The sequence below is a fragment of the Mauremys reevesii genome, linkage group 4, assembly GCF_016161935.1.
Source record: "Mauremys reevesii isolate NIE-2019 linkage group 4, ASM1616193v1, whole genome shotgun sequence".
Lineage (NCBI taxonomy): Eukaryota > Metazoa > Chordata > Testudines > Geoemydidae > Mauremys > Mauremys reevesii.
The window spans coordinates 148766506-148832818 of NC_052626.1; the positions used below are offsets into that span (position 1 = coordinate 148766506).

General features: G+C 60.2%; 5 protein-coding genes and 1 long non-coding RNA gene across 14 annotated transcripts; 2 read left to right on the forward strand and 4 right to left on the reverse strand.

Annotated features, from left to right (window-relative positions):
• Positions 1–8217: 8217 nt before the first annotated feature.
• Positions 8218–12501, reverse strand: LOC120403298 (zinc finger protein 345-like). The gene is made up of 2 exons (XM_039534244.1): positions 12344–12501; positions 8218–10661 (listed from the first exon to the last, which is right to left on the reverse strand). The coding sequence occupies exon 2, from the start codon at positions 10651–10653 to the stop codon at positions 8248–8250; it is 2406 nt and encodes an 801-aa protein (XP_039390178.1). The 5' UTR covers positions 10654–10661; positions 12344–12501; the 3' UTR covers positions 8218–8247.
• A 2254-nt stretch (positions 12502–14755) lies between these two features.
• On the reverse strand, positions 14756–39904 carry LOC120403313 (E3 ubiquitin-protein ligase TRIM69-like). Of its 5 annotated transcripts, XM_039534280.1 has the most exons (7): positions 39780–39904; positions 32184–32302; positions 19434–19529; positions 17820–18053; positions 17304–17326; positions 17074–17198; positions 14756–16805 (listed from the first exon to the last, which is right to left on the reverse strand). In XM_039534280.1, exons 4-7 carry the CDS (start codon positions 18048–18050, stop codon positions 16264–16266), a joined length of 921 nt encoding a protein of 306 aa, XP_039390214.1. In that variant the 5' UTR covers positions 18051–18053; positions 19434–19529; positions 32184–32302; positions 39780–39904; the 3' UTR covers positions 14756–16263. The 5 variants fall into 5 exon arrangements, with proteins under 5 accessions (XP_039390214.1, XP_039390213.1, XP_039390212.1 ...); XM_039534279.1 differs by lacking the exons at positions 32184–32302; positions 39780–39904 and adding an exon at positions 31502–31630; XM_039534278.1 differs by lacking the exons at positions 32184–32302; positions 39780–39904 and adding an exon at positions 22645–22953.
• MAPK7 (mitogen-activated protein kinase 7) lies at positions 22826–36537 on the forward strand. 2 transcript variants are annotated; one of them, XM_039534241.1, is made up of 7 exons: positions 22826–22958; positions 23514–23739; positions 23974–24139; positions 27330–28453; positions 30547–32036; positions 32205–32332; positions 33851–36537. In XM_039534241.1, the coding sequence occupies exons 2-7, from the start codon at positions 23526–23528 to the stop codon at positions 34002–34004; spliced, it is 3276 nt and encodes a 1091-aa protein (XP_039390175.1). In that variant the 5' UTR covers positions 22826–22958; positions 23514–23525; the 3' UTR covers positions 34005–36537. The 2 variants fall into 2 exon arrangements, with proteins under 2 accessions (XP_039390175.1, XP_039390176.1); XM_039534242.1 differs by having other exon boundaries at positions 22874–22958; positions 23452–23739.
• Positions 39905–40076: 172 nt separating the features above from the next.
• Positions 40077–44485, forward strand: LOC120403346 (erythroblast NAD(P)(+)--arginine ADP-ribosyltransferase-like). Of its 4 annotated transcripts, none has more exons than XM_039534336.1 (5): positions 40077–40281; positions 41488–41818; positions 42790–43510; positions 43739–43774; positions 44363–44485. In XM_039534336.1, exons 3-5 carry the CDS (start codon positions 42970–42972, stop codon positions 44374–44376), a joined length of 591 nt encoding a protein of 196 aa, XP_039390270.1. In that variant the 5' UTR covers positions 40077–40281; positions 41488–41818; positions 42790–42969; the 3' UTR covers positions 44377–44485. The 4 variants fall into 4 exon arrangements, with proteins under 4 accessions (XP_039390270.1, XP_039390272.1, XP_039390273.1 ...); XM_039534338.1 differs by having other exon boundaries at positions 41709–41818; XM_039534339.1 differs by having other exon boundaries at positions 40086–40156; positions 41709–41818.
• Positions 44486–47303: 2818 nt separating this feature from the next.
• Positions 47304–48231, reverse strand: LOC120403367. The gene is made up of 2 exons (XR_005597528.1): positions 48139–48231; positions 47304–48091 (listed from the first exon to the last, which is right to left on the reverse strand). It is a non-coding gene; the product is annotated as an uncharacterized LOC120403367 (long non-coding RNA).
• A 970-nt stretch (positions 48232–49201) lies between these two features.
• LOC120403331 (NAD(P)(+)--arginine ADP-ribosyltransferase 2-like) lies at positions 49202–51333 on the reverse strand. The gene is made up of 3 exons (XM_039534314.1): positions 50485–51333; positions 50261–50296; positions 49202–49261 (listed from the first exon to the last, which is right to left on the reverse strand). Exons 1-3 carry the CDS (start codon positions 51107–51109, stop codon positions 49248–49250), a joined length of 675 nt encoding a protein of 224 aa, XP_039390248.1. The 5' UTR covers positions 51110–51333; the 3' UTR covers positions 49202–49247.
• Positions 51334–66313: the final 14980 nt, after the last annotated feature.

Consider the following 66313-nt stretch of genomic DNA (forward strand, 5'->3'; position numbering starts at 1 on the left):
GATCTCGGCCGGGGCCCGGGCAGCGCCGAGCGCGGCGAGCGGATCTCGGCGGGGCCGGGCAGCGCCGGCGCGGCGGGCGGATCGGCCGGGCCGGGCAGCGCCAGCGGCGACGGGGCCGGATCTCGGCCGGGGTCTGGGCAGTGCCCGGCGCGACGGGGGCCGGATCTCGGCCGGGGCCTGGGCAGCACCGGGCGTGACGGGGGCCGGATCTCGGCCGGGGTCTGGGCAGCAGAAAGATCTGTGCCAAGGACAGTCAGTCCAGACTCGGGCTCCCCGCAGCCAGGCGCCACCCGATGGGAATCCTCCCCTCCCCCAACAAACTGCCCCAAATGCTGAGGTGTCCAGGCTACAGTGGCAGACTGACCTAGGGGGTTTAGAAGCCTCAGCTTCAGAATCAGTATTATTAGTGTTTGTGTTCCTGTAGGGCTTAGGACAGGGGTGCGGAAACGGATCTGGCCCTCTGCTTCATTTCATCTGGCCTGTGGCAAGTCTCCATGCCGCAGGCTGGAACCCCGAGCCTGGCCCCCCCAAGCGTGAGCTTGCCCCACTGCCGGGGGAAGCTAGGGTTGCCAGCCCATTAAAAGTCCGGTTGGCTCTGTGTGGCTCCTGGAAGTGGCCAGCATGTCCCTGCGGCCCCTAGGCACAGGGGCGATCAGGGAAGCTCTGTACGTTGCCCCCGCCTCGCGCTGGCTCCACAGCTCCCATTGGCTGGGAACCGTAGCCAATGGGATCTGCGGGGGCGGTGCCTCTGCTTAGCGGCTGGACACAGGGGCTGCTTCCGGGAGCAGTGCAGAGCCAGGGCAGGCAGGGAGTCTGACCGGGAGCTGTCGGAGGTAAGCGCCCCCCGGCCAGAGCCTGCACCCCGAATCTGTACCTGGCCCCAGGTCAGACCCCCTTCTGCACCCTAACCCCCTCCTGGAGCCTGCATCTCCCCAACCCCTGAGCCCCCTCCCGCACTCTGAACCCCTCATTCCTGGCCCCACTCCGGAGCCCGCAGCCCCTCCCGGATCCCAGCTCCCTGCCCCAGCCCGGTGGCAGCGAGTGAGGGCGGGGGAGAGTAAGTGAGGGAGGAGGTGGGGGGCTGGAGTGAGTGGGGGCAGGGCTGCAGGGAAGGGGCGGGGCCTCTGCGGAGGGGCGGGGCCAGGATGTTCAGGTTTGTACCATTAGACAGTTGGCAGCCCTAGGGAAAGCCGGGAGCCTCTGCGCCCCACCCCCTGCGGGGCTGTGTGGGGCCAGCAAATGATCTTTTTTTCCTGTGGGTCAGTGGCCCCTGATAGAAAAAAGGTTCCCACCCCTGGCCTGCGAGGCCGCGCCCTCGAACTGACCCTGTCTCACGTGGGCCCAGGGGCTCCCAACTCCCATTGGCACGGTGGGAACCTGCCCTCCAGCTCCGCGCCCCAGCGCTGGGTGGCCACCCGCTCCCCTGGAGTCAGCGACATCGACGGGAGCTCGGGCCCGAAACTCCTCTGAGGTTCTGGGCCTGGGGGTAAATGACACTGAGACCAATGGACCGTCTGTCTGTCCAGCCCCACACACCCCTCCCGTGTAATCTGTCCAGCCCCACCCCCCATCTGTCCACCCCCATCCCCTCCCTCTGTATCCCCACACACCCCTCATCCATCCATCTATCCCCATACACCCCATCTATCCATCTGCCCCACCCCATCTATCCACCCCATCCACTCCTCTGTATCCCCACACACCCTCATCCATCCATCTATCCCCATACACCCCATCTATCCATCTACCCCACCCCCCATCGGTCCACCCCCTCCACTCCCTCTGTATCCCCACACACCCCTCATCCATCCATCTATCCCCATACACCCCATCTATCCATCTGCCCCACCCCCCATCTATCCACCCCATCCACTCCCTCTCCCTATCCCCACACACCCCTCATCCATCCATCTATCCCCATACACCCCATCTATCCACCCCCATCCACTCCCTCTGTATCCCCACACACCCTTCATCCATCTATCCCCATACACCCCATCTATCCATCTACCCCACCCCCCATCTGTCCACCCCATCCACTCCCTCTGTATCCCCACACACCCCTCATCCATCCATCTATCCCCATACACCCCATCTATCCATCTACCCCACCCCCATCTGTCCACCCCATCCACTCCTCTCCCTATCCCCACACACCCTCATCCATCCATCTATCCCCATACACCCCATCTATCCATCTACCCCACCCCCCATCTGTCCACCCCATCCACTCCCTCTGTATCCCCACACACCCCTCATCCATCCATCTATCCCCATACACCCCATCTATCCATCTTCCCCACCCCCCATCTATCCACCCCATCCACTCCCTCTGTATCCCCACACACCCTTCATCCATCTATCCCCATACACCCCATCTATCCATCTACCCCACCCCCCATCTGTCCACCCCAACCACTCCCCCCCCCTAGCCCCACACCCCCCTCATCCATCCATCTATCCCCATACACCCCATCTATCCATCTACCCCACCCCCCATCTGTCCACCCCCATCCACTCCCTCTGTATCCCACACACCCCTCTCATCTATCCATCTACCCCCATACACCCCATCTATCCATCTATCTATCTACCCCTGTACACTCCATCTATCTGTCTGTCTGTGTCTATCTAACCCCATAGACCCCATCTATGTGTCTGTGTCTACCCCCATACACCCCCTCTATCTATCTATCCATCCATCCCCATACACACCTCTCATCTGTCTACCACCCCCCATCCCCTCTGTCTAATCTATCCATCCCCATACACACCCCTCATCTACCCCCTTCCACCCTCTCTCTCTCTCTCTCTCTGCCTCTCTCGTTCAGGTGTCACACTCCACAGTCCATTACGTGGGATCTGAAGCTTTCCCTCGCTGGACGACGTTGCCTGTGTTAGAAAGTCGGAGTCTGGGTCACCATCCCCCTTCCCCCGTCCATGTCCCGTGTGAGTTACCCCCTTCCCTGTCCCCCTTGCCCAGCCGGCCACTTAGTCCCATCTCAGGGGGCTCCTTGCCCGTCCACCCCAGCTCTCCCCCTCTCTGGGGCTTGAGCTGGGGGGATTCGCGGGCTCTGGAGTTGGGGGTCAGGTGGGTCTGGCTGATGGACTCCCCCAGATGGGGGGCAGCATGCCCGGCGTTTGGATCAGGAGCCCAGCACGGGACACGAGCAGGGATGGTGCCTCCTGGGGGACGGGAATGAGAAACGACACAGCTACCCTCAGTCCTGCGAGCACCCTTCCCATCAGATGGTAGGTTAGGACAGGGGAGGGGGGCTGGGAGCCAGGACTCCTGGGTTTCTCTCCCAGGCTCAGGGAGGGGAGCTGATAGGCCGAACTCTAAGTTCTAGTGACCGCTGTTGGCTCTAACCACTAGACTGCCCTCCCCTCCCAGAGTTAGGAATAGAACCCAGGAGTCCTGACTCCCAGTCCTTATAACAGCAGAGCATCCCTGACCCGGCTATCTGACAGTGAAATATAATAGAAAGCCCTAGTGTTTATGTTGCCATTATTAGGTTTCAGGATTAACGTGTCACCCCAGAGACAGGTGGCAGGTCTGGTCTCTCACTTGGGCCTGGGAATCCCCCCAACTCTTGGCACTGGGGTCGAGTGGCTCCTCCTTTTAGGCTGGGGCGGGGCTCGCTCCAGCCCGTCTCTGGCGATTAGGCAAAAGCGAATAGGTGAGCCTGGGGATGAGGCAATATCCTAATAGGTCGCCTTTCTGCTGTCAGGACTACAATTCCCACAATGCCCTGTTGCAGAAGGTATGGTACCCATGGTGCTTTGCAAAGGAAGAGGCAGATAAAATGATCAGCCACCCATTCCCTTCATGTACACTCAGCCTACGGGGGGGGGGGGGGGGGGGGAGAGCCAGGACTCCTGGGTTCCAGCTCCAGGAGGACAGGGGGGATTTCTCCTTCAACAGAGACTGAAATTAGTATTTAGTGTCTGGAAGGCAGTAATGCCACTGAGCCGGACCCCTGGGTTCTCTCCCCAGCTCTGGGAGGGGAGTGGGGTCTAGTGGTTAGAGGGTGCGGGGAGAGAGGGAGTTGGGAATCAGACTGGGTTATCTGGGGTATTCTGCCCCCTTTCTGTTGCCCCATAGGGTTTCCGAAGATCTCATGGCAGGTGAATGCTGAGGGGAGTTATATGACTGGGTCTTCCCATAGGAGCTAGATTCTCAGCTCAGCACCCCTGGGGGTCAATCGTGAGTCACCCCTGGGCTGCAGTGGGGTCACGGACAGCTAATCTCAGCTCCCCTCCTGTAAATCTTGAGCCAGCCAGCCACCCGCTGAAAAACTGCGTGGTAGTTAATGGACTCACTCTGGATTCACACCCGTTTCCTTGTATTCGGGGCTATCACACCGTCTCAGATATCTGCACGTGTTGGGGGCAGGGGGTATGAGCTGATTTAATTCCTTTCCAATACGCCCAGCCTTAAGCAGCCAGAAATTTCCCCGTAGGGGCCAGAGCAGCTGGCAAGAAATTGCTCCCGGCTCTGAAATAATCGGTGGGCTCTTTGGAGCTCGCAGGGTGTGATCACGCCGCCCGTCCTCACATTGTTGGGTTTGGGCTCCGTTGTGTCCGGCTAGCCTTGCGGGGGCAGGGGCTGGGCGGGGAATAGCTTTGTATCCCCGCGGTGGTCTGAAATTCCACCAGCTCGGTTTGGCAGAATTCAACGTGGATCGTGTCCCTTTGACTGCTAAGAGCCAGCGGGATTTGTAAGCGTTTTATTTCTGCTCGGGTTGGATTTTAAACTCTTCACCGTGGAGGCAGAGATTCAAGCTTCCTGGCGGTTACGAACGGTCAAACTAGACACAATAAATAGCCGTCAAGCAGCCTGCGGGAGCTTCCCCGAGGAGCATGTTTCGTACGGTGCCTTGCTGTCATTTTTGACGAGCGCTGGATTTGTCACCTTGCGCGTGGCCGGTGAAATCCACCTTTATGGATAAAAAAACCGACTCCTGCCAGTGCCAAACCTGGACCCTATTGCGTGGCCCTCCTGAAATTCAGGCAGGCGCGCTCTGCCCTGGTGAGCAGGTTTAGCAGGGGATCGGGCCACTACCAATGAAACTGTCTCGCGGAGGTGGAAAGCTAATAAACGGGCTCTGGCTCTCCAGCCGTTTCTCACGCCGCAGGAAGCAGCTGCATGCCCTAGAGCCGCGGTTCTCCAACGGTCAGACCCCCAAGTGGGTCACGGCCCCATTCTAATGGGGTGGCCACGGCTGGCTTAGACCGAGCCCCGCTGCCCAGGGCCGAAACCGAAGCCCGAGGGCTTCAGCCTTGGGTGGTGGGGGCTCAGGTGACCGGCCCCCCTCCTAGGGTCGTGGAGTAATTTTTGTCAGAAGGGGGTCGCAGGGCAGGGAAGTTTGAGACCCCCTGAACTAGAGACCCTGGGGGAAAAGGAGCCAGCGAGATGGTGAAAGATTTGGGGGTCATCCTGGCTAATCAGCTGAACATGCGCTGCCCGGTGACTCATGCCAAAGGGGCTAATGCGATCCCGGGATGTATAAACGGGAATCTCACCTAGGAGCAGAGAGGCTATTTTACGTGCCCACAACTGAAGGATGTGGATAAATCGGGGTGGGGTCAGAGAGCGATTAAAGGCTCAGAAAACCTGCTGCACCCATAGCCTCCAAGGAGACAGTCGATTTCGCTTAACAAAGAGAAGGTCTGGGATGACCCAGGCTAGAAATACCTCCATGGGGAGCGAATATTGAACAAGGGGCTTCTTCAGAGAAAAGGTCTAACACGATCCGACGGCCGGAAGCTGGAGTTAGACAAATTCAGCTGGGAAAGAAGGTGTCACTTGTTAACGGGACGAGCAATTCGATTGGAAGGGCCCATTTTCAACTCAAGAGAGGATGGTTTTTCAAGAGATCTGCTCTGAGAAGTATTTTGGGGCAGGTCTCTGGCCTGGGACGGGTGGCTTCGGCCCTGGGAATCGATAACGGTGCGGGGGGGGATTGCTGTTTTCGTAGGGCTGTGTGTGTCTCACGGGTGAGCCCGTCACGGGCAAACAGGCCGCGTTAGAGGTCGGAGCAGCGGGCGCTGCGTTTTCTCCGCCACGCCTGCCGTTCGCGGGTTAGCCCGGCGCGGCCGCCCCGGCCGCTGGAGCCCGAGGAGAGGGCATTTCGCTTTGCCGTGCGGAAAGTGAGCCATGCAGAGATTCTCCCACAAGCCCAGCAAGGAAACGGCACGCCAGAAAGCTCGGTGACCGCGGCGGGTTTCAGAGGGCTGATGAATACCCCCATCTGTGACACACTGGAACAGGGCTGAGGAGAGACTGAAGCTTCACTTGAGGCCAGAGAGAGGTAAAACCCGTAAAAACTGGAGGCTGACTTAGGAAAGAAGAGGAGGAAATGATACAGGGTGGAATTTAGTAAACAATGGCCCAGTAGTTAGTGGGGAGAGGATAGGAACTCTGGTTCACTCCCCAGCTCTGGGAGGGGAGTGGGGGCTAGTGGTCAGAGCAGGGGGGGGGCTGGGAGCCAGAACTCCTGGGTTCTGTCCCCAGCTCTGGGAAAGGAGTGGGGGCTAGTGGGTTAGAGCCGGGGGGGCTGGGAGCCAGGACTCCTGGGTTCTCTCCCCAGCTGTGGCAGGGGAGTGGGGTCTAGTGGCTTAGAGCAGGGGGGCTGGGAGCCAGGACTCCTGGGTTCTCTCCCCAGCTCTGGGAGGGGAGTGGGGTCTAGTGGTTAGAGCAGGGGGGTGGGGAGGGTTGTGAACCTGCCAAGAGGGTGACAGAAGAACACAGCAGCTGCTATGCCAATAAGTCTTTATTACAAGAAGATGGGTAGGAACGCAGGGCCACGGCTGCGATCAGTGCTGGATTCCTCCCAGGTACCTCCCTCTGCCACCACCAAGCGCTGCCACCCCCCCCAAACGGGGATGACAACCACGGACCCACCCCCATGCTGACTCCCCTGTGTGTGGGGGGGAAAACTCCCCAAGCCCCACTCCCCCCAGACTTCACTAACAGAGTATCCCCAAGGGCTGCATAGATGTTCATGGGTTAAACGTGAGAAGCCCACCCCCAGGTAGCGTTACTGAGCCCCAATCTAAACACGGGGAAACTGAGGCACGGAGTGGCATGCACCTCATGGTTACATAATGACAGACAAAAGGGAGGACTGGGCAGGGAACCCAGGAGTCCTGACTCTGCCCCCAGTCCTCCCCCCTGCTCTAACTGCTACAGTCCACTCCCCTCCCAGAGCTGGGGACAGAACCCAGGAGTCCTGGCTCACAGCTGCCCCGCTCTAACCACTAGACTCCCCCGCCCTCCCTGAGGTGTATCGAATCTCCCAGCCTAACTCAGACACCCTCTGCTTTCTTCTCTCTGTAGGGGTGGGGTTACGCCAAACTCCTCGCAACTCACTTCCTGTTTAGCCCCCCCGCACCCGCCAGACTGGAGCCGGCGACCCCTAGGGGGGAAAGGCCCCAGGTCCGACTCCCCATCTCTGCACCTGTCTGGTGCTTCTCTACGGCGCGGCCTCTACTCAACTAGCACCCTCTACGGCGACGGGGAACGCTGCTTCCTCGCTAACGTCGCCAACACACCTGATTACGGCATCCTCACCCCACCAGCTCTACCCGCTACACCCTGCTTCCCTCCCAGAGCTGGGGAGAGAACCCAGGAGTCCTGGCTCCCAGTCCCCCTGCTCTAACCCACCAGACCCCACTCCCCTCCCAGAGCTGGGGAGAGAACCCCGGAGTCCTGGCTCCCAGCCCCTGCTATCTAACCCACCAGACCCCACTCCCCTCCCAGAACTGAGGAGAGAACCCCGGAGTCCTGGCTCCCAGCCCACCCTGCTCTAACCCAGCAGACCTCAATCCCCTGCAAGATCCAGGGATAGGACCCAGAAGTCCTGGCTCCCAGCCCCCCTGCTCTAACCCACTAGGCCCCACTCCCCTCCCAGAGCTGGGGAGAGAACCCAGGAGTCCTGGCTCCCAGCCCCCCCTGCTCTAACCCACCAGACCCCAATCCCCTGCAAGATCCAGGGATAGGACCCAGGAGTCCTGGCTCCCACTGCACCCCTCCCCCTCCCACACCTGTATACAAAAGACAGACACATTTTGTTCGGACCCAAACCCTCCACGCTTATTAGCATCAATCTCAGAGGGTTCCCAGTGTGTCCCCCCTAAACCCCCCCACAAGCCCCACTTCTCTCTCTCCCGTCCCCCAGCCCCCCATTGCCTCCCCTCCTCTTCCTTCCCCTCACTGCTTCCTCCCCCAGAGGGGGCAGATTCTCATACTCCCATGCCTAGCGCCACCGCCACCCCCTCCTCCACCGCCACCCCGAGCGCCGCGGAGAACCCTTGCGTCCCAGCCCCCGGCGCCACCTCCAGAGCCGCGGAGGCCACCGGCGCCGCAGATCCCGGCGCCGCCCCGGCCCTCTCCTGCGCCAGCAGCTCCTCCCGGGCGTGCACCTTCTGGTGCCGGGTGTACTGCAGCAGGTAGCGGAAGCAGAGGCCGCAGCGGGAGCAGCGGTAGGGCTTCTCCCCGGTGTGGATGCGCTGGTGCTGGAGCAGGGCCGAGCTCTGGCTGAAGCTCTTCCCGCAAGTCCCGCAGGCGTAGGGCCGCTCGCCGGTGTGGGTCCGGCGGTGCTGGGCCAGCGCCGAGCTGTGGCCGAAGGCCCGGCCGCAGTCGGGGCAGGCGTAGGGGCGCTCGCCGGTGTGGGTCCGGCGGTGCTCCAGGAGCTTGGAGCTCTGGGAGAAGCCCCGGCCGCACTCCCCGCACCGGAAGGGCCGCTCGCCGGTGTGGGTGCGCCGGTGCTGGGCCAGGTGGGAGCTCTGGCGGAAGCTCTTCCCGCAGTCGCCGCAGATGTAGAGGGTGCCGGGCGGGCGGGCCTCCCCGCCGGCCCGGTGCACCCTGCGGTGCTGGGCCAGGTGGGAATTCTGCCCGAAGCCGCGCCCGCAATCCGGGCAGCGGAAGGGGCGCTCGCCGGTGTGCACCCGCCGGTGCTGCACCAGGTGGGAGCTGACGCCGAAGCTCTTGCCGCAGTCCTGGCAGCGGAAGGGCTTCTCGCCGGTGTGGGCCCGCCGATGCCGCAGCAGCGTGGAGCTGAGGCCGAAGGTCTTGCCGCAGTCGGGGCACTGGTAGGGCCTCTCCCCGCTGTGGGTGGTCTGGTGCTGGATCAGGGTGGAGCTGAGGCTGAAGCTCTTGCCGCACTCGGTGCAGCGGAAGGGGCGCTCGCCGGTGTGGGTGCGCTGGTGCTGGGTGCGGGTGGAGCTCTCCGAGAAGCGCTTCCCGCACAGGCCGCAGGGGAAGGGCTTCTCGCCGGTGTGGGTGCGCCGGTGGTTGAGCAGGTTGGAGTTGCGGTTGAAGCTCTTGCCGCAGTCGGGGCACTTGTAGGGCCGCTCGCCGGTGTGGATGATCTGGTGCTGGAGCAGGGTGGAGCTGAGGCTGAAGGCTTTGCCGCAGTCGGGGCACTTGTAGGGCCGCTCGCCGGTGTGGACCCGCCGGTGCTGCAGCAGGTTGGAGCTGCGGCTGAAGGCTTTGCCGCAGTCTGGGCACTTGTAGGGCCGCTCGCCGGTGTGGGTGCGCTGGTGCTGGAGGAAGGTGGAGCCCCGGCTGAACGCCCGCCCGCACTCCCCGCACTTGTAGGGCCGCTCGCCCGTGTGGATGCGGCGGTGCTGCGCCAGGGTGGAGTTGGAGCCGAAGGATTTGCCGCAGTCCGGGCACTGGAAGGGGCGTGCCGGCAGGGTGGGGCGGGAGGACGGCGGGCCCGGAGGGGGCCACGTTGCGGAGGCTGGGCCCGGATTGCCAGCGAGGTCGAAGCCGGGGGGGGCTTCCGAGCTGGCGTGCAACCCGAGTTCCCCGTCCTCGTGCGAGCCACGACGGAAGCTTAGCTCACCGTCCTCGTGCAAGCCCAGCTCGCCGTCTTCGTCTGAGCCACGATGGAAGTTTAGCTCGCCGTCTTCATCTGAACCGGCGTGCAACCCAAGCTCACTGTCCTCGTGCGAGCCAGCGTGCAGCCTGAACTCGTCATCTTCATCTGAGCCGGCGTGCAACCCAAGCTCACTATCCTCGTGCGAGCCAGCATGCAGCCTAAACTCACCGTCTTCATCTGAACCGGCGTGCAACCCAAGCTCACTGTCCTCGTGCGAGCCAGCACGCAGCCTGAACTCATCATCGTCATCTGAGCCTGCGTGCAACCCAAGCTCACTGTCCTCGTGCGAGCCAGCATGCAGCCCGAACTCACCATCTTCATCTGAGCCGCCATGCAGCCCACGCTCACCATCCTCGTGTGAGCCAGTGTGAAGCTCAAGCTCACTGTCTTCTTCGGAGCCGGCGTGGAACCTGAGCTCACTGTCCTTGTGCGAGCCGGCGTGCAACCTGAACCCGCCATCTTCATGCGAGCCAGGCTGGAAGTCAAGCTCACCGTCTTCCCCTGAGCTGGCGTGCAGCCTGAGCTCACTATCCTCGTGCGAGCCACGACAGTAGCTCCTCCCGTAGGCTGTGGGGCTGCTGTCCGGCTGGGAGCAGGCGTCTCCCACTCCCCCGCTGCCGGCTGGGCTGTCCGGCCCCCACTCCTCGTTATCCGACCAGCACTGGATGTCACACGAGATCTCCCGCTCCGACCCCGTCAGGCTCGGCAGCGTTTCCTCTTCCTCGGCCCACGGAGAGGGGCTGGGCTCCTCCTCCTCGCTCATGGCTGGGACTGGGGGGAGAAGAGAGGAATTCGTGGAGTGAGTGACCAAGAGGGGACCCGACCCCCCTGGAGTGGGAGCCAGGACTCCTGGGTTCTCTCCCCGGCTCTGGGACGGGAGTGGGGTCTAGTAGGTTAGAACAGGAGGGGCTGGGAGCCAGGACTCCTGGGTTCTCTCCCCAGCTCTGGGAGGGGAGTGGGGGCTAGTGGTTAGAGCGAGGGGGATGGGAGCCCGGACTCCTGGGTTCTCTCCCCCTGGGCTTCAAAGGCTGGGGGATGCAATGAATGTCAAATGTGCAGTGTGTATACTCTCTCACACACACACACACGGAGGGGGGGGCGTCAGTGCTGCTCCCCCCGGGCAAGGCGGGGGGGGGAGGGCCGGCGCAGCGGGGTGGGGACACAGCAAAGGAGGTGGGGAGGGAAGAAGAGGAAAAACCTGCACCAGGGCTGAGAAACGCGGGGGGCCCAACCAGCCTCACCCCGGGGTGCTGAGCACGTCCCCCCGGGCTGGGATCCAACAGCTCCACTACCCTGATCCCCGAGCGGGCTGGGGGGGAACCCGGCCCCGGCCCCTCTCCCCGTGCGCCCCTGGGCTGCCCTGGGGGGGACCCGGCCCCGGCCCCTGACCCCGTGCGCCCCCGGGCTGCCCTGGGGAGGACCTAGCATCGCCCCCTGTCCCCGTGCGGCCCCGGGCTGCCCTGGGGGACCCGGCATCGCCCCTGACCCCATGCGCCCCGGGCTGCCCTGGGGACCCGGCACCGCCCCTGTCCCCGCGGCGCCCGGGCTGCCCTGGGGGACCCGGCACGCCCCTGTCCCCGTGCGCCCGGGCTGCCCTGGGGACCCGGCACGCCCTGACCCCGTGCGCCCCGGGCTGCCCTGGGGACCCGGCACGCCCCTGTCCCCGTGCGCCCCCGGGCTGCCCTGGGGAGGACCTAGCATCGCCCCCTGTCCCCGTGCGCCCCCGGACCGGGCTGGGGGGGACCCGGCCCCGGCCCCTGACCCCGTGCGCCCCCGGACCGGGCTGGGGGGGACCCGGCCCCGCCCCCTGCCCCCGTGCGTCCCCGGCCTGCCCTTGGGGCCCGCGCACCCGGGCCCTGACCCCGTGCGCCCCCGGCCCGGGCTGGGGGGGACCCGGCACCGCCCCCTGACCCCGTGCGCCCCGGGCTGCCGGGCTGGGGGCCCGGCACCGCCCCTGACCCCGTGCGCCCCGGGCTGGGCTGGGGGACCCGGCATCGCCCCCTGACCCCCTGCGCCCCCGGGCTGCCCTGGGGGGACCCGGCACCGCCCCCTGTCCCCGTGCGGCCCCGGGCTGCCCTGGGGAGGACCTAGCACCGCCCCCCTGTCCCCGTGCGCCCCCGGGCTGCCCTGGGGGCACCTGGCACCGCCCCTGACCCCGTGCGCCCCGGACCGGGCTGGGGGACCCAGCACCGCCCCTGTCCCCGTGCGCCCCGGGCTGCCCTGGGGACCCGGCACGCCCCTCTCCCCGTGCGCCCCCGGGCTGCCCTGGGGGGGGCCCGGCACCGCCCCCTGACCCCGTGCGCCCCCGGGCTGCCCTGGGGGGGACCCGGCATCGCCCCCTCTCCCCGTGCGCCCCCGGACCGGGCTGGGGACCGGGCATCGCCCTCTCCCGGGCTGCCTGGGGACCGGACCGGGCCGGGGCCCCGCCTGGATCCCGGGCGGCCCCGACTCACCCGCGCCGGGGAGCGGGGGCTGGATCCCCGCTGGGGGCCCCGATCCGGCCCCTGGGGCCCAGCCGGCGCCGAGCCCGGGCCGGGGGTGGGCGGGTGCCGGTAACAGGAAGGTCCCGGCGTGAAAGCGGCTCCCGGTTACGCACTTCCTAGGCGGGGGTTTGAACTGGCGCCGGGAGCGCTGGAGCCGGAGCCCCGAAACCGGGGATTTCCCGAGCGGGGGGGCTACCCCCGGCCTACAGCACCCCTGCACCCCGCCCCATAGCCCTGTGGGCCACACCCCACATCTGTCCGCCCATAGCCCTGTGGGCCCCACTCCCCTGCACCCCACACCCCTCCGCCCTATAGCCCTGTGGGCCCCACTCCCCCTGCACCCCCCACACCCATCCGCCCTATAGCCCTCTGGGCCACACTCCCCCTGCACCCCCACACCTGTCCACGCCATAGCCCTCTGGGCCCCACTCCCCCTGCACCCCACACTCGTCCGCCCCATAGCCCTGTGGGCCCCACTTCCCTGCACCCCATACCTGTCCGCCCCATAGCCCTCTGGACCACACTCCCTGCACCCCCCATACCCGTCTGCCCCATAGCCCTCTGGACCACACTCCCCCTGCACCCCCCATACCCGTCCGCCCCATAGCCCTCTGGGCCACACTCCCCCTGCACCCCCCATACCCGTCCGCCCCATAGCCTTGGGCCCCAGACCCCCTGCATCCCTAACACCCATCCGCCCCGTAGCCCTCTGCCCCTGCCCCCACGCCCCCAATCCCCCCCATAGCCCTCTGGGTCTCCCCACAACCTTCCTCCCCCATGCATGTATATGGCCCCTACACACAGCCCCCATGCACCCCCATACGGTCTCTACCACCCCCAGACCTCCTATAACCACAGCCACCCCTATGACGCACACCCCCATCCCTGCACTGCCCCCCATGCACCCGCCTAGCCCCCTCTAACCCACAGCCACAGTCCCGCTCTGCACCCCGTCTACACACACCCAGCCCCTCGAGGCCCAGGAGGTGTCTGCACACAAACACCAGGGAGCTGCCAGTTCTGCTGGGAGGTCTTCCTGGAGGTCTCATCACGACCATCTTTAATCCCTGTAGAGTCCAGGACAATCCTGGAGGGTCGGCGGGAGAGACACAAACCCACTTGCAGTGATATTCTCCAAGTCCAGTTGGTAGGAACCAAAATTCCCCACTCAGAACCAGGCCCAACTCATCTGTTTTGATTTTTTTCCAGCTTAAAACGAAGGGATCTGGGTTTTTTTGGTAACATAATGAGCCTTTGCCCTGACGGAGCCAACCAAACAAATCACCATTTTGAACATAAACCAAAGGCTTTTAGTTCATTTTGATCCCGCTGAAGTCGTTTGACGCCACCTGCTGTATTTAAGCCGTTGTCTGATGAAAATTAGAAGAAAGTTCGTACTGATAGAACAAGGGAAGATTTTTTACATGTCCATTGTTTCACCCAGAAAATGGTGGTGGGTTTTTTTAAAACACAAAGTGAAACATTTTCACTTTTTCTGGTGGAAACTGAATGGAAATGATTTTTGTAACGAAGTGAGATGATTTAACTTTCTATTGAAACTAAGTGGAATCCTCCTATTTCCATCAAATGAAATAGTTGACTTTTCCTCGTTGTAACGAAGTGAAAATTGTAATTACGAAAAAGGGAAACGTTTATGGGTTGCAAATGAAAGAAAACCATCTTTCGAATTAGCTGAAATTTCAGCTTTCTCCGATTCAAAGCAATTTTCATTAGGACTCCAATCAACACGAAGTGCAGTTCAGGTTTTTGAGTTTTTGGGGTTTTTTTTGGTAAAGATTCACAATATGTTGAATATGTTTGATGGAAAAATCAATCGCTTTAGCTAGAGCAGACATTTTCTTGCAAAAAAAAAAATCAGTTTAGATGAAGACATTTTTCGCTGGGAAATGTTTCTGCACAAACCATTTGGACCAGGGCGAAGAGAGAGAGCCCCTGCCCCTGAAAGCTCACAGTCTAAATAGACAAAGACAGGATCATTCCCCCATTTTACACATGGGGAAACTGAGGCCCAAACCGATTCAGTGACTCCACGGAGGGCACATGGGGAGTCTGTGACAAAGCCAGGGATAGAACCCAGGTGTTCTGACACTCAGTCCCCACGAGACCCTGCTTCCCTCCCAGAGCTGGGGATAGGACCCAGGAGTCCTGGCTCCCAGCCCCCCCATGCTCCAATTACTACTCCCCACTGCCCTCCCAGAGCTGGGGATAGAACCCAGGAGTCCTGGCTCCCAGCCCCCCAGGCGCTAGCTACTACTCCCCACTCCCCTCCCAGAGCTGGGGATAGAACCCAGGAGTCCTGGTTCACAGCCACCTCTCCCCTGACTCTGACCTACTCAACCCCACTGCCCTCCACCTACGGACAGAACAAACGTTGGGCAAGAAGCGGCTTTTCCATTGAGCAGGAAACACCAAGATTTCAAAAATATTTCAGTTCCCCCAAAATTCTTTTATTTTGAAATTTTTTTGAAAAATGACGTTTGGGGAAAAAAAATCACTTTGCGTCAATCAAAATGTTATGGTCCGATTTCAACCTTTACCAAAAATTATTTCCTATAAACAGTTATGTATAATTATATTAAGTAGACAATTGTTTATATAATTTTTAAAAAGCCAGTCTATGAAATATTGTATACAAAATATTCATTGTATAAGTATACATATATCATGATATTTAAATATTCTATATAGCACATCATCGTCTAAGTTTAATTTTGACTTAAATTTATATTCTATGAATATTCGGCTGGGGAGAACTAGATTCGTAATTTATAATTTGGACGGATATTGATGGTTATTTTTAACCTTTTTTATTTTTTGTTATCAATTTAAACTTTCTCAGTTGCAGGAAATTCGGGGAGTGATTTCAACATAATGATCGTCTCTAAAGTTCACAAGCCACATTTGTCTTTGATTATCTGTCCAGTTCAATGATTACTAATGGAGATATTTTTTGGTCAGTTTGGGGGCACGGACGGTGAAATTGACGTTGACAGATACAAATCCAGTCCTTCCGACCTAAAGAGTGTTGGGCTGATAACGATGACAAATGTAAAATTCAAAAAAATCAAAACGAAACATCCCGTTGAAGCAAAAAACCCGAAATGCCCTGATGTGATTCTCCCCTGCCTGCCAGTCCCTCCTCCCCGAAATGTCATCAGAATGTTTCCATGGCATTTTTTCCCTACACGAACATGGTCCATCTTTGGAAAATTTCCCACCGCCTCTAGCCAGAACCCAGGAGCCCTGGTTCCCACGCCGGTACCTTTAACGCAAGTGCGTCTTCGCCTCTTATCACCCGCCCACCAATTACGGAGCATAGAGCAGCATAGAAATGTCTCCTGTGAGGATCCAGCACGTGTCTGCGGCATTGTTTCAGATGATCCAGGGCCTAGCGCCAGGATGCCACCGTGACCCCATCTGCTCTTGATTGAAAACTTGCCAGGGATGGAGAATCCACCACAGCATTTGGGAAATTGTTTCCATGGTGAATTCCCCTCCCTGTTACAAATTTGTACCTTATTACCCGTCTGAACCCGTCTAACAGCCAGTGGCTCGTGTCAGACCTTTCTCTGGTAGACTGAAGAGCCCACAGTCACGTCCGTTCCCCATGGAGGTACTTGTGGCCCGTGATCTAGTTACCCCGTGGCCTTCTCTTTGTTCCTCTAAACCCCTCGAGCTCCGGGAGTCTCTCATGCTCAGGCAGGTTGTCCAATCCTTTAATCCTGGTTCTTCTCTGACCCCCTCTCCAGTCGATCCACGTCCTTCTCGAGTGGTGGACACCAGAACTGGGGCAGGGAATGGAGCACGGGGCCTCTCCCCTCTAGGGGGCTGTGGCTCCGATCCGGCCCCAGGGCAGAGGAGCAGCTGGCTCAGGGCAAGGGGCAGATTTTCAGGGGGGTAGCGTTCCCCCCCGAATCGTAGAGCCCGGGGCAGAAATAGGGATACACACTCTCTGCAAACCGGGCGCTGAACGTATAGAGGTGGGCCATGCCCCGGGCATCGTAGAAGGAAACCTGGCCCCCTTCATAGTCCAGGTACACCCCAATCCTGTGGGGCAGGGCCTGGGGGCGGAGCACCATCGGGGGCGTGTCCTTGGCCATGAGCTCGGCCCCGCCCCGGAGCCGAATGACCCAGAATCCCTTGCTGGGGGAGGCGTGGATCTTCCCTTTGCGGCTGACGGAGGCGTGGACCACGCCCAGCGTCCACGCCGGCTTCTCCCTGACCTCCACCTCCCAGTAGCGCCTCCCGGAGGCGAACGCCCCCGCACCCAGCACGGCCACGCAGAAATTGAAGCGGGCAGGCGTGTCGGGGAGGGGCCGGCGGAGGTGGCCGTCCCGGACCCGGGTGCGATCCTCCGAGAGAACCAGGCAGGGATGAGCCGTGGCGGGATCCAGCGTCACCCGCGGGAGATCTGGGGAGGGAAACAGAGAAAGGGGGTAGGGGGCAGGGTTGGTTTAACATGGGAGCCCCGGTTGAGCCCCCCGCCCCACTCCCTGCAGCACAGCGCCCCCTAGTGCTGCACTGGGGCATTGGGGCCAGCCCTGACTGCCAGGGGAGAGCGCCCCCTGCTGATCCCACCCCGCTCCCTGCAGCATAGCACCCCCTAGCGCCGCACTGGGGCATTGGGGTCAGCCCTGGCTGCCAGGGGAGAGCGCCCCCTGCTGAAACCCATCTCTTACCTATGTTGAGGATGGATTTCATGTCCTTCCAGGCAGTATACTGGATCGGCCCTTTGAATTGCCCCAGAGTCTGTGATAGGGACCCCGTATTCGGCCCACAAGGGGTAGCCAGTTGCTGCTTCACCCTATGTAAGAGGGAAGAACCGCCCCCCGCACCCCCCATAAGGTTGTGTTAGCGAGCAATGAGGATGGAGATGTGGGGGGAATCAGGGAATGAAGCTGCTTCTTACCAGTCCAGGGAGGATTTTATGTCCTACGAGGGGCAGACATGGAGAGAGAGAGAGAAGGAATTAGTATAGTTCTGCCTTTTTAAGACACTGTGGGGTGCTGGGACTGGCTGGCTCAGGGGGATGGGGAATGAGACGCGGGGTCTTTCCTCTCTAGGGGGCGCTGACTCCCATCTGGCCCCATGGTGGGGGACTGGCTGGCTCAGCGGGGTGGGGAATGAGACGCGGGGTCTTTCCCCTCTAGGGGGCGCTGACTCCCATCCGGCCCCATGGCGGGGGACTGGCAGGATCAGTGGGGTGGGGAATGAGATGCGGGGTCTTTCCCCTCTAGGGGGCGCCGACTCCCATCCGGCCCCATGGTGGGAGACTGGCTGGCTCAGGGGGATGGGGAATGAGACGCGGGGTCTTTCCCCTCTAGGGGGCGCCGACTCCCATCCGGCCCCATGGTGGGGGACTGGCTGGCTCGGGGACGGGGAATGAGACGCGGGGTCTTTCCCCTCTAGGGGGCGCTGGACTCACTGTCAGGAACTCCATGGTGTTCTGCTGGGGCAGGTGGGCCTGGGCCTCGGTGAGCATCTCCTGGGCTGCCTGGCATTTCCCCGCCAGCTCCTGCAGGTTCCTCTGCATCGCCCGCAGCTGGGCTCTGCCCGCCCGCCGCAGCCTCTCCTGCCACTCCTCCTCCCGGGCGGCCAGCCAGCCCCGCAGCTTCCCGAACTCCGTGGCGATGTGATCCTCCAGGCTGAGCACCATCGCCTGCAAAACACCGGCCAGCGGCTCCAACACCCCCTAGGTACCGCCTAGCATCTCCTGAGCTAATACTGCAGGTACTAGAGCTAATACTCCCTGGGACCCAGCACCCCTTGGGCTAATACTCCCCGGTACCTCCCAGGATCCTTCTATAGCGAATACTCCCTGGGGTGCAGCAGCTGTCCAGCTAATACTCCCTGGTACCCAGCATTTCATGAGCTAATACCCCCGACATCCTTCTACAGCTAATACGCCCTGGTACCTAGCATTGCTCCAGCTACTCGAGTACCCAGCAACTTTCTAGAGCTAATGCTCCCAGGTACCTACCATCTGTGCATAGCAAATACCCCCGGGTACTCAGGTACCCAATATCTCCATATAGCTAATGCTCCCAGGTACCTACCGTCTGTGCATAGCAAATACCCCCGGGTACTCAGGTACCCAATATCTCCATATAGCTAATACTCTCAGGTACCGACCATCTGTGCATAGCAAACACCCCCAGGTACCCAATATCTCCATATAGCTAATACTCCCAGGTACCGACCATCTGTGCATAGCAAACACCCCCAGGTACCCAATATCTCCATATAGCTAATACTCCCAGGTACCGACCATCTGTGCATAGCAAACACCCCCAGGTACTCAGGTACCCAATATCTCCATATAGCTAATGCTCCCAGGTACCGACCATCTGTGCATAGCAAACACCCCCAGGTACTCAGGTACCCAATATCCACATATAGCTAATACTCCCAGGTACTGACCATCTGTGCATAGCAAACACCCCCAGGTACTCAGGTGCCCAATATCTCCATATAGCTAATGCTCCCAGGTACCGACCATCTGTGCATAGCAAACACCCCCAGGTACTCAGGTACCCAATATCCACATATAGCTAATACTTCCAGGTACCCACCATCAGTGCATAGCAAATATCCCCTGGTACTCAGGTACCCAAATCTCCATATAGCTAATACTCCCAGGTACCTACCATGTGTGCATAGTGAATACCCTCAGGTACTCAGGTACCCAATATCTCCATATAGCGAATACTCTCAGGTAATTGGGAATTAACTTCACTATACACCAAGTACGTCACATTCTCTCCAAGCTGTGGTAAGACTCAAGGTACCCCACCCCCAACCCTACCCTTACTAGGGTGACCAGATGTCCTGATTTGATAGGGACAGTCCCAATACTCAGGGCTTTTTCTTACATACCTGCCTATTACTCCCCACCCCTAGTCCTGATTTTTCACACTTGCTATCTGGTCACCCACTCAGCCCTGCTGTCCCCCAAAGGGCTGCCTGCCTCCTCCCAGGGTCCCTCAGGTGGGGGGAGTCAGGGATCCCGCCCTTCCCAGATCCACCCAGCCCTGAGTACCTGGTGGTTCCAAATCCTCTCTTCCTCCTCCGTCTTCAGCTTCAGGAGCCCAGCGAGGCTGGACTCCAGCTGGGCTATGGCTGAGGGCAGCTCCTCCTACGGGGCAGCAAACAGGCTGGAGGTGAGGGTGGGGGATCACAGACCAGTGCCCCCAGCTCCAACCCACCAGAGCCCACTCTCCAAGCGGCGCACAGAACCCAGGAGTCCTGACTCCCAGCTCCCCCTCACTAGACCCCGCTCCCCTCCCAGAGCAGGGGAAAGAACCCAGGAGTCCTGACTCCCAGCTCCCCCTGCTCTAACCCACCAGACCCCACTCCCCTCCCCAAGCTGGGGAAAGAACCCAGGAGTCCTGGCTCCCAGCCCCCCCTGCTCTAACCCACCAGACCCCACTCCCCTCCCCGAGCTGGGGAGAGAACCTTGGAGTCCTGGCTCCCAGCCCCCCTGCTCTAATCACCAGCCCCCACTCCCCTCCCAGAGCTGGGGAGAGAACCCAGGAGTCCTGGTTCCCAGCCTCCCCTGCTCTAACCATTAGACCCCACTCCCCTCCCAGAGCTGGGGAGAGAACACAGGAGTCCTGGGGCTCCCAGTCTCACCTGATGCTGCCCAGTGGCCTGGTGGATGGGGAGGAAGCGGAGGTTTTCGTATGAGGCTGGTTCCCTGCACAGCTCACCGGCGAATGCCCCACCTGCCACCCTCCGGGGTTCGCTGTGCTCCTGGCACCTGCCCCCTGGGTGCGCCCCCTCCCCTGCCCCACCAGTGCTCAGCCCCCTGGCCTGGTCGATCAGCTTCCTCAGCAGCCTGCAGGGGGCATATCTCCTGTCGGGGCAGGGCTCCCGGCATTCAGGGCAGGCAGGGGGGACACCCAGGGTGCCCCACGTTGTCTCGATGCAGCCCTGGCAGTAGACATGGCCGCAGGGCAGGGTGACGGGATCCTGCAGCCAGTCCAGGCACACAGGGCAGGAGAATTCCTCAGAGAGAGACCCCAATTGGGGGGCAGGAGAGGCCATGGGGGGCAGATCCTGGCTCCCAGCCTGCCTGCTCTAACCAGTAGACCCCACTGCCCTCCCTGGGCCGGGGGGAGAAGCCAGGAGCTGCTGTGCCTGTGCGCTCTGCAGGGAGGCCCAGGGAAAGGTGCGGCACAGGTTACATTTGCTCTACCCACGAGTTTATCACTCCCAGGGTGTGGGCCTGAGATCTCTGCTCAACACACCCAGCCAGTGAGAGATGCTCAGAGATAGACACGGAGTCCCAGCCAAAACACACCCACACTCACACTCACAGCCAGAATCTCTCTCTCTCTCACCCACACCCACATCCACACACAGGCTAACAGCCAGAATCTCTCACACACACACACACACACACACACACACACACGGAGCCAGCCAGCCACGCACATGCACAAACATGCTTGCCAAGGGTCGGTCTCTGTCTCCATCACTCTCTCACACACTAACAGCCAGATTTACACACACACACACACACACACACACACACCCCCCTCCCGAGGCAGGTGATGAGCAGAGCCAGAGGCACCCCTGCAGCCCAGCAGAGGGCAGCCCAGCACTCGCTGCCTGGCAGCCCCGGCAGGGCAGGGTGGGTCTGGTGGGGATAAGATGTGTTGACCAACCACAAACTCTAGGGGTAGGGGGCCAGGTCTCCGGTTGTCGACTGGAACGCCCAGTCGAAAAGGGACACTGGTGGCTCTGCACAGCACTGCTGACCGGGCCGTTAAAAGTCCGGTCGGCGGCGCAGCTGAGCTAAAGCAGGTTCCCTGCAGCTCCTGGAAGCAGCAGCATGTCCCCCCTCCAGCTCCTACGCATAGGGGCAGCTAGCGGGGTTTGCACACTGCCCCTGTCCCAAGCGCCGGCTCTGCAGCTCCCATTGGCTGGGAACTGCACCTCCAGGTAAGAGCCAGAGGGGGACATGCCGTTGCTTCCGGGAGCTGCTTGAGAGAAGTGCTGCCCAGAGCCTGCACCCCAAACCCCTGGTCCAGCCCTGATCCCCCTTCTGCCCTCCAAACCCAGCCCGGAGCCTCCTCCTGCACCCTAAACCCCTCAGCCCCGGCCCAATCCCAGAGCCCGCACCCCCAGCCCGGAGCCCTCACCCCCTCCTGCACCCCAACCCCCTGCCCCAGGCCTGATCCCCCTCCTGCCCTCCGAACCCAGCCCGGAGCCTCCTCCTGCACCCCAAACCCCTCATCCCCGGCCCCACCCCGAGCCTGCACCCCCAGCCCAGAGTCCTCACCCCCTCCTGCACCCCAACCCCCTGCCCCAGGCCTGATCCCCCTCCCGCCCTCTGAACCCAGCCTGGAGCCTCCTCCTGCATCCTAAACCCCTCATCCCCGGCCCCACCCCGAGCCCACACCCCCAGCCTGAAGCCCTCACCCCCTCCTGCACCCCAACCCCCTGCCCCAGCCCTGATCCCCCTCCCACACTGCTCATTTCTGGCCCCACCCCCAGCCAGGGGCCTCCCCCCCTCCTCCAGCCCCAGCCCCAGCCCCGTGAAAAGAAGGGAGGGTGGGGAGAGTGAGGGATGGAGGGAGGCGGGGGAATGGAGTGAGTGGGGGCGTGGCCTCAGCGAAGGGGCGTGGCAGGGGGCGTGGCAAGGCGATTCCCTTCTGTGTGAGTCACAAGTTGGCAACCGCAACCCCTAGCTAGGGGTGACAATTCACCGCACCCTGGGGCTTCAATTGGATGGTCACGCCCCTCCCCCACAGCCGGGGAGAGAACCCAGGAGTCCTGGCTCCCAGCCCCCACTCCCCTCCCAGGGCGGTTCTAATGGTCACTGGCCCTTTAATTTTCAGTCATCCATAGAACGTTGCTTGGCCCTTTAAATCCCCCCCCCTCCACTGTTGCGCTCTGATTGGACAGATTTAATGAGGAAGTAATCGCTGATTGGTTAGATTCCTGAATTAGGCGAGACGGAGAAAGGTTCAATTTTCTCTTTCTGACTGGCAGGTGTGTCCACATAGCCGTCTCTTGATTGGCCAATCGCTGAGAGAGGGCGGGACAGAGGGAAGAAAACAGCTCCACTTGCCTCTAAGCGCTCTTCCCATTTTCTGATTGGATAGGGACCGCAAGCATCCTCCGTGTGATTGGTCAATCTCTGCTAAGAGGCGGGATTTAGAGGACTATAACGCCGTTGCCATGCGCAAGGAGAGGCCTCACGTCCTTAGCTCTCTGATTGGCTGCATTCTCATTGAGCTAACCTCTGATTGGCCGAATCTTTGTAGAGGCGGGAATTGCGTGCGGAAACCGCCTCTCTTGCGGAGGGCCGCGCCCCCTCCCAGTCTGATTGGCTGATAGTCACGCGTCCCGCCTACGATTGGCCCATCCACTAGAAGGGGGCGGGATTTGGTCCCGCCAAACACCTGCGCGCTTCTGAGGGCACCGCCCCTGCCCGCCAGTCTGATTGGGCGGGTGGCCGGGAGCGGCGACATCCGGGCCCTCGGGGAAAGGCGCAGGGAGCGGCGGACCCGAGAGGGAACCAGCCCGGGGCTGGGAGGGTCCCGGGCGCGAGCCGGTGAGAGACACCAGGAGGCCCCGCCCCCTAGAACTCTCCCCTGCCTCGCCCCGCCCCTTGGGACTCTCCCCTGCCCCGCCCCTTGCGGAGACCCCGCCCCCTGGAACTCTCCCCTGCCCCGCCCCTTATGGAGACCCCGCCCCCGGGGACCGTTGGCCCCTCCCCACCTGGGAGAGACGCCCCGCCCCATGGGAGCCCTGCCCCAGCCCTGCCCCTGCAGAGACCCCTCCCCTAAGGGAGAGAGGCCCCGCCCCTCCTTGCCCGGCCTGCCCCTTGTCCCGAAGCCCCGCCCCCTCCCCACAGCTGGCTGAAGCTCCGCCTCCCTGTGCTCCCCATTTCCAGCCCCCTCCTGCACCCCCCGGTGCTGCCCCCAGCCCTGCTCCCCACCCCCCGGACTCCTGGGTTCTCTCCCCTGGAGATACAGGGTGACTCGTCCCCCCTCCCCTGCCCCTGCCGGGTCCCCCTGACCCCGGACTCCTGGGTTCTCTCCCAGGGCCGAGGGGGCCCGGGGGCCTCTCCCTGATCCCCCCCACCCGGCCTGCCTTCCCTCGGCAGGAGACGGGCGCCATGGCGGAGCCGCGGAAGGAGGAAGAGGAGGAGGCCGAGGAGCGGGGCAAGCGGGAGCCGGGCCACCGGGCCACTGTCGCGGCCAAGAACCTGGCCATCCTCAAGGCCCGCTCCCTGGACGTCACCTTCGAGGTGGGGGACGAGTACGAGGTCATCGAGACCATCGGCACCGGGGCCTACGGTGTGGTCAGCTCCGCCCGCCGCAGATCCACAGGTCAGCTCGGACAGCTGGGTCCCATCCCCACTCTTGGGAGGGGCGTGGGGTCTAGTGGGCTGGAGAGGGACTGGGAGCCAGGACTCCTGGGTTCTCTTCTCAGCTCTGGGAGGGGAGTTAGGTCTGGGGGGTCAGAGCGGGGAGCAGGGAGCCAGGACTCCTGGGTTCCATAGGGGAGGGCTGCGCAGGGCACGGTGTCTCTGCTCTGACCCTCCCTGCGCCGTTTGCCTCCAGGCCAGCAGGTGGCGATCAAGAAGATCCCCAACGCCTTCGATGTGGTGATGAACGCCAAGCGCACCCTCCGTGAGCTCAAGATCCTCAAACACTTCAAGCACGACAACATCATCGCCATCAAAGACATCCTGAAACCCGCCGTGCCCTATGACGACTTCAAATCTGTGTGAGTGCCCGCCCGGACGCCTGGGTCCTATCCCCCGCCTGGGAGGGGAGTGGGGGCTAGTGGTTAGAACTAGGTGGGGTTGGTAGCCAGAAGTATGGGGAATAAGCAGGAAGAACTCAAATGCTAGTAAGTAAATACAACTATGACACCGTTGGCATCACAGAGACCTGGTGGGATAATAGGCATGACTGGGATATTGGTATTGACAGGTGCAGCTGGCTCAGGAAGGACCCGTAGGGAAAAAAGGGAGGAGGTGTTGCCTTATATATTAAAAATGTACACACTTGGACTGAGAGTGAGATGGAAATAGGAGACGGATTTGTTGAACGTCTCTGGGTAAGGAGAAAAGGGGTAAAACCAAGGGTGATGTCATGGTAGGGGTCTACCACAGACCCCCTAACAGGAAGAAGAGGGGGTGAGGCTTTTTTTAAACAGCTAACAGAACCATCCACATCACAGGACTTGGTGGTGATGGAGGACGTCAACTATCCAGACATCTGCTGGGAAAATAACGCAGGAGGGCACAGATTATCCGACGAGTTCTTGGAATGTATTGGAGACAATTGTTTATTTCAGAAGGTGGAGAAAGCTACTTGGGGGGAGGCTGTTCTAGACTAGATTTTGACAAACGAGGAGGAACTGAAAGCGGAAGGCAGCTGGGGGGAAAGTGATCATGGAATGGTCGAGTTCATGAGTCCAAGGAATGGTAGGAGAGGAAACAGCAAAATAAAGACAACGGATTTCAAGAAGGCAGATGCTAGTTGGGTAGGTAAGATCCCATGGGAAGCAAGTCTAAGGGGAAAAACAACTGAAGACAGTTGGCAGCCTTTCAAAGAGACATTATTAAGGGCACAAGAGCAAACGATTCCGCTGCGTAGGAAAGACAGGAAGTGTGGCAAGAGCCCACCCTGGCTTACCCAGGAGATCTTCAATGACCTAAAAATCAAGAAAAGAGCCCTACAAAACGTGGAAACTAGGTCAAATTACAGAGGATGAATAGAAACAAGTAACACAAGTATGTAGGGACAAAATTAGAAAGGTCAAGGCACAAAACGAGATCAAACTAGCTAGAGCCATAAAAGGAAACAAGAAAACATTCTAAAAAATACATTAGAAGCAAGAGGAAGACCAAGGACAGGGTAGGCCCGTTACTCAGTGGGGGAAAAATAATAACAGAAAATGTGGAAATGGCAGAGGTGCTTAGTGACGTCTTTGTTTCGGTTTTCACTAAGAAGGTTGGCGGTGATTGGTTGTCTAACGTGAATGGCAGTGAAAATGAGGTAGGATCAGAGGCTAAAATAGGAAAAGAAGAAGTTAAAAATTACTTCTACAAATTAGATGTCTTCAAGTCACCAGGGCCTGATGAAATGCATCCTAGAACACTCAAGGAGCTGACTGAGCAGATATCTGCGCCATTAGCGATTATCTTTGAAAAGTCATGGAAGGCGGGAGAGATTCCAGAAGACTGGAAAAGGGCAAATCTAGTGCCCATCTATAAACAGGGAAATTAGGACAACCCGGGGAATTACAGCCCAGTCAGCGTCACTTCTGTACCCGGAAAGATAATGGAGCAAATAATTAAGCAATCAATTTGCAAACACCCAGAAGATTAAATAAGGTGATAAGTAACAGTCAGCCTGGGTTTGTCAAGAACAAATCCTGTCAGACCAACCTGAGAGCTTTCTTTGACAGGGTAACGAGCCTTGTGGGCAGGGAGAAAGCTGCAGGTGTGGCATAGCTTGACTTTAGTAAGGCTTTTGATACTGTCTTGCATGACGTTCTCATAAAGAAACTAGGGAAATACAACCTAGATGGGTGCAAAACTGGTTGGAAAACTGTTCCTAGAGAGTAGGTATCAGTGGTTCAGTGTCATGCTGGAAGGACATAACGAGTGGGGTCCCGCAGGGATTGGTTTAGGGTCAGGTTCTGTTCAGTGTCTTCATCAGTGCTGTAGATCATGTCATAGAGAGGAGACTGATAAAGTTTGTGGATGATACCAAGCTGGGAGGGGTTGCAAGTGCTTTGGAGGATGGGATGAAAATTCAAAATGCTCTTGACAAACTGGAGAAATGGTCTGAAGTAAACAGGACGAAGTTCAATAAGGAGAAATGCAAAGTGCTCCACTTAGGAAGGAACGATCAGTCGCACACACACAATGGGAAATGGCTACCTAGGAAGGAGAACTGCGGAAAGGGATCTGGGGGTCATAGCGGACCACAAGCTAAATATGAGTCAACAGTGTAACGCTGTTGCAAAACAGCAAACATCCTTCTGGGATGTATTAGCAGGAGTGTTGTAAGCAAGACACAAGAAGTGATTCTTCTGCTCTACTCCGCACTGATTAGGCCTCAACTGGAGTCTTGTGTCCAGTTCTGGGCACCACCTTTCAGGAAAGATGTTGAAAAATTGGAGAAAGTCCAGAGAAGAGCAACAAAAATGAGGAAAGGTCTAGAAAACATGAGCTGTGAGGGAAGATTGAAAAAGTTGGGTTCGTTTAGTCAGGAAAAGAGAAGACTGAGGGGGGACATGAGAACAGTTTTCCAGTACATAGAAGGTTGTTACAAAGAGGAAGGAGAAGAATTGTTCTCCTTAACCTCTGAGGACAGGACAAGAAGCAATGGGCTTAAATTGCAGCAAGGGTGGTTTAGGTTGGACATTAGGAAAAACTTCCTGTCAGGGTGGTTAAGCACTGGAATAAATTGCTCAGGGAGGTTGTGGAATCTCCATCATTGGGGATTTTTAAGAGCAGGTTGGACAAACACCTGTCAGGGATGGTCTAGATAATACTTAGTCCTGCCTTGAGTGCAGGGGGCTGGACTAGATGACCTCTCAAAGTCCCTCCCAGTCCTGTGATTCTGTGACTCCTGGGTTCTGTCCCCAGCTCTGGGAAGAGAGTGGGGTTTAATGGGTAGAGCTAGGTGGGGTTGGTAGCCAGGACACCTGGGTCCTACCCCCCCAGCTCTGGGAGGGGAGTGGGGTCTAGTGGTTAGAGCAGGGCGGGGCTGGGAGGCAGGACTCCTGGGTTCTCTCCCTGGCTCTGGGAGGGGAGTGGGGTCTAGTGGGTTAGAGCAGGGAGGCCTGGGAGCTCGGGCCGCTGGGTTCTATAGAGAGGGGAGTTTAGTGAGTTAGCAGGGGCTGGGAGCCAGGACTCCTGGGTCCTCTCCCCGCTGACCTCCCCATCCTCCGGCAGGTACGTGGTGCTAGACCTGATGGAGAGCGACCTTCACCAGATCATCCACTCCTCCCAGCCCCTCACGCTGGAACACGTCCGATACTTCCTCTACCAGCTGCTCCGGGGCCTCAAATACATCCACTCGGCCAACGTCATCCACCGCGACCTGAAGCCCAGCAACCTGCTGATCAACGAGAACTGCGAGCTGAAGATCGGCGATTTCGGCATGGCCCGGGGGCTGTGCACCAAGCCCGACGAGTACAAGTACTTCATGACGGAATACGTGGCCACGCGGTGGTACCGGGCCCCGGAACTGATGCTCTCCCTCCACGAGTACACCCAGGCCATCGACATGTGGTCCGTCGGCTGCATCTTCGCCGAAATGCTGGGCCGCAAGCAGCTCTTCCCCGGGAAGAATTACATCCACCAGCTGCAGCTGATCATGACGGTGCTGGGCACGCCGTCCGCCAAGGTGATCCACGCCATCGGGGCCGACCGGGTGCGGGCCTACATCCAGAGCCTGCCCTCCCGCCAGCCGGTGCCCTGGGAGAGCCTCTACCAGCAGGCCGACCGCTCGGCCTTGGCGCTGCTGGCCAAGATGCTGCGCTTCGAGCCCCGGGAGCGGATCGCCGTGGCCGAGGCCCTCAAGCACCCCTTCGTGGCCAAGTACCACGACCCGGACGACGAGCCCGACTGCGTGCCCGCCTTCGACTTCGACTTCGACAAGCAGGTGCTCACCAAGGAGCGCATCAAGGAGGCCATCGTGGCCGAGATCCGCGACTTCCACGCCCGCCGCGAAGGCATCCGCCGGCAGATCAGTTTCAAGCCCGCCCTCCGGCCGGCCGGCGCCGCCACCCCGCCCGCCGCCGCCCCCTTGCGCTGCCAGGACGTGGACATGCCCAGTGCGGGCTCCACCGGGGGAGACTACGCCATGGAGTCGCCAGCCCCCGGGGAAGTCCCGTACCCTCCGGAGACCATCGACCTGACCTCGCCCGGGGCTCCCCCGCAGCCCCAGGGGCCGGCCGAGGTGAAGGTGGAGCCGGAGGCCGCGCCGCCCAAGAGGGAGGGGGCCATCTCGGACGACACCAAGGCGGCGCTCAAGGCCGCGCTGCTGAAGTCGGCTCTGCGCAATAAGAACAAAGGTGAAAGGCTGGGATGCCTGGGTTCTCTCCTCCTCTCTGGGTGGGGAGTGGGGTCTAGTGGTTAGAGCAGGGGGGCTGGGAGCCAGGACTCCTGGGTTCTCTCCTCCTCTCTGGGTGGGGAGTGGGGTCTAGTGGTTAGAGCAGGGGGGCTGGGAGCCGGGACTCCTGGGTTCTCTCCTCCTCTCTGGGAGGGGGAGTGGGGTCTAGTGGTTAAAGTGGGGGGCTGGGAGCCAGGACTCCTGGGTTCTATTTCTGATTTTCATAGAATCGGAGACGTGTGGGACTGGAAGGGGCCTTAGTAGGTCGTCTAGTCCAGTCCCCTGCACTCATGGCAGGACCCAGTATTATCTAGACCATCCCTGACAGGGGTTTGTCTAACCAGCTCTTAAAAATCCCCAGTCATGGAGATTCCACCACCTCCCTAGGCAATTTATTCCAGTGCTTAACCACCCGGACAGTGAGGGAGTTTTTCCTAATGTCCAACCTCAACCGCCCTTGCTGCAATTTAAGCCCATTGCTTCTTGTCCTATCTTGAGAGGTTAATGAGAACAGTTTTTCATCCTCCTCCTTGTAACAACCTTGAAAACGGTTCTCATGTCCCCTCTCAGTCTCCTCTTCCGCAGACTCAGCAAACCCAGGTCTTTCAATCTCCCCTCACAGCTCCTGGTTTCCAGACCTTGAACCATTTTTGTTGCTCTTCTCTGAACTCTCTCCAATTTGTCCCCATCCTTCCTGAAATGTGGGGCGCAGAACCGGACCCAATACTCCAGCTGCTTCTGTAGCAGCGCGGAGCAGAGCGGAAGAATCACTTCTCGTGTCTTGCTCACAACCCTCCTGCTAATACATCCCAGAAGGATGTTCGCTTGTTTTGCAACATCGTTACACTGTTGACTCAGATTTAGCTTGTGATCCACTCTGACCCCCCCGATCCCTTCCCGTAGTTCTCCTTCCTAGGCAGCCATTTCCCATTGTGTGTGTGCGACTGATTGTTCCTGCCTAAGTGGAGCACTTTGCATTTTGTCCTTATTGAATTTCATCCTATTGACTTCAGACCATTTCTCCAGTTCGTCCAGAGCATTTTGAATTTTCATCCTATCCTCCAAAGCACTTGCAACCCCTCCCCGCTTGGGATCGTCCGCAGACTTTATCAGTGTATCTCTGGGCCAATAGCTAAATTGTTGATGAAGATACTGAACAGAACAGGACCCCGAACTGATCCCTGCGGGACCCCACTTGTTATGTCCTTCCAGCCTGACTGTGAACCACTGATAATGACTCTCTGGGAGCAGTTTTCCAACCAGTTTTGCACCCAGCCTGTAGTAGCTCTATCAAGGCTGCATTTCCCTAGTTTGTTTATGAGGCGGTCGTGTGAGACAGGGGTTAGTGTAATCTTGCTGTTTTCTTCCTGTCTCTGCCTTTGCTTGGGTAGTGGGAGCTGTGGGTCGGGAATGAGGGGCACCAGCGGAGCTGGGGGGGCAGGGCCGGGCTGGCAGGGGCTGTGGGTCGGGAGTGAGGGGCACCGGCAGAGCTGGTGGGGCAGGGCCGGGCTGGCAGGGGCTGCGGGTCGGGAGTGAGGGGCACCAGCGGAGCTGGTGGGGCAGGGCTGGGCTGGCAGGGGCTGCGGGTCGGGAGTGAGGGGCACCGGCAGAGCTGGGGGCGGGCCAGGGCCGGGCTGGCAGGGGCTGCGGGTCGGGAGTGAGGGGCACTGGCAGAGCTGGTGGGGCAGGGCTGGGCTGGCAGGGGCTGTGGGTTGGGAGTGAGGGGCACCAGCAGAGCTGGTGGGGCAGGGCCGGGCTGGCAGGGGCTGTGGGTCGGGAGTGAGGTGCACCGGCAGAGCTGGTGGGGCAGGGCCGGGCTGGCAGGGGCTGCGGGTCGGGAATGAGGGGCACCAGCAGAGCTGGGGGGGCAGGGCTGGGCTGGCAGGGGCTGTGGGTTGGGAGTGAGGGGCACCGGCAGAGCTGGGGGGGGCAGGGCTGGGCTGGCAGGGGCTGTGGGTTGGGAGTGAGGGGCACCAGCAGAGCTGGTGGGGCAGGGCCGGGCTGGCAGGGGCTGCGGGTCGGGAATGAGCTGACTCCTCTCTGCTTTGTTGCCAGACACCCAGTGCTCCGTGCCGGAGGCCCCGGACGTGCGGAAGCCGGTGACGGCCCAGGAGCGGCAGCGGGAGCGGGAGGAGAAGCGGAAGCGACGCCAGGAGCGGGCCAAGGAGCGGGAGAAGAAGCAGAAGGAGAAGGAGCGGAAGGAGCTGCGGCGCGGGGACGTGCTGGGTGGGCTGGTGCTGAGCGAAAACGACCGCAGCCTCCTGGAGCGATGGACCAAGATGATTGACCGGAACCACCAGAAGCCGGCTCACAACGGGCCCACAGACCATGTTCCGGCTGTGCCTGCCGGGCACGTTCCATCGGGAGCCACCGGCCACCTTCCAACCATGCCTGCTGGCCATGTAACACTGGGAGCTGCTGGGCAACTCCCAGCCACCCCTGCTGGCCACCATCAACCAGGAGCCACTGGCCACCTCCCAGCCACCCCTGCTGGCCACCTTCAGCCAGGAGCCGCTGGCAACCTCCCAGCCACCCCTGCTGGCCACCATCAACCAGGAGCCACTGGCCACCTCCCAGCCACCCCTGCTGGCCACCATCAACCAGGAGCCACTGGCCAACTCCCAGCCACCCCTGCTGGCCACCTTCAGCAAGGAGCCGCTGGCCACCTCCCAGCCACCCCTGCTGGCCACCTTCAACCAGGAGCCGCTGGCCACCTCCCAGCCACCCCTGCTGGCCACCTTCAACCAGGAGCCGCTGGCCACCTCCCAGCCACCCCTGCTGGCCACCTTCAACCAGGAGCCACGGGCCACCTCCCAGCCACCCCTGCTGGCCACCTTCAACCAGGAGCCACGGGCCACCTCCCAGCCACCCCTGCTGGCCACCTTCAGCCAGGAGCCACGGGCCACCTCCCAGCCACTCCTGCTGGCCACGTTCCTCTGGGTGCCGTTGGCCACCTCCCAGCCACGAGCTTCCCCGAGAAGGCGCCAGCCGGTGGCGGCCCCAAACTCACCGTACTGCCGATAGTGGCAGATCCAGCCCACGGCTCGGCCCCCAACATGGTCCAATACTTCCCAGCCCCGCCCGGCCCCTTCCCTCCGGTTCTGGTGGCCCCCACACCTTGCCACAAAGCTTCGGCTAAACCCGAGTGCCTCCTGAGTGTCAAATACGCCCCGGGTCAGATCTTCCAGACCCCCTTTGGCCTGGCGGGGATCAGCGCATGGCCCAGTGTCCAGTGCCCAGAGAACTGGGCCGTGGCCGGGAGGCCGGCACCTGGGGAAGTCCCGACGACGCCTAGCGGGGCACCGCCGCAAGACGGGCCATCAGTCCGTGCCGTGGGCAGCCTTGTGACACCAGGCAGGGAGGGCGTGGGGTTAGATCCAGCCGTCTTCCTGCAGGAGTTGGGGAAGAGGGCGCCGGACCCGGCAGTGGGAGGAGTCAAAGGGCCCAGCCAGCATCCGATTGCCACGACCGCGTCGCCGGAAACCGCCCCCACCACGGAGTCGCCTGACATCACCATGGTCACGCACCAGCTTTCCAAGTCGCAGGTAACGGGGCCTTTCCCCTCTAGGGGGCGCCAGCACTGATCCGGCGAGGTGGGCCTGGGTGGGGCGTCCCTGTCTCTGCCGGGGACCAGCCGGTCAGGCAGGATCCTGCCCTGGGTGGGGATGGGCCCTGGGGGACGCCACGCTCACCGTGTCTCGCTGCCATCGCAGGTGGAGGATCTCCTGCCGCCCGTCTTCTCGGTGACCCCCAAGGGCAGCGGCGCAGGCTACGGCGTGGGCTTTGACCTGGAGGAGTTCCTGAATCAGTCCTTCGACATGGTGGGGGAGAACAGGGACAGGTGAGAGCTCCGCACAGCAGGGACAGCTCCCCGCTGCTCTAACCACTAGACCCACTGCCCTCCCAGGGCCGGGGAGAGAACCCAGGAGTCCTGGCTCCCAGCCCCTCCCCTGTGCTGATCCATTAGGTCCACTCATGAGTGTTCTTCAGGCACTTCAAACTTTCTATAGGTCAGGCTCCCTGGTCAGACTACATCTCCCATGGTGCACCATGGTTTTCCCCTCTGGCTGAGCTGCCGCAGTGCATCCTGGGAGTAGTGGCTGGGTTATCTCATTCTGCCCTCTGAGATGGGCTCCCTCATCGGACTGCATCTCCCACAGTGCACCCTGATTCCCCTCTGCGAGGGGAGGCGGTGCACCATGGGAATCCCTGGCCATTGTGCATCATGGGAGATGTAGTCTGGCTGGGGAGTCCTACCCATGGCAAGAAGATATGATGTGTTACCCGCACACGCTTGGGCACCCGCCCTTTCCCTGTCCCTAGGGCGCTGGGAAAAAGGCACCTACCCCGATCCAGTTCCTGGCCAGACCCAGTTCCTAGGGTCAGGAGAGGCAGCGCGCTCAGGGCTGCGGCACAGGGGGTTGGGGTGTGGGGCGGTGCAGGCTCTAGGGTGGGGCCGGGGATGTGGGGTTTGGGGTGCAGGAGGGGGCTCAGGGCTGTGCAGAGGGGGTGCTGGGGATGAGGGGTTCAGGGTGCAGGAGGGGGCTCAGGGCTGTGCAGAGGGTTGGGGTGCAGGGGGTGTGGGGCTGGGGATGAGGGGTTCGGGGTGCAGGAGGGGGCTCAGGGCTGTGCAGAGGGGGTACAGGGGGTGTGGCGCAGGGTTGGGGATCAGGGGTTCGGGGTGCAGGAGGGAGCTCAGGGCTGTGCAGAGGTTGGGAGCAGGGTGTGGGGCTGGGGATGAGGGGTTCGGGTGCAGGGGGCTCTGGGCTGTGCAGAGGGTTGGGGAGCAGGGGGTGTGGGGCTGGGCTGGGAGGTTCGGGGTGCAGGAGGGGGCTCAGGGCTGTGCAGAGGGTTGGGGTGCAGGGGGTGTGGGGCTGGGGATGAGGGGTTTGGAGTGTGGGAGGGGGCTCAGGGCTGTGCAGAGGGTTGGGGTGCAGGGGGTGTGGGGCTGGGCTGGGGGGTTCGGGGTGCAGGCTGCCCCGGGGCTGTGGTGGGGACAGAGGACTCCCCGCCGCGGCCCTGCGCGCCCCCTCCCTCTCTCCTCCCATGCGGCCGCGCAGCTCGGAGGGAGCCGACCCGCCCCCCAAGTCGATTTGCGCCTCGCCACTCGAAGAACCAGAGCGAGATCAGGCCTCGGCCCTTACAGATGCTCAGCTAGAAGGGAGCTCCTGGGGCATCATGGGAGATGTAGTCAGGCTAAGGCCCTGGAACTACAGCTTCCATGAAGCTCTGCAGCAACTTTGGCTCACGGGTTCAAATCCTTCCCGGGGTCCCAGTGAGAGGAGGCTCGGGGTTCTTATCTGGCCTGGCCCGACGTCCGTCCGACTGATCTCTCTCTTTGTCTTCTTCCTCCCCCCAGCCAGGGCGATTCAGCCCCTCTCTCGGCCTCCCTGCTGGCTGACTGGCTCGAGGTCCATCGGATGAACCCCGCCGACATGGAGTCCCTCCAGCAGGAGCTGCAGCTGGGCTCTCCCATGATCCTCTCCGACATTCCCGACCTCCAGGACGCCTGAGGCTGAGATCCCAGCTCCCCTGTGCCTCCCCTCCCCATGGGGCGGGCCGGGACCAACCCCCCTCTTCCCCTCCCCCTGGGGTCAGGACCGGCTACGCATCAGGGTCTCGATGGGGCAAGCAACGAGTAGACACTTCCCCCTCCCGATCGCCTGGGTCCGTCGCTGGTATTGCCTGCTGTCCTGTCAGGCCTCATGTTAGGCAGGGTCAGGAGGGCTCCATGCATGGCTGGGAGAGCTTGACCCAGCGGGCACTGTGCTGCGGGGCAGGGGCTCACTAGGGGGCGCTGTCCCCTGGGAGTCGGTGCTGGCTCCGATGTCCCAGAGCAGCACTAGGGGGCGCTGCAGTGCAGTATGGGTGTGTTTTGATTTCCTTCCTGACCCCTCTGAGTTGCCCTGGAGCATGAGCGTGGCTCACCCGTCTCTGACTCTTACTAAGCCGAGCTGCCTGGGGAATCCCCGCCCTCGGTGGAATGGGCCAGCGCTGCTGAGGCCTCGGTTTGATCCCCGCCCACGCTGCAGCGTCGAGGATTTAGCCCGGGCTTGATCCCGTGGGATGTGAATCATCATCCTGCTGCGTCAGCCCAGCTGTCTCCTGTCATTTCCCTTCTCCTCATTCCTACTTCCGTCTCCCTCCTCGAACTCTGATTTCTCATCCCGTCCCCTAACACCCACCTTGCTCCCCCCCGATCCCGATCCTTACAGCCAGTTAAACACCTAACTCCAACCAGGAGCTTTAGGAGCACAAATCTCGCCGGAAGTCAGTAGGGTTTAGGATCCTAATGGCTTGGATCGCTGTGAGATTCAGGAGCCTAAATCCTGTAAGCCATTTGGACGGTATCTCTTCTTGCGTCTATCTAATCCCCACCCCCTTCAGTGGACATGGAGAACCACTGATCACTGTCCTCTTGTGACAGCTCTGAACATCTTTGAAGACTGTTTTCCGGCCCCCCTTCCATCTTCTTTTCTCTAGACTAACGATGCCGGTTTTTTAACCTTTCCCCGTAGGTCGGGTTTCTAAACCTTTGGTCATTTTTGTTTCTCCCCTCTGGACTCTGTCTAATTTGTCCACATCTTTCCTAACATCCAGCACTGGACACACTGCTCCAGCTGAAATCTCACCAGGGCCGAGCAGAGGGGAGAATCGCCTCCCATGTCTTACATATGACACCCCTGTTAATACACCCCGAATGACATGAGCCTTTTTCGCCACTTTCATTTAGAGGCGAGTGACATTTTCTACTACAAACCCCGCAAATTCGGTGTAACTGAAACCTTTCAAAAAGCTGGCCTTGGTTTTGCAGAATTGTTTTGGTTGGAAAACCAGCCAAAAAACTCCAAGGACAATAAAAAAATTGACATCTTAGAGCCGAAACGTTTTCATTTTTCAATTCCAAATTTAATATAATTAAAAAAAAAATTAAAACCAGAAAGCCACAGAAACCTTTTGTTTTGACACTTTCGGAGTCGAGTTTTCTCTTGGAAGCGGCTGTTTGTACAGAAATTACCTGTAAAAAGGTAAAAAAAACCCAGCTCAAAATAGTTAGTTCGACTGAAAACAGATTTTTTTTCTTTTTGATTTGCCAGACGTTTTTAAAAATTGCGTTTTCTGTTTGGCCCAAAATGATTTTTTTTGTTTTTTGCAAAAAAACGAATATTCCATCAGTTTACTCTGGTTCTCACTCTGCGTTGATTCTAATCTCCAATCCCCTCTTTACTTTCCTAATATAATCTCCATTCTCATTGTTTTAACCTGTCTAATCTAATCCTCACTCAGTGTCTCATGTATTATCCAGTCTCCTTTTAATCTACCAAATTTAACCCCCAATATAATCTCTTCCCCTTTTTACCTGCATAATCTAATCTCATTCTCAAATCTAATCCCTAAAAGCTGCTCAGAACTTTTTTTTATTGAAACAACTGGTTTCCATTTTAAAAAAGCCGTTTTGACAACACCGATTTGCCCCCGCAAATGGTATCATTTCAACTCACTGTTGTTTGCAGAAATAGAATGTTTTCTTTGAAAATGTCAGACATTTCAGTATTTTGTTTGGGAACAACCTTTCATTTTGATATTTATTTTATACCAAACAAAACCAAAAAAATTCCTTATGTTTTGAATGAACCAAAATGAAACATTTTGACCCAAACTGAACTTTTTTGGCTTGCAAAAAAATCTCGCAATTTTGGGGTGAAAAAAAATCTCAAAGTTTTTCCGGGAACGGAAAATCCATTTTCCGATCAACTGTCCTAATCCCCAGGGTGTGTCTAATCTAATTCCCAATCCGTGTCTAATCTAATCCCCAATCTCTTTCATTTTCCTGTTTTATCCAATCCCACTGCCTATCGTCATCTAGTCCCCAGTCTTCTCAGATTCACCCAGGGAGCAGAGACTCAAACCCAGGCACCCGGAAGCAGGCGACTTACCCGATCCACGCGCACCTGCGCGCCCTTCAGCACCCATGGAAAAAAATGAGTGGGTGCTTAGCACCCACCAGCAGCCAGCTCCCCCCTCCTCTCCAGCGCCTGCCACGGCCCCGCCAATCAATTTCTGCCCCTCCCTCCCAGCGCCTCCCGCCCGCTGCGATCAGCTGTTCTGCGGCGTGCAGGAGGCGCTGGGGGGGGAGGGGAGGAGCGGGGATAGGGTGCGGTTGGGGGAGGGGCTGGCGCAGGGTGGGGGTTTGGGGGAAGGGGTGTAGTGGGGGCGGAGCCGGGGGCTGAGTGCGTTCTATGCGGCTGTTCCCAAGGGGCCCCACCCCAGAGCTGGCTGCGTCTCAGTGCCGGGCCAGCTGTTCCTGGGCAGCGTTCGATGCGGCTGTTCCCAAGGGGTTCCCAGGGGATCAGGGCGGAGCTGTGGGTGGGGTCTGGCTAGAGGGGGTGTGTCTCTGGGACTGGGGTGGGGCTGTGGGCGGGGTCAGGACAGAGGGCGTGTCTCTGGGATCAGGGGGCGGGCTGTGGGCGGGGTCTGGATAGAGGGGCGTGTCTCTGGGATCGGGGTGGGGCTGTGGGCGGGGTCTGGATAGGGGGCGTGTCTGGTTTCAGAGGTGGGGCTGTGGGTGGGCTCAGGACAGAGGGCGTGTCTCTGGGATCAGGGGGTGGGGCTGTGGGCGGGGTCTGGATAGAGGGGCGTGTCTCTGGTTTCAGAGGTGGGGCTGTGGGCGGGGTCTGGATAGAGGGGGCGTGTCTCTGGGATCAGGGGGCGGGGCTGTGGGTTGTTCACCCCCCCTGCTCTGGGATAGGGTGAGTGTCTCCGGGGCCGGGGTCCCTTCCCCTGGTGCCGAGACCTCACCCCTTCCCCCCCCCTACAGCTCTGCCCCTCATCACCCTGGACCCGGCCACCAGCCACCCCAACCTGCTGCTGTCCCCGACCTGCTCCCCGTCCGGCTGGTGACGAGCCCCCCCGAACGCTTCAGCCAGAGCGTGTGCACTGGGCTCGGCCGGCTTCACCCAGGGCGCCCAGAGGAGTCGGGGGGCCCGGGGCAAAGCCATTTCGGGGCCTTTTCCATAACAAAAAGTTGCAATACTCTAGAATTCTCGGGGGGGGGCCCTGTGGGGCCCGGGGCAAATTGCCCCACTTGCCCCCCCCGGCGGCCCTGGCTTCACCTCGGGCCCCACCACTGGGAGGGGGAGGTGGGGACAAAACGAGCTGGGACATCGGGCTGGCTCGGGCCTCGGTCAGCCGGCAGGGGGCCAAGGTGATGCTACTGGGCCGTCCGGCTCCGCCACAGGGCCTGGACGCCCCCTCCCGGCACCGGGCGCTCCAGGCCAAGCCCCGGCGGGTCGGGGTGTAGCGGGACTGCGAGGGGGCGCAGGCGTCGTTCGACGACGCGGCCGCCACGACCCACCTCTGCACCTTCTCCGACGCCTTCGCCGAGCCCCTCTACCCCATGGGCGGCCCCGGGGTCCACAGAGGGGCTCAACGCCGCGCCCCTGCGGCTGGTGGAGCTATAGCCGGGGGGGCGACCTGGGAGGGGCACCGATGCCCCAGTGTGGTGCGGGGGGTGGGGCACCAGGATGCAGGGAGTGGGGCGGGGGCTCGGCGGGGAGCGCCGGGCTGCAGGGAGCGGGGTGGGCTGGGCTGCAGGGTGGGCGGGGGCTCGGTACGGGGTGCTGGGCTGTGGGGGGCTCGGCAGGGGGCGCTGGGCTGCAGGGAGTGGGTGGGGGCTTGGCAGGGGGCGCTGTGCTGCAGGGTGGGTGGGGGCTCGGCAGGGTGCTGGGCTGCGGCGAGCTCAGCTGGGGGCGCTGGGCTACAGGGAGTGGGGTGGGGGCTCAGCAGGGGCGCTGGGCTGCAGGGTGGGCGGGGGCTCGGCAGGGGTGCTGGGCTGCGGGGGCTCAGCAGGCGCTGTGCTGCAGGAGGCGGGATGGGGGCTCAGCAGGGGCGCTGGGCTGCAGGGAGTGGGCGGGGCTCGGCAGGGCGCTGTGCTGCAGGGAGCGGGCGGGGCTCAGCAGGGGGCGCTGTGCTGCCGGGAGCGGGCGGGGGCTCGGCAGGGGCGCTGTGCTGCAGGGAGCGGGATGGGGGCTCAGCAGGGGGTGCTGTGCTGCCGGGAGCGGGCGGGGGCTCGGTAGGGGGCGCTGTGCTGCAGGGTGGGCGGGGGGCTCGGCAGGGGGCGCTGGGCTGCAGGGAGCAGGATGGGGGCTCGCAGGGGCGCTGGGCTGCGGGGTGGGCGGGGGCTCGGTACGGGGCGCTGGGCTGTGGGGAGCAGGCAGGGGGGCTGCAGGGAGTGGGCAGGAGGCTCGGTAGGGGGCGCTATAACCTTCCTCTCTTAGCTGATTTAAAATGTGACCCCTTCATTACACAGAAAAAAATTTAAAAATCTCATTTTGCCTCAATTTTATTTGCCGCATAGACTAATAATTCCTCTTTACTCCCAGCCAGAGGGAGCATTTCCCTTAGTTCTGCAAACCCTTTGCAATAAACATCAAACTGTGGCAATTCCCCGGCCCAAACCTTTGTGACGCTAAAGAACTTTTAACAAACGACTGTCGAGATTTTGCTGCCTGATCTTATTTCTCTTTCATGTTATTTGCACTGGAGAATAAAATCCAGCTTCGTTGCCAGGCAGACAGGCTTCTTGCCAACGCTTTACTTTAAAAAGAAAAAAGGAATTCTCAGCTAAAAACTTGGTCGTGGCGAAGAAATTCAATATATCGTTAACAACTGCCTTTAGATATGTTGCTGCCGATTAGATTCCAGTTCATTTGTATTTGGGACGATGAATACAGACCCTCTTTATATTTGGGAAGAGAGATTTTGAGAAGAATCTGCACTATTTAGAAATTCCAAGACAAACAACTGTGTTAAGGGGAAGTGAAGGATGCAAATGTGTATCACTAAATTAAAAAAAATAAATAGCTGAGATCAAAATTCCGCAAGAGGTTTTGTTGTTAAAAGAAAGATCCTTTTTGCAAACAATTTCCTTCAAAAATGAGGAAATTTCAAGGCAACTCCCCCCCTCCCCACAGTTAAGGATGAAAATAACTTTTCCATTAAGGAAGGAGAAAATAATATCAAAGCATGATTGAGATCACAACCAAACACACACAGACACAACCAACCAGAACAAATGGAATAGACCCCCCCCCCCTCAAAAAAAAACTAAGGAAAATTCAAGGCAAAAAACTTTGTTAAGGCTGAAAATAACTTCTCCTTAAAGAGAAAATAATTTTAAAAAACGATTGAGATTGCAAACAAACAAATTGAATAGACAGGAAAAAAAAACAACAAACCCCACGGGACGTTCGGAGGAAATTGTGTTCTTGGTGCCTCAGTTTACCCACCTGTGATTCGGGGATAATAACCCCCGCGTCCCGTTCTGAGAGGATGGAGTCCTTTACGTCAGCAGAGCGATTTGAGCCGCCTGCCTGGCCGGGGTGGACATCTTTCTGGGTGCGCACTGTGGGCTGGAAACAAACAGTATCTTATCGGGGCAGCTGGTGAAATGGCCCTGGTGATAAGCGCCCCTTTGTGGCACGCCCGGTTTATCTCTTCCCCTCCGTGCCGTGCGTCGACCCCGTGCCCCGTAAGACAGAGAGCTTGAGAGGTGACCTGTGCGTGGCAGGAAGCGATAAGAGAGGTTGGTCTAACTTAGGTTGGCCGCACGCGCCTGAGAAGCCGGCGGGAGCCTACGTTGTTCCTGTGGTTCGTTACGCTCACGGTAAAGAATTTCCGCCTTATTTCCAGTCTGAACTGGGCTAGCTTCAGCCTCCAGCCGCTGGAGCGTGTTAGACCTTTGTCTGCTAGACTGAGGAGCCCACGATCACACGTCCGTTCCCCATGGAGGTGCTTGTGGCCTGTAATCTAGTCACCCCGGGGCCTTCTCTTTGTTCCTCTAAACCCCTCGAGCTCCGGGAGTCTCTCACGCTCAGGCAGGTTGTCCAATCCTTTAATCCTGGTTCTCCTCTGACCCCGTCTCCAGCTGATCCACGTCCTTCTCCAGCGGTGGGCACCAGACCTGGACACAGGACCCCAGCCGCGGTCGCACCAGGGCCACATAAACCTCTCGGCTCCTACTCGCTGTTCCCCTGTTTGTGCATCCCGGGATCACACCAGCTCTTTGTGCGGGGATCCCACGCCGGGTTGCTTGTCCTTGAGGACCCCGAGAGCCTTCTCCGAGCCCCTGCCTGGCAGGATACGGCCTGGCCTTGTGCTCGGTGCTGCACGTTATTAATTATCGGTGTGGTGGTGGCGCCTTGGACTCCAGCCCCAGATCAGGAGCCCACGGTGCCAGGCCGCGCTTCAGCTGAACCAACACTGCTGCAGCTCCTCACTTGCTCCTAGCAGGAGCCGGACTTTACGCGACAGACCTGCCGCGTGAGCCGTTGAGGTGCTAAGAGGCAGAGATGGGGGTGCAGTTACGGCGTCGGCGGGGGAGGCGGGACTCTGGGGTTCTCCTCGTCCGGGGGCTTATTTCCACCCTGAATTGCTTCAAGATCTAAACATCGGCTGGCAGTGGCGCTGGACTGGCTTTAGCAGTGGGGGCGCTGGAAGCCAGCCCCCTTACCCCGGGCTGAGTCTCTGGGAGGGGGGCACCCGGACAGGGTCACAGCTGGAGGGGTGGGCGTGGGGCCAGGAGCAGAGGCCAGGGAGCTGGGACCCCACGTGCGGGGCCAGGAGCAGAGCCCCGGGTGTGGGTCCAGATATGGGGCACTGGGAGCAGAGCCCCGGCTGTGGGGCACTGGGAGTGGAGCCCTGGGAGTGGGGGCCCGTGGCCAGTGGCTGGCCCCTGGGACCTGAGCCGAGGAGTGGATCCCCGGGTGTGGGGCTGGTGGCCCCGCATAAAACCTGGGGGTGCTGCAGCACCCCCTGTGCCCCCATTTCCCGCACCTACGTCTGCTGATTGAGGAATCGACTTAGCACACGGGCAGAGGTGGGGAAATGCGTGACTAGAGGGACTCAGATAAAATCCGTCCTGTGGGCCGGTCACATCAGCAACGGCCGCGTTGGGGCCGATAGGGGAGATCTTAGAAACTGATTCCTCCTCCCCAGGGCCTGCCTTGGGCTTTATAAAACCGCCCAGGCCGATGTGATTGGGAGGAATCAGACAGAGAGCGGGAGGTAAGAACTATCCTCCTACGTGGCCATTGTCCCATTCCCGCCCCGAGCCAGCCAGTGCCCTGCCCTGGGGGCGGATGGGAGCCGGCGCCCCCTAGAGGGGAATGTTCCTACGTGGCTGGCTAGTCTGATATGGTCATTTGGGGGTTTTTCAGCTGAAGCCCCTCAGTGAATTATTCGGGGCTCGGATGCCAGGATGTCCCCAGAGAAAGTCACCCTCCTGCTTTTCACTGCGGCTTGGGCGCTGCCTGCTGGAACCTCAGGGGTAAGTGGCTTCGATACAATATCCCTGCCCCGCCCCAGAGGTGGCTGCATCTCAGCTCTGGGCGAGCTGTCCCTGTGCGACGTTATGTGCGGCTGTTCCCCCGCTGCCCCACCCCAGAGGTGGCTGCAGCTCAGCTCTGGGCGAGCTGTCCCTGTGCGACGTTATGTGCGGCTGTTCCCCAGCTGCTCCACCCCAGAGGCAGCTGAACCATTCTGTGCTTGAATTTCCAGCCATCTGTAGAAGTCAGATATTGGCTGCTTGCTGGTATAATTTGTGTTGGAGAAGCACCGGAAAGCCCCATCCACCAGCAGGCGCTCCATTGTGTTGGGGGCTGCCCAGTCCCCAGGGGGGCTATCGAGGCCCCCGGTGTGCCGGGCACAGCACAAACACAGGCCCTGTCCTGAAGAGCTGCCAGTCTGACTAGACGAAGGGTGGGAAAGGAAACCGTCTCCACAGAACCGTGGAGATTTGCCCAAGGTCACCCGGTGATGGCAGAGCCAGGGATAGAACCCAGGCATCCTGGGTCCCAGCCCCCCTGCTCTAACCACTAGACCCCACTGCCCTCCCAGAGCTGGGGAGAGAACCCAGGAGTCCTGGCTCCCAGCCCCCCTGCTCTAACCCACTAGACCCCACTGCCCTCCCAGAGCTGGGGATAGAACCCAGGCGTCCTGGCTCCCAGCCCCCCCTGCTCTAACCCACTACTCCCCACTCCCCTCCCAAAGCTGGGATAGAACCCAGGCGTCCTGGCTCCCAGCCCCCTATCCCGATCTAGCTCCCTAGACTCCACTCCCCTCCTAGATCTGGGAATTGAAACCAGACCCCTCTCCAGCTCTAACCACTAGGCCCCACTTCTGGAAATTCCCCTCAGCAGAAATCCCCTGTGTGCAGTCCCCGTTCTTCCCTGCCTGGGTCATTTCTGAAGCATTGTCCATGAAGGGTCACGCCTGACCTTGAGCTGACGGTTATTCCAGCCCCGCCCCGATGAGATCCGCACGGCGGGGGGGAACCCCACCCTGACCTTGGCCTCCAACTCCCTGGACGACATCTACCGAGGTTGTGTGAAGGCCATGAAATGACGCCTCCCATCCCTGCTGGAAGAGGAGCTGGAGGAGAACCAGCTCTTCCGCGAGGCGTGGGACCAAGCCAAGGAGATGTGGATGCAGATGGAGAACCAAACAATCTTCCCCAAGACGTTGAGGGCCCTCTACAGCGTCGCCGTCTTGGCCTACACTTTGGAAGAGCCGCCACTCTACGAATCGTTCAACGTGGCCACCAGAACGACATGGAAGAGCCCCCAGGCATATGCCGGCTTTGCCTTCAAGTCCTTGCATTTCCTCCTGACCCAGGCGGCCAAGAAGCTAGGGAACCAAGGAGCCCAGTTGTGCCAAAGTCTACCGAGGAACCAAGGTGAAGTTCTCCATCGAGGGTTTGTTCCGCTTCGGCCAGTTCACGTCCACCTCCGAGAAGAGGCAGAAGGCGGAGGAATTTGGACGCACGACCTTCTTTGTGCTGGTTCGTGCCAGGGGTTCCCGGTGGGGAATCTGTCCCGCTTCCCGGGGGGAGAGGAGACGGTGGTGCCGCCCTACGAGATGTTCCGGGTCACCGGGGTCAAGGAGGCGCCAAGGAAGGAGACGGTGCACGCCAAGTCGGTGGGCGTCTGCAGCAGCCATAACTGTGCCTACCTGGGGAGAGGTGAGGGGGAGGACGCAGGGAGGGGCGCGAGCTATGGAAGGCCACCAGGGAGATAAAAACTAGCCCCTAGGGGGTGACAGCTCAGGTCTGGCCCAGGAGTGGGGTGAGGAATAGGACACAGGGCCTTTCCCCTCTAGGGGGTGCTGGCTCCTACCCCACTCCAGGCCAGGGGACTGGCTGGCTCGGAGGGTGGCAGGGAAAATTAATTGTCTGTTTTCTGTTTTCCAGAAGGAAACAGTACCATGAGCTGCCCTGATCACCGAGGTACGGGGGTGGGGGTGGGGGCTCATCCCTTGGCTGGAAAGGGAGCGTGCGTGGGGCTTGAGACAGTTACATGTAGGACTCCTGGGTTCTCTCCCCAGTGCTGGGAGGGGAGTGGGGTCTGGGGGTCAGAGCAAGGGGGGCTGGGAGTCAGGACTCCTGGGTTCTATCCCTGGCTCTGGGAGGGGAGTGGGGGTAGTGGCTGGGGGGCTGGGAGCCAGGACTCCTGGGTTCTCTCCCCAGTGCTGGGAGGGGAGGAGGGTCTGGGGGTCAGAGCAAGGGGCGCTGGGAGTCAGGACTCCTGGGTTCTATCCCTGACTCTGGGAGGGGAGTGGGGGTCTGGGAGGCTAGAGTGGGGGCTTGGGGAGCTAAGAATCAGGACACCTGGATTCTTTTCCCTGTTCTGCAACTAACTCCCTGGGTGAGTTTGGCGGCTTCTCTGCCCCCCTCTGTGCCTCAGTTTCCCCTGCTGTGCTGGAGGGCACTGGCACCGATCCAGCTGGGTAAAGTGCCATGGCAGGGGTGGGGGTGGGTCTGTGGCTGAGGTGCGTGCAGACGGCTAACGTGGCGTGTGCTTGTGTCTCCCCGCAGTGCTGTATTTGTGAGGTGCTCGCCGCACCGGAGCAAGGAGGGGAAGCAGCAACCCCCTGGGATGCTTTTAGCCAGGAGCTCTATCGAGTGTCGTGTGTGTGTGTGTGTGTGTGTGTGTGTGTGTGTGTGTGTGTGAGACCAGCGCTGCCCCCTGCTGGAGGGGATCAGGGCCGTGTGTGTGTGTGTGTGTGTGTGTGAACAGCGCTGCCCCCTGCTGGAGGGGATCAGGGCTGTGTGTGTGTGTGTGTGTGTGTGTGTGTGTGAGAACAGCGCTGCCCCCTGCTGGAGGGGATCAGGGCCGTGTGTGTCTGTGTGTTTGTGTATGAGGCTGTGTGCCTGTGACCTTTCCACCCTCATATTCTCCTGCCCTGTATCTGCTAGTGCAAGAAACGCCTGCATTGCAAAGGGTTGGATTTTTTTAACTGCCACGGCTGCAGCAGGGCATGGGGCAGGAGGGGGGAGCGAGGGGACAGCAGAGGCAACGTAGATTTTGTCGACAGTTGCAGGATTTAATCGTTTGGGGAAACGACCCCCTGAGATCTAATCGCCTCCAGCGTGGCCATGCTAGCCGGGCAGAGGTGCTATGAACGCCGAGCGGCTGGCCCGGGGTGCAGTTTCTCTCTGCCCAGCAGGCCGAGGTCCCGGAGCAGCGTTTAGATCTAGAGCCGAGCAGAAGTTTTCATGCCAAACTTTTCTTCCCGGGGGAAAAAAACGGAGATTCGGTGAGTGCGAAACGTTCTGTCAATTTCACCGACTTCTTTATTTTGGAGGGGGGGGGGGAATGAAGAAAACCGAACAAATTCAAACAAAGAATATTTGCGGCCGGCAGTCGCAGATCGGCTACAAGTCCCCGCAGACCGTCCCCGCCACAAACTGACCAAGCGCCGTCTTGAAGCCAGGTGGGTTGTTTGCGCCCCCTGCTCCCCTTGGGAGGCTGCTCCAGAACGTCAGAACTCGGGTGCTGAGAAACCTTCCTCTAATTGCGACCTAAACTTGGTCAGTTTCTCTCCATTTGTTCTTGTGGCCACATGGGCACTTCCCTGAAATAACTCCTCCCTCTCCTGGGGTTTATCCCGCTGATGTATTTATAGACAACAGCCATCAAGGAAAAATCATGAAAGAACTAGGTAGATTCACGGAGGACGGGTCCATCAATGGCTATTAGCCAGGCTGGGCAGGGACCGTGTCTCTAGCCTCTGTTTGCCAGAAGCTGGGAACGGGCGACAGGGGATGGATCACTTGATGATTCCCTGTTCTGTTTATTCCCTCCGGGGCACCTGGCACTGGCCACTGTCAGTAGACAGGATACTGAGCTCGATGGACCTTTGCTCTGACCCAGTGGGGCCGTTCTTATGTTCTTATATCCCCCTGCAACCTGCCTGGATGCACCCCTGGGTGCTGGGACTCTGGCCAACAAACGGCGACTGGGGTGCAGCGGAAGGGTCCCTGCAAGGTGGGAAACCGAGGCAAAGGGCAACAGGCCAAAATACCAGGGCCGGTGTCCAGCGTTGCCAGATTTCCCAGGGGTTTTGCTCTGTACTCTTCAGAGGAACCCCCGGCTATTGAACCCGGCCTTTGGCGCTGCCGACACCGCCGGTGTCGGGGGTCGCTGGAGAGGGTCACCCCTTCATTTCTACTCACCCCCCGGCTCCTAGACGGCTCCGCTCCTTGCCTCGCTCGCCACTAGGTGGAGATGGTGTGTAGCAAATTCCTTTGTGCCGTCTCGTCTCAGAATCTCGGGGCTGCTTGTTTCCGAGCTCGAGATTTAAACAACTGTGATCCCGGTACCCGTCAGGGCCATGGCATCTCAGAGCCGCCTGGCTTCCATGGGCACCAGGTTATATGGGACCAGTGGCCGGGCCCCACCTATAGTCTGAGGCTGGATTGGAGCCAGCGCCCCCTAGAGGGGCAAGGACCCGTGTCCCATTCCCCACCCCCAGAGCCAGCCAGTCCCCGTCCCTGGGGCCAGATCGGGGCCAGCGCCCCCTAGAGAGGAAAGGCCCCATCTCCCATTCCCCACCTGGGGCCAGATCGGGGCCAGCGCCCCCCTGGGGGGGGAAGGTGTCCCATTCTCCACCCCCAGAGCCAGCCAGTCCCCGTCACTGGGGCCAGATCGGGGCCAGCGCCCCCTAGAGAGGAAAGGCCCCATCTCCCATTCCCCACCCCCAGAGCCAGCCAGTCCCCGTCCCTGGGGCCAGATCGGGGCCAGCGCCCCCTAGAGAGGAAAGGCCCCATCTCCCATTCCCCACCCCCAGAGCCAGCCAGTCCCCGTCCCTGGGGCCAGATCGGGGCCAGCGCCCCCTAGAGGGGCAAGGCCCCATCTCCCATTCCCCACCCCGGGAGCCAGCCTGTCTCTTGGCCTGGGGCAGGATCGGGGCCAGCGCCCCCTAGAGGGGAAAGGCCCCATCTCCCATTCCCCACCCCCGGAGCCAGCCAGCCCGTCACTCTCTTCCTTTCCCTTCATCACACCCTTATACTCCTGCAGCTGGGGTGAGCAAATGTCCCGATTTTATAGGGTCAGTCCCGATATTTGGGGCTTTTTCTTATACAGGCTCCTATTACCCCCCACCCCCATCCCGATGTTTCACAGTTGCTGTCTGGTCACCCCGCCTGCAGCCCCACAGGGCCTGGGCTCCCAGGGTAGCAGCGGACCAAGCCCAGCGCTTCCGGCGTAAACGCGGCAGAGCCGGATAACGTGAACAGAGCCCATTGCTAGCGGCTGCAGCGCATCCCCCCGCTGCCATTCGGCCCAGTCACAAACCCCGGCCCCTCCCTTTCCAGCGCGGCTTTCCCGGCCCCCCACCCCAGCCGGGACGCTCGACGGCGTCCGCGCCGCGGCCGCGAACCTCTAACGGGCTCATGGCCATGCAGGACCACACATGGTGACCTCCAATTCGCCTCCCCCGGCAGCACGGTGGGGTCTGAAGAAAGCCAAACACACTGCAATGCGGGCGTGTTTATTGTAGGGGCAGATACAGAAAGAGAATCTCAGTTGGCTCGGCCAGAGAAGAACCAGGCGAGTGACTGAGAAGAGCGGCCAGAGAAGACCCAGGCGAGTGACCGAAGGCGGAGACAACTTGCCTCCAGGAGCTCAATCTATTTAGCTTAGCAAAGAGACGCTCCCGGGGTGGCTTGATCCTAGTCTAGAAGGACCCATGTGGGGAACAAATATTTGATAATGGGATCTCCAACCTTGGAGAGAAAGGTCTGATGTGAGCCCATGGCTGGAAACTGAAGCTGGACCAATTCACACTGGGAAGACGGTGTACATTTTTTGACCGTGAGGGGAATTGACCATCGGCGCAATTAACCAAGGGCCGTGGTGGATCTTCCATCACTGACGATTTTAACCTAGATTGGGGGGTTGTCTAAAAGATCTGCCCTAGGCCTTGTTTGGGGGAAGTTCTCTGGCTGGCGTCAGACCAGGTGACCACAACGGTTCCTGCTGGCCTGGAAATCTGGGACCCTATGACCCCAGAGCTTGCAGGGCTAAGGACTCTCTGCTGATGGGGTTAGGGTTAGGGTTAGGGTCCCAGCAATGGCCCTCAAACAACTGGAGAACCTCAACGGGGCAAACCCACGCGCAACCTCATCGGCACGGCTAGGGCTGCCGGTTTGGGTTGGACGTATTCCTGGAGGTTTCATCACGCGAGAGAATCTTCCATTCAAGAGGAGCTTTTACTTCCCTGGAGACTCCCAGGGAGACAATCCTGGAGGTTTGGCGACGCGCTGCCCAGCTTTACGACTCTCTGCAGAGGCGTACGCACGGCCATGACAGCCACCCGACGGTGGCTCTACCGACGCCCAGCTGGCTGGCTATTGGCCGGTAGCAATCGGAGGGGGCGAGGCCCCAGCGGTGGTGGGAGGGGAGCAGGTAAATCACAGGATGCCAGTAGAGGAATCCTGGCAGTTGCTTAGTTTGATCCCAATTCCCAGAAGTCCAGGGCAGGGGTCCCGGCCGATGTGGGGGCCCTGGGCGCACTGGGACTTGTGTGTGTGTGTGGGGGGGCACCAGCACTGGAACTGTGGCTCCCCCTGGCTCCTCCTCTTTCCCCCGAAGCCTCACCCCCTGGCCAGGACGGAAGCCAGAGCCGGGCCGTGGTGAGACCTGCTCAGGGATCCCCGAACTCTCCGCCTGCCCAGGGCAGATGGAGGGTCCGGGGCTCCCCACAGGAGCTTCCCTGGGTCACAGGCGGCTCCTAAGGGATTGGGGGGGGGGGCAATGTTCTTAATCCATCTTCATCTGCCTCTGGGCCCGGGGGTTCAGAATCCTGGACGTGCCGGGCTGGAAGGGACCCCGAGAGGTGCCCCCTGCGCAGAGACCAGGTCCTAAGGACCCCGAGCCCAGCCCTGACGGGGGGGTGTCCAACCTGTTCTTATAAACCTCCAGTGACGGGAGACCTCCCCGCCCCGGGAAGCTAAGAGCCGAGCGGCCTCGTGCGTTAGAAAGTTTTTCCTGTGATCTAAACTTAGGGTGACCAGACGTCCCCTTCTTATAGGGACAGTCGTGATTCTTGGGTCTTTTTCTTCTATAGGCTCCAATTACCCCCAACCCCGGTCCTGATTTTTCTCGTTTGCTGCCTGGTCGCCCCAGCTAAAGGCCATCTCTCTGGCTGCAGATTAACCCCCGTACGTCTCGCCTGAGCGGCGGGGAAATGCACCGGGGGAGAAGCTGTGGGGGAAAGCGCAGCCCTGTGAGGGAAGAAGCTCAAAGGGGAGTAAAGCGAGTGGTGGGGGCGAGGGGGGTTTTGCTGCAGTGATTCCCCGTTAGCGAGAGCGGAAAAGCACAGGGGGAATTTTTGCTCGCCTAGGCAGACAAGGCCACGCACGCGATGATCCCTGCAGCTCCTGGCCAAAGGCGGCCTCCCCTCCTCGCTCCGGTGCCTCACAAATGCAGCACTGCGGGGAGACACAGACATGCCCCACGTTAGCCAGCAGGACACCCCTCAGCACAGCGGGGTCAGGTCCGTTCTTCCCCCGGCATGGGGGGTAACTGGGGCACAGCGATGTGCCTAAACTGGGGACAGAACCCAGGAGTCCTGGCTCCCAGCCACCCCTGCTCTAACCCACCAGCCCCCACTCCCTTCCCAGAGCCAGGGACAGAACCCAGCAGTCCTGGCTCCCAGCCCCCCCTGCTCTAACCCACCAGCCCCCACTCCCTTCCCAGAGCTGGGGAGAGAACCCAGGAGTCCTGGCTCCCAACCCACCTGCTCTAACCCACCAGCCCCCACTCCCCTCCCCAAGCTGGGGAGAGAACCCAGGAGTCCTGGCTCCTAGTCCCCCTGCTCTAACCCACCAGCCCCCACTCCCCTCCCCGAGCTGGGGAGAGAACCCAGGAGTCCTGGCTCCCAGCCCCCCTGCTCTAACCCACCAGTCCCCACTCCCCTCCCCGAGCTGGGGAGAGAACCCAGGAGTCCTGGCTCCCAGCCCCCCTGCTCTAACCCACCAGCCCCACTCCTCCCGAGCTGGGAGAGAACCCAGGAGTCCTGGCTCCCAGCCCCTGCTCTAACCCACCAGCCCCACTCCTCCCGAGCCGGGAGAGAACCCAGGAGTCCTGGCTCTCAACCCAACCCACCAGCCCCCATTCCCCTCCCCGAGTTGGGGAGAGAACCCAGGAGTCCTGGCTCCCAACCCCCCACCAGCCCCCACTCCCCTCCCCGAGCTGGGGAGAGAACCCAGGAGTCCTGGCTCCCAGCCCCCCTGCTCTAACCCACCAGTCCCCACTCCCCTCCCCGAGCTGGGGAGAGAACCCAGGAGTCCTGGCTCCCAGCCCCCCTGCTCTAACCCACCAGCCCCCACTCCCCTCCCAGAGCTGGGGAGAGAACCCAGGAGTCCTGCAACTACTGTCTCTACCCTCCCACGCACAACCTGCCCAGCCGAGGGATGAGCCCCTTGTACCTTGGTGACGAGGGCATTTCTTCACATTGGGGTCTCCTGGAAAATAGAAAAGAGGCAGTTCATTTTCCTTGTCGCCCCAAGACACCCCGTCCCCTGCCCTGCTGCTGGACTGGAGCCGGCGCCCCCTAGCGGGGAAGGGCCCCATGTCCCACTGAGCTGTTGCCTGTTCTGAACCCCCTGGTGGAACCCCATAGCTCACGTCCCTCCTGCCTCCCCATCCTCACCTCTCCCTGTGTAGGCACAGTTGTGGTTGCTGCAGACCCCCACCGACGTGGCGTGGACAGTCTCGCTCGTCAAGGTGCCCTGGATCCTGGTGACCCGGAACATCTCGGAAGGCGGCACCAGCACCTCTTGTTCATAAGGGAAGTAGGACAGGCCTTGAACCCCGTACCCCGTGCAGGAAACCAGGACGAAGAAGGTCCTGTGGCCGAAATTGCCCGCCTTCTTCGAGCTCGTTGAGGTGGAGGTGAACTGGCCGAAGCGGAACAAGTCCTTGACGTCGAATTTTTCGTTGGTTCCTCTGTAGACGGTGGCACAAGTGGGCTTTCTCCCCCATATCTCTTTGGGCGCCTGGGTCAGCAGGAAATGCAAGGCCTTGAAGGGGTACCTGGCGTAGGCGCTGGGTCCCATCCAGCCCGTCCGGGTGGCCGCGTTGAAGTCCCTGTACAGAGGCGGGTTGTTTAAGGTGTAGGCCACCACGGCGACGCTGCAGAAAGCTTTCATTGTGTTGGGGAAGGTGTACGTATTTGTCTTCCTCATCCACTCCTTCTTGGCCTTGTCCCAAGCCAGGTAGAAGATCTTGTTCTTGGTCAGCTCCTTAGTGATCAGGGACAGGAGATGTTGCCTCATGGCATACTCGCAGCCTTTGTACAGGTCGTCCACCGAGGAGGAGGCCAAATTGAGTGTGGGGTTTCCTGCTCCCACGCAGGTCCCGGGGGGGCTGGCCTAGGAGAGGGTTTGGCTCATGGTCAGGCGTGACACGAGGCGCACGGCGACGTCATTTGAGGCAGAACTAATTCGCTCCGGTCCCTCCCGCTGGGAAGAAGGTGGGGGCTGATTGCAATGGGAATGGCCAGCTCTAGTGGTTGGAGCAGGGAGGGTATTGGAGGCGCTAGGACTCCTGGGTTCTATTCCCCGGGCTGGGAGAGGAGTAGGGTCTAGTGGTTAGAATGGGGGGGCTGGGAGCCAGGACTCCTGGGTTCTCTCCCCAGCTCTGGGAGGGGAGTGGGGTCTAGTGGGTTAGAGATGGGGGTGCTGGGAGCCAGGACTCCTGGGTTCTCTCCCCGGCTCTGGAAGGGGAGTGGGGTCTAGTGGTTACAGCAGGGGGGGCTGGGAATCAGGACTCCTGGGTTCTATTCCCAGCTCTGGGAGGGGACTGGGATCTACCAGTTCGAGGGACCTCAGCGCCTGGCTGGTCCTTGGGAACGAGCATAATCAACAGGGTGAATCTGGCCCCAGGTCCGTCTCTCACGGGGGCCGTGGCTACGCCCCAGGCGCTGCAGGGAACACGCCGCAGCATCGTAGGGGAGACACAACTACTCCCCATCTCCGAGAGGCAGGAGCAAGGGCCAGGGACGAGTGCTGAGCTGCATCTACACTGGCGGGTGGGTTGGCTTAACGACAGGGCTCAGGGGTGTGAGTTTTTCACCCTCCCCCCCGAGCGATGGCACAAGGGGGATCCACATTTTAAGTGTAGATCTGGCATGTGGGTCTGTGCAGAGCCTGGCACAATGGGGGCCCCAAACTCAGTCAGGGTCTGTGCAGTGCCTGACACATGCCCCACTCCACCTGCCCCCCCCCCAGGCTGGTCCCTGGCTCCCCACTTCAGCCAGCCTTCGCACCCCCTTCCCAGCTGGGCCCCTCGTCCCAGCCAGCAATTCCTCCCCCCACTTCACCCTCCCCCAACCAGCCAGGCCCCACGCTCCCCCTCCTCCCCTCTGCCCCGTCTCCTCCAGCCAGGCCCCCTCCCCTGGACCGGACCCCCCCTCTAGTCACACTTGAATATCAAGACAACACACTGACCTCAGCTAACGTGAGGGACCCTCTGCTGCAGGGGTGGGCAAAGATTTTGTGTGCAACTGTCTGGAGGGCCGGGTAGGGAAGATGGTGTCTCCCCAAACAGCCTGGCCCCCACCCCCTATCCGCCCCCTCCCATGTCCTGCCCCCCTCAGAACCTCCAACCCATCCAACCTGCCCTGCTCCGCGTCCCCTGACTGCCCTCCTGGGACCCCACCCCTAACCCCGGGACTGCACCTCTATCCAACCCCTGCTCCGCGTCCCCTGACTGCCCCCTCCTGGGACCCCCCACCCCTAACCCCCCCCCGGGACTGCACCCTCTATCCAACCCCCCTGCTCCGCGTCCCCTGACTGCCCCTCCTGGGACCCCACCCCTAACCCCGGGACTGCACCTCTATCCAACCCCTGCTCCGTGTCCCCTGACTGCCTCCTGGGACCCCACCCCTAACCCCGGGACTGCACCCTCTATCCAACCCCTGCTCCCTGTCCCCTGACTGCCCTGCCCCCATCCACACCCCTGCCTCCTATCCACCCCGGGACTCCACCCCTATCCACCCCTGCTCCCTGTCCCCTGACTGCCCCCTCCTGGGACCTCCTGCCCCTAACCCCGGGACTGCCCCTCCTGGGACCCCGCCCCTAACCCCGGGACTCCACCCCTATCCAGCCCCTGCTCCCTGTCCCCTGACTGCCCTGCCCCCATCCACACCCCTGCCTCCTATCCACCCCGAACTCCACCCCTATCCAACCCCCTGCTCCCTGTCCCCTGACTGCCCCTCCTGGGACCCCCCCCTAACCCCCAGGACTCCACCCCCATCCAACCCCTGCTCCCTGTCCCCTGACTGCCCCTCCTGGGATCCCCGCCCTAACCCCGGGACTGCACCCCTATCCAACCCCCTGCTCCCTGTCCCCTGACTGCCCCTCCTGGGACCCCCTAACCCCAGGACTGCCCTCCTGGGACCCCGCCCCTAACCCCCGGGACTGCACCCCCATCCAACCCCCTGCTCCCTGTCCCCTGACTGCCCTGCCCCTATCCACCCCTGCCCCTAACCACCCCGGGACTGCACCCCCATCCAACACCCCTGCTCCTCGTCCCCTGACTGCCCTGCCCCTATCCACCCCTGCCCCTAACCACCCCGGGACTGCACCCCCATCCAGCCCCTGCTCCTCGTCCCTGACTGCCTCCTGGGGCCCCCTGCCCCTAACCACCCCGGGACTGCACCCCCATCCAGCCCCTGCTCCCTGTCCCCTGACTGCCCCTCCTGGGACCCCTGCCCCTAACCACCCCGGGACTGCACCCCCATCCAGCCCCTGCTCCTCGTCCCTGACTGCCCCTCCTGGGGCCCCTGCCCCTAACCACCCCCGGGACTGCACCCCATCCAACACCCCTGCTCCTCGTCCCCTGACTGCCCTGCCCCTATCCACCCCGCCCCTAACCGCCCCGGGACTGCACCCCATCCAGCCCCTCTGCTCCTGTCTGCCCCTCCTGGGACCTCCCGCCTAACCCCGGGACTCCACCCCCATCCAACCCCACTGCTCCTGTCCCCTGACTGCCTCCTCAGAAACCCCCTCATCGAACCCCCGCTCCTTGTCCCCTGACTGCCCTGCCACCATCCACACCCCTGCCCCTAACACCCCCCGGGACTCCACCCCCAATTCAACCTCCCTGCTTCCTGTCTCCTAACTGCCTCGCCCCCATCCACACCCCTGCCTTCTGACCGGCCCCCCAGGACTCCCACTCCCAACCTTCCCTGTTCCCCATCCCCTGATGGCCCCCCAGGACCCCCTGCTCCCCACCCCCTTACCAGCAGCAGGAGCTCACTGCCTCGACACCTGGCCAGAGCCAGCTGCTCTCCCTACGCTGCCCAGCAGGAGCGGTGGGCCAGAGCGCGGCCCATGCAGCGGCGTGGCTGCGGACTGGGGTCCCCGGCCGGGAGCTCAGGGGCCGAGCAAGACAGTCCCGCGGGCCGTAGTTTGCCCACGTCTGCTCTAGTGGTTACCTACTTTTTATAGATTGCTGGAAAATGAGGTGTAGGGTGTGTCACTGGAATAGAACCCAGGAGTCCTGGCTCCCCGCCCCCACTCCCCTCCCAGAGCTGGGGAGAGAACCCAGGAGTCCTGGCTCCCAGAGTCCCTCCCCACAAACCACTAGACGCCATAGCCTGACATTTTCCATGCAGAAAAGCTTCCCCTCTTCAGGACGTCGGTGTGGGATGCAGCCACTTCTGGGGCGGGGCAGCTGGGGAACAGCTGCAAAGCGTCACTGCACGGGGACGGCTCGCTCGGCGCAGAGATGCAGCCACCTCTGGGGCGGGGCAGGGTTATTGTATTGAGGCCACTTACCTCTGAGGTTCCAGCAGGCAGCACCCAAGCCGCAGTGAAAAGCAGGAGGGCGACTTTCTCGGGGGACATCCTGGTATCCGAGCCCCGAATAATTCACTGAGGGGCTTCAGCTGAAAAAACTAGAATGACCAGGAGTCAGAATAGCCAGAAATGTAGGAACGTTCCCCTCTAGGGGGTGCCAGCTGCCAAACAGCTCCTGGGGTCAAGATGGCCCAGGGGTGGGGTGGGGAATGGGATACGGGGCCTTTCTAAAGGGCGCCAGCTCCAATCCTCCCCGAGGGCAGGGGACTGGCTGGCTTAGGGGGCTGGGGAATGGGACATGGGGGCACCGGCTCCCATCCTGTCCCAGGGCGGGGACTGGCTGGCTCCGGGGTATGGAGCATGGGGATCTATCGGAGGGTTACAGCTTGGCCAACTCTCATGATTTTGTCATGAGTCTCATGCAAATTCTTGTTTTTCTTAAAGCGCCAGCTCCTGGAGTCAGGGGGCTACGTGATGACACCAGCCTTCGTTCATAAAGGGAAAGTCCGTTTCCAGCCCTTGTGGCTGCGGAGAAAGCTTCCAAATGTGACCCCAGTGCACCCTAGAGGCTCTGAAAGCAGAATGCAAATCAACCCCCCCCACCCCAAATCTTCTTGTTTTTGCAGAATCCCACGGTTTGAAAGCTGAGCCGGACACCTGGTTTGGGATTGGCAATTCAGGGGTGATCTGTTACCTGCCACTCTCTGTCTGCGTCCTCCCGCTGTCAGTGGGCTGCAGGGTTTTAACGGCAGCTCTTGGGCTGGGGGAATGGGACACATGTTATCAAGATCTCCGTTATTGGCAAGAAAGGGGGCTGTTACTGAAACACTCAAATTTGGCAACTTTGGGTTTAACGGGCTGATTTTATCTGACACCCCTTTACATCATTCTCCTGCCTCGGCTCTCGGGCTAAGCTCATTGCTCAGATCTTGCAGGAGTTTGGGGTTGAAATATCTCCCCCTCCAAAGGGGTCCCAGGAGTCCTGGCTCCCAGCCCCCCTCTGTCCTAACCTACTAGATCCTATTCCCCTCTCAGAGCTGGGGAGAGAACCCAGGAGTCCTGGCTCCCAGCCCCCCTGTTCTAACCCACCAAACCCCACTCTCCTCCCAGAGCTGGGACAGAACCCAGGAGTCCTGGCTCCCAGCCCCCCTGCTCTAACCCACCAGACCCCACTCCCCTCCCAGAGCTGGGGAGAGAACCCAGGAGTCCTGGCTCCCAGCCCCTCTGCTCTAACCACCAGCCCCCACTCCCCTCCCAGAGCTGGGACAGAACCCAGGAGTCCTGGTGTGACGTTATTGATATAAATTGGGACCATATAGAACATGGGTTGCAACCAAGGTCCTGTAGTGGCACCAAATTTTAGGTAAAGGGGGTCATCTAAGGTGTCTAAGACCAGGTTCTGGGTTGCTGGTTATGATTATGCTGTCTGTGTGCATGTATCATTTTTAGTTGAAGTTATGAATATTGGCTCTGTACTGTCTGTATTTCAAGTTGGTGCTGTGCTTCTGGGAAACATCCAGACAAGTTGGTGTTAGCTCTGCGTAGCCTGCTTGATGGCCCATTAAGGACCATCAGCTACACAATTGACCCATGGAGAGAAGGCAGACACGCCTTGTAACTCAGCAAAGTGCAGGGACTGGCCCATGTGACTCCAGGCTCCATTTTGCTGTAATTTTCCACAATAAGAACAAAGAGCTTCTTACACCTGGAAAAGTCTATATGAGGGCTTGGCTACACTTACAAATTTGCAGCGCTGCAGCAGGGTGTGAAAACACACCCGCTGCAGCGCTGCACATTGCGGCCTAAAGCGCCAGTGTAGTCAAAGCCCCAGCGCTGAGCGCGCCCAGCGCTGTCCGTTATTCCCCACAGGGAAGTGGAGTACGGACAGCGCTGGGAGTGTTTTCTCCCAGCGCTGGCGCTTTGACTACACTTAGCGCTTCAAAGCGCTGCCGCGGCAGCGCTTTGAAATGCAAGTGTAGCCAAAGCCTAAGGCTGATGCTTCATCTCCATCTTGTCTTCAATCCTGCTTCTGACCTCTGGAGGGACTTTGCTACAAACTGAAGCTCTACACAAGGGACTGAGGACCCATCCCAGCGGGGGATGTTCCAGAGACTTGATTTGAACCTGCAGTTTATGCCATCGGTGCTGCAAGCCTGGACTAAGAACTTTGCCATTACTGTATGTAATTGATTCCATTTAACCAATTCTACCTCTCATCTCTACCTTTTTCCCTTTGGAAATAAACCTTTAGATTTTAGATTCTAAAGGATTGGCAACAGCGTGATTTGTGGGTAAGATCTGATGTGTATATTGACCTGGGTCTGGGGCTTGGTCCTTTGGGATTGAGAGAACCTTTTTCTTTTATTGGGGTGTTGGTTTTCATAACCATTCATCCCCAGGACGGGTGCACTGGTGGTGATGCTGGGAGACTGGAGTGTCTAAGGAAATTGCTTGTGTGACTTGTGGTTAGCCAGTGGGGTGAAACCGAAGTCCCTTTTGTCTGGCTGGTTTGGTTTGCCTTAGAGGTGGAAAAACCCCAGCCTAGGGCTGTGACTGCCCTGTTTGAGCAATTGGTCCTGATTTGGCACTCTCAGTTGGGTCCCGCCAGAACCCCCTCGTCACACCTGGCTCCCAGCCCCCCCTGCTCTAACCCACCAGCCCCCACTCCCCTCCCAGAGCTGGGGAGAGAACCCAGGAGTCCTGGCTCCCAGCCCCCCCCCCTCTCTCCTCCCCTCCTCTCCCCGAGCTCCGGGTACCGGGGCGTCGACCTCACAGGAGGAGACTCAGGGAGCCAGGCTCCATTGGCCTGACCCAGGGGCTGGGGGGGTGGCAGCTTGTTCAGAGCACGTGGCGGTGGCGGGGGAGCCCTGGAGGCGGAAGGACAGCGCTGGCACCGGGGGGGCTGGAAATGAGAAGGCTCCAGAGGAGGCAGAGCCTGGAAGAGCCTCCCAATGGAGCCAACACCCTGGGGAGGCCGAAGACGGAGCGCGGCAGGTTTCTGAAGGGGTGGCTAGAACGGGGTGGCCTGTGATAGCAGAGGACTTGGTGACACAATCCAGGAGATCCCTTCCAGTCCTACGTAGTTGTGACTCCCAGCCCCCCTGCTCTGACCCACCAGCCCCTGCTCCCCCTCTCAGGGCCAGGGAGAGAACCCAGGAGTCCTGGCTCCCAGCCCCCGCTCCCCTCCCAGGGCCAGGGAGAGAACCCAGGAGTCCTGGCTCCCAGCCCCCCCGGCTCTTCCCCCCCAGCCCCCACTCCCCTCCCAGAGCCAGGGAGAGAACCCAGGAGTCCTGGCTCCCAGCATCCCCTGCTCTAACCACCAGCCCCCACTCCCCTCCCAGAGCTGGAGAAAGAACCCAGGAGTCCTGGCTCCCAGCCCCCCCCGCTCTAACCACTAGACCTCACTCTCCTCCCAGAGCTGGGGATAGGAACCAGGTGGAGTCCTGCAACTATTGATTGTCTCCAGCCTCAAGTGCGTCTCTGTTTCCCCTGCGTGCCACACACTGCTCCTGACACCGCAGCCCCACGTCTCCGAGCCAGGAAGGCTTCCAGCCGCCCATCCCCCAGCTCCGCACAAGGCTTGTGCCGCGCTCCGCAGGTCGATATGGGGCGAGGGGGATCTGCCTCCAGCCGGGGCGCCAGCTCCCTCCATCCACCCTTCAGTCTCCCCGGCCCCCACGGCACCGCCCGCGCGCCGAGCAGAACTGAAAAGCTCCTTCCCCCTGCCCAGGTGTCCCGTGAACATCGGCCGCAGGAGCTGCCGGAGAAGCTGGTCTCCAGCTGGGCTTGGGAGCAAAAGGCCCTTTTCTTCCTGGGCTGCGTTTCAGAAGGTCTCCGCATCACGCACCTTCGTTGAGCACCTCAATAATGGAGCGTCACGGGGGGATATATCCCCTGGGGCCTGGTGGCTGGGTGGGCGGGGGCAGAGACGGGGTCCCATCAGTGGTCCCAGTTCAACAGGAGGCCAGAAGATGTTCAGATCCATCAGTAACCTCCTGGGCAATGCCACATTTCGTGATCCAGGCCATCAGCCCCCCTCTCCACAGCAGAGCAGGCCTCTCCCAGCAGACCCGGTGGTTGATCCTCAGCACCCAGCTGGTTGGCTGACCGGTGACAATTGATGGGTAGCGCCACTCGCTTTTCCATGCTGAGGGGTCTGCCATGGAGCTGTTCGGCCGCTGCCGATCCCGGCTGGGCGCTGAACCAATCTAAGAGGAATCGCGGGGATGATTCGGTTTGACCCCAACTCCGCTACAATTCCCCTCCCACAACGTGCAACCCGAGAGAGCCCAGAATACGGACGGCTCCACAACACCCACCACAAGTGGCAAGGGTGGCCGTTCCCCTAAGAGAAGACACACTTCTCATCATTTCCAACATCAGGTGAGTTCTAAGATAGACGCCCGTCTCTAACCCCGCGCCGGGCAAATCGCTCCACCGACATTAATCACAGGACTCTAGGCACCTCAGGCTGGAAGGGACCTCGGGAGGCCATCCAGTCCATCCCCTGTGCGGAGGCTGGACCATCCCTGACAGGTGCTGGGGATTCCGCCACCTGCCTCGGTCACCAGGAGCCTCAACGTTAGGAGTTTTCCCTAATATCTGAATCTCTCTTGCTGCAGATGAAGCCCGTTACTTCGTGCCCTCTCCATGGAGAACATTTGATCTCCGTCCTCTTTGTACAGCCTTTGACGTCTTTGAAGCCTGTTCTCAGGTCCCTGCTCCGCCTTCTCTTCTCAATATGAAAACACGTCCAATCTTCACAACCTTTCCTCCCAGGTCAGGTTTCCTAAACCTCTGATCATTTTTGTTGCTCTCCTCTGGACTCTCTCCAATTTGTCCTCATCTGTCTGAAAGGGCGGTGCCCAGACTTGGACACAGGTTGTCAGCTGAGGCCTCACCAGTGACAAGAAGAGTTGTCTCCAGCACATGCCAAGAACGTATTGGCTATTTTGCGGCTGGCTGGGTGGCTCAAGGTCCCCGAGGTCTTGTGTCTGGGATCTTTCGTGAGTTGTTTTAGAAATGCCTCTTCCACCTCCTGATTTGGTGGTCTACAGTAGACCCCTACCATGACCTTGTCACCTATTACCACACTCCTCCACACCCAGAGGCTTTCAACAGGGATCCGTCTGGACCTCAGAACAAGTGTATACATTTCTGATATATAAGGCAACACGCCCTCCCTGTTTTCTCTTGCCCGTTCTTCCTCAACAAGCCAATATTCCTCTAGACCAATATTCCTGGCAATCGCCGTAGTTTTTAAAAAAAGAAATTCTCTGCCTAAAAGGATCTTTCTTCTAATGGCAAAACCTCCCGCTAACTGTAATCTCAAATGGACTTTGAGTGTAAGGATAAATAACGACATCCTTCGCATCACAAAGTTTTTCTCTTGGAATTTCCTTTTATTTGCAGAAAGGCAGGGTCTTCTAACAAGCTACCTCGTCCTATCTGTCAGGAGTGTCTTCAGGGATAAACATGGGTAAAGGGAGTTCTCCTTTGGGGTACATGGCATTTACCCACATCTCAATTGGGGAATAGTAAATCGACTGTACCCACTTCTTTTTTTTAACCCCTACACCATGTCTGTAGATAAGGAATGACTGTATTCTTCAGTGGAAACCAAATGTGATGAAATAAAATCAGACCTCAAGGATTCAAAGTCTATGGTTAACAATTTATTGACTTTATTTACCGTAACAAAGTTTTTTTTGGCTGAGAATTTCCTTCGTTTTTTTTTTAAAATGTATAGTGTAAACCCCTCTGTCCAGGAGTAAAGCTGGACTGTGATTCTGCAGAGCAAATGAAGCTAAGGGAAAAGCAAAGCAGACACCAGTTCTCGGACGTTGGTTGTTAAACGTTTACCGAATGTTTTATTTGCTTCAGTGGCATAAAGCATTTAAAACATTCACTCTTGGAAACAAATAGTGCAGCCAGAGGTGCCCACTCTGTGGGTGATCTGGGGCTGGAGCACCCACCGGCAGCTCTCCGCCCTGCCCCGCCTTGCCCCACCCCGCCCCTCTGCTCCAGCTCACCTCCGCTCTGCCTCTGCCCTGAGCGCGCCGTGTGCCCACTTCCCCCTCCCAGCGCTTGTGCCGCGAAACAGCAGTTTCGTGCAGCAGGGAGGGGGGACGTGGTGCGCTCGGGGCAGAGACGGGGCCAGGGCGGGGATTTGGGGAAGGGCTCCAATAGGGGCAGGGAGGGGGGGCGGAGTTGGGGCAGGGACTTTGGGGAAGGGGTGGAATGGGGGCGGGGCAGGGCCAGGGGCGGGGGGGCCGCAAACACCCACCAGCGCTGGGGAAAGCTGGCGCCTCTGCGTGCAGGTGGGGTTGAGGTTGCTCAGTGGGGACAGCTTGGGACTGGCATGAATGGTGGGTGCAGAGGGTCTGTAATGCTAGAGGGACATTTTAAAGCCGGCTACGTGTGACTCAGTGTCCCTGTTCCCAGTCTGTTGCTCCCCACTGGGTGTGAAGGGTTTAAGTTGTTCCTGGGGGTGAGGGCGGGACGGCCGAGCCGAGATGCAACGTCTGTAAGTCAGGGAGTAAGTTGGGGAGCTGCCCAGTGACGGGCTAACCCGGAGCGGGGGGTTAGGGTGCCTGTAGCAAAGACACACTTCAAATAGGGGTGCCAAGGAGGGGCCCAAAGAGGTCGGGTTGCATGATGGGAAATAATCTGGACACCAGCGCCTGCCCCACGGGCCCAGGCTGCTGCCTCTGGCTTGGCGGGGAGACGTGCCCCCCGGGCAGACGTGAGTGGAGCTAGGCAAGAGGTGGCTTCCAAGAAAGGGAAACTGAGGCACAGCTACTTGGCTGGAGGCCCCAAAGCCGGGACTCCTGGCTTCAAATGTCCCCCCCAGAGTGAGAGCCATGCTCGGCGTGGGGGGGGGGGTGTCTGAATTCTGAGCCACACACAGGTTGTGAACCAGTTTTTTCACTCACACCCACACACCCACCCACACACAGAGCCCCGATTCCCTCCAGCAGGGGGCAGCACTGCACACTCGCAGAGCCCCCTCCCCGCGCACACACACACACACACACAACATATATAGTGTGTCTTAGTCCCGTTCTGCCTTGGAAACATTCACGACTGCAAAGCGTCCATATCCCTGGGGGGCTGATTAGCAAAACCCTCGTGTCTCCAGGCCCCACCTTTTCTCTCCTCCCCGCACGGCTCCGTTTCCATTTGCCATGTACCCGTAACTACACGCAGGGGGTCGCCGGGCCGTGGGGTCTTAGAAAGAATTAAACCCATCCAGGAGTGTGAATTAGTAAATAATAGTTATTAACAAACAACAAAAGAAGATGAAAGGGATTGTCCTTATTCCCTCCCCCCCCAGCTCTGCCGGTGCCCCTCACTCCCGACCCGCAGCCCCTGTCCCCCCAGCTCTGCCGGTGCCCCTCACTCCCGACCTGCAGCCCCTGCTAGCCCAGCCTTGCCCCCCCAGCTCTGCCGGTGCCCCTCACTCCCGACCTGCAGCCCCTGCTAGCCCAGACCTGCCCCCCCCAGCTCTGCCGGTGCCCCTCACTCCCGACTTGCAGCCCCTGCTAGCCCAGCCCTGGGCTCCCCCCAGCTCTGCTAGTGCCCCTCACTCCCGACCCGCAGCCCCTGCCAGCCCAGCCCCCCCCAGCTCTGCTGGTGCCCCTCACTCCCGACCTGCAGCCCCCTGCTAGCCCAGCCCTGGGGTGACCCTGCAGCAGGGTGTCCCCTACTGGGCTCTCCACCCCATTCCCCGCAGCCGGCAGCTGGCAGCAGCCAGAAGGGGCAGGGTGCTTGGGTTCGCCCTACAGGGGGCTCTGGAGTCTCCGATCCCCAAGGCACCCCTGGGCGCACCTGGGATGTGCTCCCATACCCAGTGGCTGCAGGCACTGACCTGGCTGTAGACCCCTGGGCGGTTGGGGGGCCATGCACGTCTCCCCCCAGCTCACTACCCCTGCCAGGAGCCAGGCTCCCTGCCATGGACAGACCAGGGGCCCCCGGAGTCACCCTGAAACAGAAAGGGGGGAGTTAGTTACCCAGCCAGGGATGTCACCCCTTTTCCTTCCCCCACCCAACTGGGGTCCCCCTTCCCCAACCATCTGGGAACCCCTTACCCCCACCCAGTCAGGGGGTTGTCACCCTTCCCCCGATCCAGCTGGGATCCCCTCTGCCCCTCCCCCACCCAGCCAGGGGGCCTCCAATCACACTGATGCCACGCCCACCGGGGCATCCCTCTCCTCCCCCCCCCAACCCTCTGGGGTGCCCCATCCTCCGCCCAGCCACGGGTCTTCCATCACATCCCCCACAGCCGGCAAGGGCTACTTGCCAACTGCTTCTGGTCCCAAGGAAATGCATTGTGGCTACAACACCCAGGAAGGGCAGATGGCAGTCACAGCTATCGCCCCAGTGCATTGTGGGAAGGTGAAGGCACTGCAATAATGTCCCTGGGGCTGTGCAATGCATTGCGGGAAGGCTGAGGTTGCCATGCAGCAAGGGCTGTGGGGTAATTTCCCCACAGAGATAGTGCAACGAATTGAACATGTGATGCCTGTCAGCACGCCATGCCCTGGCCTTCAGCCCTGGAACTAAAGGGTTAACTCCTGGGGCGGTGGGAGGGGATGGGGGGCGGGAAGTGAGCTGGGAGCAGGAGGAGGCTGCAGTTACAGGGAGCAGCCACTAGAGGGTATTGGGGAGGTCAGGAGCAGGAGGCTGCAGTTACAGGGAGCAGCCACTAGAGGGAGGGGTCAGGAGCAGGAGGCTGCAGTTACAGGGAGCAGCCACTAGAGGGAGGGGTCAGGAGCAGGAGGCTGCAGTTACAGGGAGCAGCCACTAGAGGGAGGGGGTTGGAGCAGGAGGCTGCAGTTACAGGGAGCAGCCACTAGAGGGAGGGGCAGGAGCAGGAGGCTGCAGTTACAGGGAGCAGCCACTAGAGGGAGGGGGCAGGAGCAGGAGGCTGCAGTTACAGGGAGCAGCCACTAGAGGGAGGGGCAGGAGCAGGAGGCTGCAGTTACAGGGAGCAGCCACTGGGGGAGGGGGCAGGAGCAGGAGGCTGCAGTTACAGGGAGCAGCCACTAGAGGGAGGGGTCAGGAGCAGGAGGCTGCAGTTACAGGGAGCAGCCACTAGAGGGAGGGGGTAGGAGCAGGAGGCTGCAGTTACAGGGAGCAGCCACTAGGGGGAGAGGCGTAGGAGCAGGAGGCTGCAGTTACTGGGAGCAGCCACTAGGGGGAGGGGATAGGAGCAGGAGGCTGCAGTTACAGGGAGCAGCCACTAGAGGGAGGGGTCAGGAGCAGGAGGCTGCAGTTACAGGGAGCAGCCACTGGGGGGTGGGGGTAGGAGCAGGAGGCTGCAGTTACAGGGAGCAGACACTTGGGGGAGGGGGTTGGAGCAGGAGGCTGCAGTTACAGGGAGCAGCCACTAGGGGGAGGGGGCAGGAGCAGGAGGCTGCAGTTACAGGGAGCAGCCACTAGAGGGAGGGGGTTGGAGCAGGAGGCTGCAGTTACAGGGAGCAGCCACTAGAGGGAGGGGGTTGGAGCAGGAGGCTGCAGTTACAGTGAGCAGCCACTGGGGGGGGGTAGGAGCAGGAGGCTGCAGTTACAGGGAGCAGCCACTAGGGGGAGGGGGTAGGAGCAGGAGGCTGCAGTTACAGGGAGCAGCCACTGGGGGGGGGCGTTACCTGGCAGGCGTCTCTCTGCCCCTCGCGGTAGCCAGCGAAGCGCATGTCGTCCTGGATCTGCCGGGTCCTGGCAGGTCTGGAGGAGCCCAGGAGGCTGAGGGCCTCGCAGGTCGGGGTGTCCACCAGCGGGACGGACACCTCCTGCGGGGGCTCTGGGGTGGGGAGGGGAACTGGAAGAGGAGGAGGGGAGTCAGGACACCTGGGTTCTATTCCTGGCTCTAACCACTATACTCCCACGCCGCTCGCAGAGCCAGGGATGGAACCCAGGAGCCCTGGCTCCCAGCCCCCCACCCCGGCTCTAACCCTTAGACTCCACTGGCTTCCCAGAGAACCCAGGCGTCCGGGCTCACCTCCTTGGCAGATGGGCCCCCAGCTGGTGACACAGCACCCGGTGCCCGGGGGGAATCGGACCCTGGTGTCCGGGAGGCAGCCGGGCCTGATGTTGGGGGTGAGGTTGGCGGGAGTCTGGAGCTGCAGCAGCGCGTTGTCCCTGCTGGCTCGGATGACAGCGTCGCAGGGGTGGGGGACGAGCCGGCTCATGGGGATGGAGATGCCAGGATGGGGGCCGACAGCACGTGGACCCCCCGGAGGACCGAGTACAGGGCAGGGTCATAGAGGCTGCAGGGGGCGAGACCGGGATGAGGAATAGAACCCAGGCATCCGGGAGTGGGACCCAGAGATCCGGGATGTCATCACTCCAAGCCCCCCCGCCCTGGGTGTGATTGGATGAGACCCTGGCGTCTGGGTCAGCAGTGCCACCAGCTCTATGAGGAGAGATTGGATGGGACCCAGGCATCCGGGACGCCAGCTCCCCTGGCTGTATTTTAAAGAATCCTTGTGGAGGGCGCAGGAACAAACCATCCCGACGGGTAGAAAGAACAGTAAATATGGCAGGCGACCAGCCTGGCTTAACGGGGAAATCCTTGCTGATCTTCAACACAAAAAAGCAGCTTACGAGAAGTGGAAGATTGGACAAATGACCAGGGAAGAGTATAAAAATATTGCTCAGGCATGCGGGAGTGAAATCAGGAAGGCCAAATCACACTGGGAGTTGCAGCTACCAAGGGATGTTAAGGGTAACAAGAAGGGTTTCTACAGGTATGTTAGCAAAAGAAGAAGGTCAGGGAAAGTGTGGGCCCCTTACTGAATGGTGGAGGCAACCTAGTGACAGAGGCTGTGGAAAAAGCTAATGGACTCAATGTTTTTTTCGCCTCTGTCTTCACGAACAAGATCAGCTTCCAGACGGCTGCACCGGGCAGCACAGCATGGGGAGGAGGTGACCAGCCCTCTGTGGAGAAAGTGGTTCAGGACTATTTAGAAAAACTGGACGAGCACAAGTCCATGGGGCCGGATGCGCTGCATCCGAGGGTGCTAAAGGAGTTGGCCGATGTGATTGCAGAGCCATTGGCCATTATCTTTGAAAACTCCTGGCGATCGGGGGAGGTCCGGGATGACTGGCAAAAGGCTACTGTAGTGCCCGTCTTTAAAAAAGGGAAGAAGGAGGATCCGGGGAACTACAGGCCAGTCAGCCTCACCTCAGTCCCTGGAAAAATCATGGAGCAGGTCCTCAAGGAACCAATCCTGAAGCACTTAGAGGAGAGGAAAGTGATCAGGAAGAGTCAGCCTGGATTCACCAAGGGCAAATCATGCCTGACTAACCTAATTGCCTTCTATGACGAGATAACCGGCTCTGTGGATGAGGGGAAAGCAGTGGCTGTGCTATTTCTGGACTTTAGCAAAGCTTTTGATACAGTCTCCCACAGTATCTTGGCAGCAAGTTAAAGAAGTCTGGGCTGGATGAATGGACTATAAGGTGGATAGAAAACTGGCTAGATGGTCGGGCTCAACGGGTAGTGATCAACGGCTCCATGTCTAGTTGGCAGCCGGTATCAAGTGGGGTGCCCCAAGGGTCGGTGCTGGGGCCGGTTTTGTTCAATATCTTCATTAACGATCTGGAGGATGGTGTGGACTGCACCCTCAGCAAGTTTGCAGATGACACTAAACTGGGAGGAGTGGTAGATACGCT

Bases quoted from the DNA above. Each gene is read 5' to 3' on its own strand.
- LOC120403298 (XM_039534244.1), bottom strand. From the start codon at position 10,653: ATGAGCGAGGAGGAGGAGCCCAGCCCCTCTCCGTGGGCCGAGGAAGAG.
- MAPK7 (XM_039534241.1), top strand. From the start codon at position 23,526: ATGGCGGAGCCGCGGAAGGAGGAAGAGGAGGAGGCCGAGGAGCGGGGC. The intron at 24,140-27,329 runs GTGAGTGCCCGC...ATCCTCCGGCAG, and splicing joins TATGACGACTTCAAATCTGT to GTACGTGGTGCTAGACCTGA. The intron at 32,037-32,204 runs GTAACGGGGCCT...CTGCCATCGCAG, and splicing joins ACCAGCTTTCCAAGTCGCAG to GTGGAGGATCTCCTGCCGCC.
- LOC120403313 (XM_039534277.1), bottom strand. From the start codon at position 20,440: ATGGCCTCTCCTGCCCCCCAATTGGGGTCTCTCTCTGAGGAATTCTCC. The intron at 19,530-20,026 runs GTGAGACTGGGA...GCTGCCCCGTAG, and splicing joins AGGCCACTGGGCAGCATCAG to GAGGAGCTGCCCTCAGCCAT. The intron at 16,806-17,073 runs GTAAGAGATGGG...TTCCCTCCCCAG, and splicing joins GAAATCCATCCTCAACATAG to ATCTCCCGCGGGTGACGCTG.
- LOC120403346 (XM_039534336.1), top strand. From the start codon at position 42,970: ATGTGGATGCAGATGGAGAACCAAACAATCTTCCCCAAGACGTTGAGG. The intron at 43,511-43,738 runs GTGAGGGGGAGG...TCTGTTTTCCAG, and splicing joins CTGTGCCTACCTGGGGAGAG to AAGGAAACAGTACCATGAGC.
- LOC120403331 (XM_039534314.1), bottom strand. From the start codon at position 51,109: ATGAGGCAACATCTCCTGTCCCTGATCACTAAGGAGCTGACCAAGAAC. The intron at 50,297-50,484 runs GTGAGGATGGGG...TCTATTTTCCAG, and splicing joins CTGTGCCTACACAGGGAGAG to GAGACCCCAATGTGAAGAAA.